The sequence below is a fragment of the Hemitrygon akajei genome, chromosome 17, assembly GCF_048418815.1.
Source record: "Hemitrygon akajei chromosome 17, sHemAka1.3, whole genome shotgun sequence".
Lineage (NCBI taxonomy): Eukaryota > Metazoa > Chordata > Chondrichthyes > Myliobatiformes > Dasyatidae > Hemitrygon > Hemitrygon akajei.
Window position 1 is genome coordinate 5891650 of NC_133140.1, and position 72089 is coordinate 5963738.

Genomic DNA, 72089 nt, shown 5'->3' on the forward strand with positions numbered 1-72089 from the left:
GGACATCAAGGGGGAAGGAAAACTGTGGACACGATTTAAAACATTTTTACTGGCCTGGTTTGAGAACATATGTGGCGACGTTTTGCAGAACGTGTCATACTTGCCAAATTGCGGGTAAACCTAATCAAGTTACTCCAGTGGCCCCACTGCAACCTATTCCCGCATTTGGTGAAGCATTTTCCAAAATTATTATAGATTGTGTATGACCATTACCAAAAACAAAAACTGGTATCAGTACTTGCTGACTATTACATGAATTGCGTCTAGGTTTCGAGAGGCAGTACCCCTTAGTAATATAACAACGAAAACTGTTACAAAGGCTCTTATAAAATTCTTAACTATTTTGGGTTGCCTAAGGAAATACAACCTGATCAAGGTAGTAATTTTATGTCTGGATTGTTTCAGCAGATAGCTTATAAATTGGGAGCTAAGCAGATTACTTCGTCTGCATACCATCCAGAATCACATGGAGCTTTGGAGAGCTTTCAAGGTTCCATTCTACCCTCAAGACTATGATTAGGACGTATTGTGTGGAAAATGAAAATGACTGGGAAGATGGTATATACTTACTTTTATTTGTAGTAAGGGAGCCGGTACAGGAATCATTAGGTTTCAGTCCATTTGAACTTGTATTTGGACATAGAGTTAGAGGACCTTTGGCCTTATTAAAAGAGCAATGGATTAATAAAGAGGCACGCACTAATTTGCTGGACTATGTTTTAAAAATTAAAGACAGATTACATAAAGCTTGTAGTTTAGCCAGGGAAAATTTAAAATCGGCTCAGGAGAAAATGAAAACCTGGTACGATAAAGAAGCTAGGAAGAGGACATTTAAGCATGGAGATAAGGTGCTGACTCTTTTCTCAGTGTAAACGAATCCTTTACAAGCTAAATTGCATGGTCCTTATGAAATTATGTCTAAGATTAATGATGTGGATTACGTGATAAAAACTCCAGATTGTAGAAGGTCAACACAACTTTGCCATATAAATATGCTAAAGCCATCTTATGAGAAACAGTCTGCTACTGTGACTGTTGTGGTCAATAATAATGAGTCTGATCTCACTAGGAACATAATGGATGATTCATCTGAAACTCATTCTAAACCCAACATCGTTTCTGTTAGATTACCAAACTCAACCATTCTGGAAAATATTGATGAGAAATGAGGACTTTTACAACCAGAGCAGAAGCAGCAGATAAAGTAATTAATTTTTAAATATAGAGATTTATTTCCAGACGTTCCTAGAAGAACCACAGTAAATTCACATGCTGTAGATATTAGAGATGCCAAACCCATAAAAGAACATCCATATAGGATGAACATGGAAAAATGTGAACTTGCTGAGAAAGAAATTAAATATATACTAGAGAATAATATCATTAAACCTTCTAACTCGACTTGCAGTTCACCTTGTGTTACGGTGCCTGAGTTGGATGGTAGTATTAGATTTTGTATGGACTACAGGAAGGTGAAAGTTGTGAAGAAAACAGATGCATATCCAATTCCAAGAGTAGATGATTGTGTAGATAAAGTTGGAAAAGCAAAGTTCCTTACAAAGATTGATTTATTGAAAGGGTATTGGTGTGTTCCATTAACGCATTTGTAACTCCATCTTGGTTATATGAATATAATTTTCTTCTATTTGGGATGAAGAATGCCCCAGGTACTTTCCAGAGGATGATTAACTCTTTGATTCAGGGATTGAAAGATAAAAGTGCTTATATTGACGATTTAGTTACGGAAAATGATACTTGCGAAGCACACATTAATGCGGTGGAGAAACTATTTGAAAGGCTTTCGAAAGCTAACTTAGCTACTAATTTAGCTAAAAGTGAATTTGGGCATGCCACTGTGGCTTACCTTAATTATGTTGTAGGTCCCAGCTTGGTTAAAGAAAATGGTTAAGGAAATACACCAAACTCCAATTTAGCAACAAAAGTTTAATGTTACAGGAGTACAATATTTTGATAACTCATATTAAAGGCAAGGATAATGTGATTGCCGATTGTCAATCTCAATGTTGAATATACAATGTAATTTTTATGGAGTGATTTTTTAATATTTATAACACTCCTACTCTATAGTAAATTGTAAGATGCTGTATGATAATCCTATGTATGTTGTAAATATATATACATCCTAAGTATGTTGTAAATTTTATACAGTTGTATTTTTCTTTTGTAAATAGTTAATTGTTAAAATTTTGTTAATGACAAATCAATTTTTTGCAGGGAGGAGTTACATATCCGTGGGTATCCTGTGACTGTCACATGACCATGATGTAATTGAGGCTCTGCTGGGCATTATGTAATGATCTTGTGATGGTGGAATGATGTAAATTTCCGTCAGTAAGTTTTATAAGTATGTTGTAAGTATGTGTTGGCCAGTTTCAACAGGTATAAAAGGAGCACCCCTCCCTGTGATGCAAGTCAGTTGGTGGATTAAGTCGTCAGTGACTCCGTTCTGCTGTGTATTTGATTTCATGACACAGTTTCGTTTTAAAGTGGAATTTTAATTTCTGCTGTAAGAATCGTTGTGCCAGCAGTTCTGAAAATCGCTGCCAGTTAAAGTCCAGTCGGAGAATGAAGAATTATCGAAGTTCGGGAAGCTGAAGGATCAGCTTGGTGTTGTCGGCAGTAAAACAGGTTCGACCTTATTTGTTCTTCACTTGGAAGGAATTAGTAACCTGCCTCCAAGATAGTCCCTACTAAAGAGCAGAAAGGTCTGGAGCAAGGTTTCGCCAAGGAAAGGTCAGTGCCTTTAAGCCATTTTATTTCCTTCATTGTAAATCCTTCGGGCAAGGCATACTTCGGTTGGGATCAGCAGTAACGCCACGTAAGAGAATTTATTACTTCAAGTAAAGTCTCTCCTAACTGACTGTGTAAATCATTTGGACTTTTGCATCTACTACTTTAAAGAACTGAGTTCTCATTTTAAGAACTATTCGAGTTACTGTATAGCAGACGACATCCGGTTAAGTTAGTCGTTTGTTTACTTCTGGGTTTTTTTGAGCAGTGTGTAATAAATGTTTTATTTGTTATAAAACACCTGTCTCAATTCTATATTCATTGTTGCCATATCATAACAAGGTAGTGTGGATTTCTGTGGGGATGGTCCTATTCCATAGATTTTTTGAAAAGTGAATAAGATGATTAGTTACCTCAGTGTAATGAATATTATCTACAAGGACTTCAATAAGGCATTTGACAAGATCTGATATTAAAAATCAGTTGACATTGAATTCACGGTGAGTTAAATTCAGTTGGTCAAAGACGACGGACGGTACGATAGAGGAATTTTTTTGACTGTAAGTCTGTAAACGGTGCAGTCCTGCAAAGATCAGGGCTGGAATACGCAATTTATTTGGAAGCAAACGTAGATGTTCTGATTTGTAAATATTAAGATGACACAGAACTTAGCGGAACAATCGACTGTGGAGAATGTTGAGAATGTTGTCAAAAGATATAGCAATGCCTAGTCTCTGCTGAGAATAACAGGCCCCCAGTCCTCAGGGTCGCGTTGTCGGTGGCCGTTGGCGGGGTCGTCGTAGTGCGCTCGGCAGAGGAGTGTGCTCAGAGTGGCTCTGCTAGATGAGATGGTTGGAGACTCCGAGCTTCGACGGACTCGGAGTCTGTTGCGGTCCGTGCGCTTTCACTGAGTGCTGCATCTGCGAGGCTGAGTCCGGCGGCGCCATGGAATTCCATAGTGGGGGTATTCCATTCTGCCGCTTGCGTGTGATGACGAATCTGTCGGGACCCTGAAGACTTGTGGAAACTGTGTGGTGGTTTTTTTTAGAACTTATAATCTTTTAACATCTTTGGACTATTTTTACTGTGCCCATGGTCTGTTTTTTAATCAATTATGGTATTATAGTAACTATATGTTTACTATAACTATATGTAACTATATGGTTTTGTGTAGGTCTTGTAGCTTTAGCTTTTCGTTTGTTGGGTGGTAGAGTTGGTCTCCTGACTTGGTGTGTCTGGGTATTCTTGTTTTGTCTGGGGGGTTTGGAGTTCCTTTCTGGGTAATGCACTAAGATGGTAGCATGATATTAATACGCAGCAGCCTCTCTGGACTCTGGATTTGGGGATTACCAAATGTTATGTGGATTTTCTTGTGTAGTCTGTTTTGTTGTGTGCTTTTGTGATATCATTCTAGAGGAACGTTGTCTCATTTTTTAACTGCATTGCATTTGTGGTTTCCAAATGACAATAAACTTAAACTGAACTGAACTGATTTGGAAATTTATGTGCTGAAATTGAGGATGGAATTTAATCGGGATAACCGTGGGGTGTTGCATCTTGGAAGATCAAAAGCATGAGGAGGATATACTGTAAAGTAAGTACAATAGATACATTTAATGCCCATAAATGCATACAATATACATCCTGAACTTCCTTTTCTTCGCACACATACCTGAAAATGATGGAATGCCCCAAAGAATGTATGACAGTTAAATCTTAAAACCCTAAAGACCCCTCCAAACTCCACCCCCACGCACAAGCAGCAGCAAAGTAACGACCCCCTCCCCCACTAGCAAAATCCATCGGCATCACCCCACCCAACGTTCAACTGAATTGCAAAGCGGCAATAAAGTCACAGATTTGCAGTACCCCAAAGACTACTTGTTCACACCATAATTCGATATATCACAGCTCTCTCTCTTCCTAATAAGGGAAAAAAAGGTGTCCCCGTTTCACAAGGAGAGGAGAGACGTAACAAAACAACTCCCAGACTTATGATGTTAAACATCTGTTGCGTGGCTTTTTCCGAGCTCTGTAGCCAAGGAACTCCGGTCCCTGGGCACACAGCTAGATGCTAGCTCTTTGCTTTCGACCTTCCGTGTACTCCCACAACACATCAGGCGGCAGCACTGACTTCGAGTCAGCCCTGCTCCACAGCCACGAAATTCCGGCATCCTGAAGGCACATTCGTCTTAAAGTTATCAGGGTCTGTGCAGAGACAACTTGATATATACTGGGACAACGTTAGTCCATTACTCGTCCTTAGTGATTTCACCAGTCTTCAATGACTTTTGAAAAATACATTTTAAGGGTTTGTATACAGTATATATAAGAACAGACCTCGGATATATGTTGTCTGGCCTTCGAGATTAAATTCCAGGGACCATACTATGAATGTAATTCAAAGAAGAAAAATAAAATATTAATTTGCATGGACACTTCCAGATCTCAAATTCAAAGATAACCGAAGCACTACTCCAAACTGTAGGCCAAAGTCCTATTGCAATTTTTCAAACCCGGAACTTCATACTTCTGCTTTCATATTGGTCTCTGTTTGACAACGTAGATTACCAAACAGCATGTACTTGATGAGGTGATGGTAGCTCATCCGCTCTTTTCTGTGGGCCTTATTATCAAAATCACACCGTTTGCTTTAATGTCATCGCAAAGTTTATATTGTTTAGGTCATGATTTAGATATTGCATATTTTTAACAGTTTGTGTATATCTTGACATGAATAGAATTAGAGTGCATTGTGTATCACAGGATACTGCTTCCCCCCTGCCCCCTTCCGATCTTATCGAGTGTTTCGTACATTGGTTATCCAAAAATACAAAATTGAGGCTGTCCCCTTCGAAAGGATTCTGATTATACATTGTAAGAAAGAACGAAGTGTCAGGCAATTTAAGTACAAACACGAAACCTGTACCGACAGACATCACTAAGAGGACGAGCTGTAATACAGGAATGGATATTCTGAAGGAGGAGAAAGTGTTGTTAATTTATTTTGAAAGACAAGGTGTGATTTTTGTTCAACAATTAAATAGATTTAACAGCCTGTAGCTGTAAATAGCGTATCATTTGTTATTAATCTGTCCTTTGTTTTTGAAATAACTTTGATTTATTTTGAAATTGGTTTTGTTACACGACCCTAAATTCCAGCCGAAGGACCCTGATTAAATAAAGCTAAATATCAATGTCCAGGTGTATTTGTATAATATCCTCAAGTTCGGTATTGGGATTACCCAAGACGATATATACGTAGTTTATATAGAAGAAAATACGTCTCAGGGCCGACGTCAATTTTCGAATTCGAAAAATTTGTTTTCTATTCAATTTGTGCAGAATTTAAAAAGTCAGGAAATTGAAATTGTGCTATCTCTTTACATTTCATTCTTATTCCTGGCTATATGTCTTCCTTTGCTGTTTTAAGGATTTGCCCCGTGCAATTCAGCATATTTCTTGCTCTTACTCCTTGTTTTCAGCTTTTATACTTTCCCGGATTCAAACAGTTTTGCAGTGGTATATGTCAGTCCTTTCCGCACAGCCTCTTGTTTTAACTGAAAAAAAAAACCTGCAAACATTGTCATTTTTAAAGTATATTTGTGCTTAGCTGAACAGGAAAGATATCGAAACATCCAGGATCTTCGTTATAAACAACACACGATTAAAGTCAATACCATAACAAATATTTTCTTTTTGCTTTAAGGTTCAAGAGTCACGTGTGGTATGTGACCGTTATGTACTGTTGAACCCCACTTGTGTATTTTGTGTCCCCTCTTCAATTTTCTGACTCCGTTGCTGATTGGAATTGTTCACTTCTACAGCAGTGTAAGTCAAGATTTTCTTCTCTTCAACCTGGGTCAGAAATAATAATATTTTATGGAACTGTATAATGCCGTTACCAATATCTAGTGATCAGTCAGTGAGAAAACTGGCTCAGACTTCATTTAAATGTTGAAAACAGAACTGATAAATCTAATGCTATCCGAGTAGTATGGGCTCTGGCTAGAATATATATTTGAACTATTTCTTGTCAGTTTCATTAATTCAGTCAGCATCAGTAAGTGTAATTACTGCCTCTAAGCATAAAGATTGTATTTGTGCACATTTATCATCCAAGTGCTTTATTTTAACAATTTATTTTTCTCTTCCTATATCCACTTACAGCGACGTCACAACTACCGTCAAGTAATTGTGCAAACAAGACTAGAATAATCCGTCGTGGAAAATGTTACTTTGAGAAAGAGTTCCGGCATGCTGTCCATCCCATTGCTATATTTACTGAGACTTAAAACGCATTCATGATTTTTAAAAACACACACACACACACACACACACACACACACACACACACACACACACACACACACACACACACACACACACACACACACACACACACACACACACACACACACACACACACACACACACACACACACACACACACACACACACACACGTACCAAATCTTCATGGTCGGCAGTATCAGTATCTCCGTGCTTACCTAGAAATAAATGACATTTATTTATATCTAATATTTTAAATTCTTATTACACATCCATGAATGACCGATTCAAACAGGACATGACATTATACTTACATGTGGGGAATGTTATGAGAAATGGAACTGAACACTGAAAAGTACTGAGGGCCGCAATTAGTTGAAATGGCTGTTTCTTACAATGAACAGTATAGATATTAAGAGTGGTGACGATCTGTTAAGACTTTTACAGAGTCTTTGATGAAAACATCTGTCCACAGCATCGAGAAAAATCAATGAGTGAATATCAGATTCAATGAAGGTCAAAAGAAAGAACGAACAAAATACGCAACTGTGATGCATGATTGCCACCCATTCTCCTCTTTAACGATAAAAATTTTAGATTTCATACAGAGAGAAAACACAAGAGTGTTGCCAGAGTAAGAATTGTAATGAACTTTTCCTGCTTGTGTTTGGGAACCAGAAAGTGTTGGGCTCCGAGGTTGGTAAGATTACCTGAATTGGTTAATTGTTGTCAATCGTGTAGAGTTTCACGAATATCTTTTCTCGAACGAATCAGTCTTGGCAATGGTTGCTTTCTGTTTAAACTTATTAAAGTTATTTTTTATAGGCTCGGGGATTCCGTGTTATTTGTGTTATTTGGGTGGACGCCCGAATAGCGCTGTTTTCGGAATGTTGCTGTCAGCATATGCACTGGCAACGACTGAACGCAAGTGCGGAGGAAAATTAGAGTCCCGTTGGTAGACGGCAACCAGGGTGTATCAATACAAGTTCCAACATAACAGTGGTGTTTCAGCTCAGCACAGCGTGAAATGAAACATTCTCAAAGCTAGGACCCCCCGAGAAGAGCGAATAAAGTATTTGCATGAATAATCACAGAATCCTGAAATGCCGTGCCAGTCAAAATGAACTTAACAGGTTTAAAGAGAACACGCCAGGGATTAACGACTCTAGTTAAAACACAATTAACTAATTTAGATGCTTCCGAAACCTAGGAGCTTAAGGCTCTCCGGCACATGATACAGACATGATGAGCTCATTATGATTGTGTCTCGCAGGTTCGGTCGGTCAAGCCACCGATGTTCTATTGAATTCTTATGAATAAACTTTTGTCCTCGGCTTTTTAATGGATCTGTGTTTCCTCCGCTCTTGGGTTCTGATATTGTCAGCACACAGGAATAGACTGTGTTGGAATGAAAAAGATGGATTACAAATAAACCTGACTTACGGATTGGAAAACAGTCACCTAATTTACAATATAATAGAAAAGGTACAAATATCAAAGTATATAAAAGATAGTAATTCATTTTCAGAAGGTAAGTACTACTTACAAATGCAATATTTACAAACTATTTTTAGTTCCAATGTTTAGTGGACAACTTGTTCAGTTCCTGAATATGTATATTAATTTACTAATGCTTGGAATTATGCTTACTCCAAAGTAAGTAAAAAACGCCAAAATGATATCACGAGTAGACTTTAACGTGACATTTTGCGTTTCATAAAAAAAATCGAGTTTCACAGTTATTTTATTCTTCACCGGCATCAGAATATTTATAGTAGTAATTTGAAAGAAAAATACCATACTTGGTAGTCCAGAAATGGATTTTGCTATTGTCATGTAAAAGTTATAAATCCAGGCACAGTATGTGACTGGCATTATCATTGATTCTAAAGAAGCAAGATCTTAATTCTCAACGTGGTGCTAGAAGATTCTTGCAGATATAAGAAAAAGATAACTTTAAAAACAAAGTGAAGAAAAAAAAGCCTTACTGAGAATATAACTTTACATAAGGATAATCGTCTGCATTTCCTTAAGAAACAGGCTAGATATGCATTGAGAAGAATACACAATCTCAGTTGGTTGAAAATATCTTTAATTCTGTACAATTTTTTTGTCCTGTGACATTTCCACATTTGTGAACACAGGAAGTGTCTCCGTTATTACCTCTATCATTACCTCTAGAATGGACATAGATATCATTGTACTCAGAAACGGAAATTGAGACACGGAGTTTAGAAATCAGATTAATTAATTAGATTTAATTAATTCCATATCGCACTCGATCTTTCTCTTGAACACGACCAGTAAATGATTTACATTATAAATACGGAATTGCTTTCGTTCTGGAATTATTTCTGTTCGTGTGAAGTTGCATCACCTCACTACAATGAAAATAAAATGTATTATTTACTCACGGTATTACCTTGGAAATAGACAATAAGTATAGTACATACGTTTGTTCATGGAAATGCACTTCTTGCCAGCGATAATTAATAGTATCAAAATGACTATTCCACCGACTGAGCATCGAGAACTCCAGATGTTGATAAATTTGCTAAAGGGTTCTGCAATATTAGAAAGGTAGACAGTGATTTTGCTTTGCAAACATGTTACAAAGATTAGGTTTCGGAATTATTTCTTGATTCAACTGAATTTTATTTTTAAGAAACTGCATAAAGTGGCGTGAGATGACAACGCAAAGACAATCAACAATAGACTTTTTTTCGTGAGTCCAGAGTATATAAGCAGTTTGTTCTCGGAAAATAATATAATATGAGGCCTAAGTCATATGCGTACTCTAGAGCGTTTATTTTATTTGACGCTTTTATATTACAGCAACATTTGACGCTTCATAATCTTCATAATCCCTATAGACTCAGAAATATTCTCTTGAGTTGAATAAAATAATACATATTGCATAACAACCAGTTGGTTATGCATTGAAGCAAGGCTCTGTGTACCTAATAAACGTTATATTTATGAACTACTGCACCGGGGAAGCATATTCTGAATCATTGAGGAACTACAGGAGATCACTAATGCTTGTCTCAAAATAGCAATTAAAACAGCTGTTTCTATATTCTAGGACAGTAACAGTATAGTATCCAGTGAAAGTAGCTACTAAAACATCTATTTCTATATTCCAGTACATAACAGCTCGGGGACTTAAGACCTTAATATTCTTTAGGAGGCTGACTGCTTAGCAAAAACTGATCACTCCACCTTATACTCACACACTGAAAGCTGCCTGAACTAACCGACTATTTCTAGAAAATTAGAACTAGGGGATATTGCATTGTATATTGACTTCATCGCCTAACGTCATTACCACCAAAAATTAGAATTCAACTGCAAGTCAGAAAATTTAATTGCCCATTCATTTCGTACCTCGGTAAGAATTGGGAACGGTGTAGATAGCAATTGCAGGAGTCTTTAACGCGATATGTTGCACCAAACATATGCAAACAGTCCCGTTCACCTCTGAAGTGGAAACTGGAAACTGGAAGAAACTGGAAACTTTAAACAACCCTTCAGTATTTTCTTGTTTAAAGGTACTTATATCTGTTGTCGCTGGGGCACCGTTTTTATACCACGTAATATTTAATTCTCTCGGGTAAAACTCAGCCGTTTCACACACAAGTACCAAAGTCGCAGATGAGTTCCTGATTGCCCTGGATGAAAATTTCAATGGAGTTGGAGCAGCTGTGGGGTACAAAGTGTAAAATAAAACATTTTGAGGGGAGGAAATTAAACAGAATGTGAGAGAATGAAGGCATCCTCTGTAGGACTGTGTTTTTATCAGTAAATCTGCATGTCTTTTCAAGCGACAAATAGATGAATTACTGATATTGGTTAGCTCGCACAATGGGGCGCAAGAAGCCGACATTGATTCGGATTTCTGTAGGCTTGCGCTTCAGTTTGTGAAGTGTAACACTAATCAGAAGATAGTTTTGCTTGGTTTGAAATACAGAATATCTGCTGTCACACTAACATGTCCATTTTTTTTCTGGATAATAAAATCGAATTGTAAAACAAGGTAGTGAACGGAGCTTTAGATAATGCATTTGGCAGAGTTAACATAATTTGAGTAGGTCCTTATATTTTCAGAAATCTCAAAGTGATATGGTAACGTTATATAATAATTTCAGATACTCCTGCTCACGCATGCCACTCACCGCACACTTTCAGATCTGATCCTTCTCCTTCTCCAATGGTTTTTCCGTCACGCATGACTACGCACTGATAGATTCCCGAATCCTGGATAGTCGCGTTCAGCAGTTCAAAATAGCCCCCTCCTTTATTTTTGCTGACTAATCTCTTCCTGCCAGTAACTTCATTTTGTAGATATTCATTCTCCCCCTGCTTCCGCCAGCGAACTTCAATTCTTGACTGGTCATACGTAAGAGGGATTATGCAATGGAAAATGATGCTTCGTCCCATCCATATAATCTGTCGCTCTGGCATCTGTGTCACGGTAATCGAAGCTTCTTCAGCATCTGTTAAAATAGGTTGAGGTTGGTTGGTTGTATTTAACGTGGCATCAAACATTTCAGAACGCATGCCGGAATGGAAAGTATGAAGTATATAAGACCGTAAGACCATGAGAAATAGGGGCTGAATTAGGCAATTTGTCCCATTCGGTCTGCTTCGACTCTCAATCATAGTTAAAACAATAAATTCTACTGAGTTGAGTTAACCATTGTTCTGGATATTCTAGCACTTGAAATAATGTACAAATACCTGAGCAAGTGATCCTTGAGAGAGACAGAAACAAGAGCAGAAACATTGCAGTCATAATATTCTGAGCAAAGCAATCAACTGATGCTCCGCTTTCTTGATTAATGAAAGTAACGACTGTTCTGTTTTACATTGAAAGACTAAGCTATGACTTTTGGTTTTCTTCGTGCGTGTGCTGGTTTACACTTCCTGTTCATTGGCGAAGCAACGGAAATTCAAAGTACAATTAATTAATACAACCGCAAGAATTTCACAGGAGAACAGTCGGATGAACAGAACGAAAAGGAAGCATCGATGAGATTATTACATGAGTAAATGGTTTTAGAAGAGTTGGAGTATTTAGAGCATGGGAGAAACCGACACGATCACAGTTATACTCGGGAAACTACCAAACAATAAAACTGGGGTATTCCGAAATATCTATGCCAAGGAAGATGTTACAGAAGAAGGAAAGAAAAGGCTGCGTACAGAGATATAAAACGGCCATAATTCAAATGTGGGATGTACTTTTGCTGCATATCTCAGTAATCTAGTCGGCACCAAACCTATAGAATCAAAAGTAATCATAACTAACACAGCAATGCAGAAACAGTTAGTCTGAATAGTGGAACTCAGAGGTAACAGAAAATCACGGCGAGTGTTTCAGTAGGATGGGACGAAATACAGGTCCAGGACTGGGATTAGAAATTGGCACAGAGAATTGCGCCCACCCATGGCAAAGTTAATTTCAAGTCAAGTAGGTTTTTTAGGAAGATCTTTGGAGTTTTAGTTACACAACAATATTTTATAAAGACGAAAGATATTACATTTCTGATCTCCACGACACTTCGTCACTACTCTTGAATGTGAGTCTCCGATGTCTAAGTTTAAGTTACTCAAGAGTGAAAATTTTCGAAACATAGTTCCGGAGGTGATGTATCACACTTGTGTAAATTTACAGGGAATCGAGTTCTTTCTGCTATTTTTCAGGGCATAGAACGATATAGGGAGATTTTTACGATCGATAAGGTGATGGTTGGTGTTACGTTTGCATATAAAGAGAAGCATTCTTCTTGCTAGAAGCTTAAAGACTTCAGAGATATTAAGTTATCTGAAATCCACTCTCAGGTTCCTGGGAGGTGGGGGATACCTCTTTTGTGCGTTCTGCTGTATTTGGGCATTGTTAACATTAAAAATTGAAGCCCATTTAGGGCATGTTTTCTGTCAATACAGGTAAATAAAGATTTAAAGGCAAAATTGAATATCTCACGTGGAGCGAGCGAACGGTAGCAACTTTAATGTTGAACAATGGCAGAAGTACCACCGGCCAACAGTACTCTTCTGCAGTTCAACAACTTCTGTTTAAGGTTACATTCCAATCTGTGTTTTATAGATGTTTTCTGAAGATATCTGGACCACCACAACAGGAATTGATAGAAGGCTTGTATGGTCATGGAAAAAAGAACTTAGTCGTTGTATGTGAGGTTAACGGACCAGTTACAGCTAACACGCTCAGTACATTTCAAAACTAAAATCTGTACGTCGTTATCTAGGGCCGGAGGCTACATATAGACTGCATACAGATTCAGTTCTCCAAATTAGACTACAAGATCATAAGACATATGAGCTTAATTATATCATTCGGTTCATAGAGACACCTCGCAAATCCACCATGCCTGATCTATTATTCCCCTCAACCCTATTCTGTCTTAGCTCCATAACCTTTGACATCTCGACAAATCAAGAACATATCAACATGCTATAAATATACGCAAAGACTTGGCTATAAGTTCCATAGATTCACTCCGCTCTGGCTAAATAGTTTCTTCAGCATTTGTGTTTTGAATAGACGCCTCTCTATTATGAGACTGCGCCCTCTTGTCTTTGTCCCAATCACTGTAAGAAACATTCTCTCCACATAAACTATATCTAAGCCTTTCGATGTTCGACAGACTACAATGAATTGCCTCGTTCTTCTCCTAAACTGCAACTTCTACATACTCAGAGGTATCAAACGCTCTTCATTCGTTGATATTTTTATTCTGGAAGCATTCCCTAAAACTTACTCGCGGCCATCTTCAATGCCAGCACATTGTTTCTTAGATGAGAGGCCCACAACTGCTCATAGTACGCCGTGCGATCTGACCAATGTCTAATAAAACCTCAGCATTACGCACCTGATCTTATATTTTAGTACTCTGGAAATGAATGTTAACATTACATTTGCCATCTTTACCATCGATTGAACCTGCAAGTTAATCTCCCGGTTAGAAAATACTCAATGTCTTTTTATTCATTCTTCCAAAGTGCATGAGCCCTATAGTATATTCAATCTGCCAATTTGTCCATTCTCCCATACTCTCTAAGTCTGTCTACAGACTCCCTGTTTTCTCAACACTACTGGGACCTCGACCTAGCTTCGTATCAGCCATAAGCTGGATCACAAAGCTATCAATTCTGTCATCCAAATCATTGAGTTGATATAAGTTGAAAGAAGCGTACGCAACACTGAACTCTGGGGAACAGCACTGCGGCATGCAGCCAACCAGAAAAGCCCCTCTGTATTCTCACAGTTTGGCTCCTGCCAGCCAGCCAATCTTCTATCCATGCCAGTATCTTTTATGTAATGCTATGGACTCTTAACTTTTTAAGCTGCTTCATGAACAGCACCTTGTAAAAGACCTTCTAAAAGTTTATGCAAGACTTTCCTTTTATCAACAAATTTCATTTCAGCTGATTTGGCCGAAACAGTCAAACCTCTAATCAAATTGTATGATTTTGCATTTATTATGCTCAGCAAAACTGGCAACTTCTTTTCGTTAGCAATTTAACTTGCTTGCAATGCTCATTTCGTTCATTATACATTACGTAGTTATTTCTTGTGCAATCAAACACATTTATATTTCTGATGTTGCCAGTCAATTTTGCTTTTTATTATTATTAATTATAATTATTTCCGGTACTCACTGTTTATGAACCTGTAAATTCATCCATTTTCTGCCTTTTAAACTCTACCACCTCTCTCCCTTTATGAAGAAATACGCGTGCACTTTGTTTTTAACTCAAGTGTCTCTCTCCCCTTGCGAAGAGAAACAAGTGCTGTGTTTCAACAGATAGTAGTCCTCTCTGTTTCATTTTTAGACTACCTCAACACCCCTGTTATATTTTGCAATTGGAGAAACTAGTTAAAAGTAAAACACGGGAACTGCGGATAAGTGTGTCCACTCCATTCTACTTCAGTGAGGTGTGTACATATGACCTGATGCTGTAATCACATAAGGCATTCACGTACTTTACATTAACCCATAATACTTATGTAAACAACAAAGTGTACACTATCAAACAATATATTTACAATATTAATTAAACGTTACTGAAATATTAAGTACACAACAACACCTTTTACTAACGTTGAAGTGTTATTGGCGTTTAACTTGGAGATTGTATTGTCTATCAATAATTGTATTGTCGTAATGTGGTTGGTGATTAATCATGTTAATAAGCAATGTTACCAAATGGTGAATATCTGCAAAGAAGAATTGCATTTCTTTGTTCCAACTTCAGAACAATGTGACGATAGGGACCAGGCTGCTCTCGGTGTGCACAAGTAAGCATAATGTGTATTTGAGGAAGTAGTTTGAGTTTTCATAGTCCAGATAATCGGCAATAAAACTAGCAGGTTTTGCCCTGTTTCCTCAGAGCCCTAGATCTAGACTCTCCTACAAGAAGGAACATCCTCTCCATCTCCATCCTATGAAGATCCCTGAAGATTATATACATTTGAATATCTCCCTGCAATCACGAGGACAGAGTTGAACAATGTGTGCAAAATGTTAAAAAGAGTGGAAGCAGCAAAGTAATTTCCTTTTGTTCAAAGGCTGAAGAATAAGGTGACTGAATCCTTAGTTAAAGTTAGAAGATCAAGAGTAAGCGCATGGTGGAACTTTCAACAAAGCACTGTATAACTGGAATTCTCTCCATCCAAAGGGCAATTGAACCTTTCCAGGAAAAAAATGGATCATTCTTTGTAGTTTGAGGGTTCACAAGACTGATGAATGCAGCTAACCGAGTTACAGACCGTTAAGAATTTCATCCAAAATAGCTTTGTGGAGTTCAGTGGCTTCTTTCAGTTCAGAGTGATGCCGAATGAAAGAACAATTATAAGTCAGTAGTCTTTCCCACTAGCCCACTAGTTGACACTATTGAACATACCCAGTAAACTAAACGGAATTTTGAATCTATCCAAAATCCTATTTTAAGTTGCAGTGTACAGTAGATTATAGTACTGGCAGTGAAATACAAACTCCAGTTGGCTTGTGTGACCATTGTAAGGACTAGTTCCCTGTGGTAAAAAGGAAACACACACATTACAGGAATAAGCTGACTTCCATGTCAGCAGTTAACCCTAAAAACACTGGTCAAGTTCCTTTGTAGAGATCGGAGCCTTGTAGTGTGGGCATTAAATAGGGAGGAGCGGGGTATGAGGGTGGGGATTTTCGTGCAGGTGCATATGCCACAGATGAGAGTTGAGACATGTGTAGGGCAACTCACCCACCATACAGAATAATTCACAGATTACCTACGAGTTCATCCTCTACGTTTTCTCCTATGTGACCCTGTGAATTATCCTTCTCAAATTTGTTTAAGGCATCGTCTACAAGTTCGTGTGAGATCTGATCCAGTGTAATGGTGCATTCCAGATATAAGGAACGTGTTGCAATTTAAAACAAGACTCATTTCCTTTTTGGTCCTTAGAGATCATTTTGGCCCTTGGAGATCATTTTGAAATCATAACATCATTGATAATGCAATTATGGCTTAAGTGGAATAAGAACCAGCTTTCAAGAAATGAAACCTGTACGGAATTTAATCAGTGGCATATTCATGGAGCCATCCATCAGCACTGTAACATAAAGGTTTTTTCCGGGTGTCTGGCTTTTAGAACAGTCATTAACATTGAACATTCCAAATGATAGATAGATAGATAGATAGATAGATAGATAGATAGATAGATAGATAGATAGATAGATAGATAGATAGATAGATAGATAGATAGATACTTTATTCATCCCCATGGGGAAATTCAACTTTTTTCCAATGTCCCATACACTTGTTGTAGCAAAACTAATTACATACAATACTTAACTCAGTAAAGAATATGATATGCATCTAAATCACTATCTCAAAAAGCATTAATAATAGCTTTTAAAAAGTTCTTAAGTCCTCGCGGTAGAATTGTAAAGGGAGTATTGGATCTGCTGGATTCTACCACTGTCGAATCAGACATTAGAGATAGGTATAATATTACTGATAATATCAAGGCATTTGTTATCTTGTGTCTCCAGTACAGTCCAGTACAGTATATATATATACTGTATACAGTGCCTATAAAAGGCCCCAACCCCCTTGGAAGTTTTCATGTTTTATTGTCTTAAAAAATTGAATCACAGTGGACTTAATTTGGCTTTTTGACACTTTTCAAAAAAAACTCTTTCGTGTTAAAGTGAAAACAGAGCTCGACAAAGTGATCTGCATGCATTACAAATATAAAACACAAACTAATTGATTGCAGAATTTTTCACCCCCTTAATATGACACACCAGATCTTCGCTTGTGCAACCAATTGGTTTTGGAAGTCACATTATTAGTTAAATGGAGATTTGATTTTGGAGATCTGTGTGCCGTCATGGTGCTTCAATTAATTGTAGTAAAAGTACACCTGTGTCTGCGAGGTCCAACTGCTGCTGAATCAGCATCCTGGCAAAAACTGCACCATGAGTACAAACTAACACTCCAGGCAACATCGTGAAAAAGTTACTGATTAAGCATAGGTCAGGAGAGAGATACAAGGAAACTTCCAAGGCACTGAATATCCCTTGGAGTTGAGTTAAGTCAATCATCAAGAAATGGAAGGAATATGGAACAGCTGTAATTCAGTCTAGAGCAGGTCGTCTTCAAAAACTGAGTGCCCGTGCTAGAAAGGGACTGGTGAAGAAGGCCAACAGGAGACCTCTGATAACTCTGGATGGGTTACAAGCTTCACCTCCTGAGATGGGAGTGAGTGTGCATGCAGCAACTGTTGCCCGGGATCTTCCCCAGTTGCAGCTTTATGGGAAGGTGGCAAAGAGAAAGCCCCTTTTCAAAAAAAAAACACATGAAATCTCGTTTTCTAGAAGGCATGTGGGAGGCTCTGAAGTCAGCTGGAAGAAGGTTCTATGGTCTGATAAAACCAAAACTGAGCTTTTATCCATCAGACATCATTATGTTTGACGTAAGGCAAACACCACACACCATCAAACCACACCATCCCTACTGTGAAGCATGGTGCTTGCATCATGCTATAGGGATGCTTCACTGCAGAAGGCTCTGGAAAGATTGTGAAGATAGAGGGTAAACTAAATGCAACAAAATACAGGGTAATCCTAGAGGAAAAGTTGATGCAGATTGCATGAGACCTGTAACTTGGGAGATTTGTTTTCCAGGAAGACAATGACTCAAAGCATAAAGCCAAAACTACACAGGAATGGCTTTAAGACAACAAAGCTAATCTCCTGAAGTGGCCAGATCAGACTCCAGTCCTCCATGCAAATGAGAATTTTGTGGTTTCATTTGAAAAGTCCTGTTCACTCACGGTCCCAGTGCAATATAACAGATCTTGAGCAGTTTTGGGGAAAAATTGTGTCGACCAGAGAACTAATAGTGACCTAACCAAACAGACTCAAGGCTGGAATTGCTGCCAAGTGCGCATCTACTAAATCCTGACATTAAGGAGGTGAGTATTTATGCAATCAATTACTTTCTGTTTTACTTCTGTACCTAATTTAGATCACATTCTATAGATCTGTTTTCACTTTTCCCTAGGAAAGGGTTCACTACTAATGTAATGGTAATTCAGTAAAAGCAATGTTTTGGGTTATGGTTAGAGCTAACGTATGGTTTGGAAGAATGTGAATTGATTTTTCTGTCGAAAGGGAAAGGAAGAGAGAAGATGCTGGAGAGAACTGGTCGTAAGATACGACCCGGTGAGGAGACCATGATTCGATGGAGCCAAGCAGCGAGATCGATTGAGTATTGGTGATTTGATCTCCAACTTGTGAACATTTGACTGTTTATTTAAAATGGCCCTGTTTCTTTCTTTTCTTTTCTAACCCTTTAAGCTTCATAAGTATAATTCCTCTAATCGGATGCAGTGTGCTGTCTGTTGTTTCTTGTCACAGAGTTGTAACAGGTTTGCAAATTACATAACAGCCACATGTTAGAGTGCTGAACAGACCTGATGGAAATGGGGTGTGAGTTAACCATCCCCCCCCCTTTTGATAACTATGAACTATTGCTATTGCTATGCTGCTAATGAGAGAGAGTGATGAAGCACAGAGGCAGGAACATCTGCTACAGACAAGAGAGAGACACACACACATTTGATTTATGTATTATGGCTTCCGGGATTGTTTACCTTTCGCTGCAAGGACGTTACTTTGCTCATTAACATTCCTAAGGAGACAGCAGGAGTGGCCTGATTTGATGGGCATGGTCATTTTGAGTTGATGGATGGCTGATACCCCGTCAACACTTCCACAGCCACTCATTCATCTGTATCATCGTTCTATTTAGGTCCTGACGAGCACGTGACACTCAGAGTAATCCACCAGCATTTTGTGTGTTGCGTATATGGTAATATAATGGGTGGAGACATGCATATTTCACAACCACCGTCATTAAGAGGATGGTCTGGAGCGATGTTTTTTTAACCTCGGTTTGTGTTCTGTGTTTGGAGCACAATAAATGAGTTCTTATGGTTTTCCTTAGACTTAAAATACCTCACATCGTTATGTTTGTGAAAAATGACACTGTTGATCCAGATGCTCTGGAGGATTCCAGAGTTATAGAACACATACGCCAATACAGTCACTTTGAAACTGCCAGAGTTTTGGGAACAAAAGGCTGTAACTTGATTTCTACAAGCCAAGGCCTTATTTGCGTTGTGAGAAATCTTTCTACTATCTGGTGGCGTCACTCAGTATATCCACGGCTGTGAGAGTGGTGAGTTTACTTGAATACCTACTTGAACATGATAAATAACGAAAGCTGAGAAGTAATCTTTTAGACTAATTTTAGACTAACAGTGTCTGAGCGCGGCAAACAATTGCATCCTTGACTGGCCTTAGGGATGCTAGGTCTTCGGAGCTAATGGATAACATGCTGCCAATCCTGGGAAAGCACCATCCTTCTTTTAATCTTTAGTAAACCCTTCATGCAACAAGTGCATGATCAGGTTCATATAGCCCTCGGTAATGGAACTTCGAAGGAAGTTAGGCAGCTTGCTAAAATGGCTGATAGCCTTCACTCAGCCAGGCCGCAGTCCATAATAACTCCACTGTTCCCTGCCTCTATATGCCCGTTCAGCAAGGCATCCAGCACATATGTGACTGCAAAACACACAATGCTGTGTCTGTGCTTTTGCCATGCTCGCTTTGGAACAAACGCCAACCACATTGCAGCTTCGACAGTGCTAAAACATCAAGACGTCTGAGGGCTGTGAACACCATGGGTTCCAGCTGCTAGGGTAGTCACTACGGAGATCCTTTTAGGGTGACACTTCCTGTGTGACACGGGTGCTCAAGTGAGTGTGCTGCCAGCATCGCCTATTAATGAGAAGGCAAATAGCTGGAGGCCGCAAACGGAAGCAGAATCCAAAGAACGGGTGACGTTCTGCTTCAGTAAGTACACACTTCGCTCTGGCTAAAGTGGTCAGAACTTTGCTCAGTGCCGATTTGCTGTGTGCCCAAGTAGTGTTAGTCCCTTTTAAGTACTGCCGACTTGTGGATTTTTCCCGCTCCCCAGGAGGTTCCCCACAGCAGCTGTCAAACGTATGCACGACAACATGTCACTTTACTCGACTGCTGGGCGAATTCACAAACTTCACCAAGCCCACATTCGCAATTACAGTCACAAAACGTCCGCACATGTAAAATGAATGCAGTAAAGCTGGCAATTGCAAAGGCTGAGTTTGCTCTTTTGAATAAAGTATGAATTTTTAGCCAACCTTCCCTGAAAAGAAACAGGTAGTTAAGTTTCGCTTACCTTTCTTAAAATTAATCTGTAATCATAAATTTTAATAACTTATAGAGATGTCAGGCGTAAGTTTTTTATGGGAGATATTAGGGGTAAGTTTTTTATGCAGTGATGTGTGTGTGTGTGTGTGTGTGTGTGTGTGTGTGTGTGTGGAATGGGCTGTCGGCAATGGTGGTGGAGACGGAATACGATAGGGACTTTGAAAGTACGACTGCACAAGTACATGAAGCTCAGAAAAATAGAGAGCTATGGCTAACCCTAAATTAAAGGCATGTTCAGCAGAGCTTTGTGGGTCGAAGGGCCTGTATTGTGCTGTAGGTTTTCTATGTTTCTATGTTTCATAAGGCAACATAATAAATATCTGTTAAGTATCTGGCTTAAGTTAAAATGAGATTTAGCTTTTCTAAACAAAATGCTGGTAGAACACAGCAGGCCAGGCAGCTATAGATATAGGGAGAGACCCAACGTCGACAGCGCTTCTCCATATTGATGCTGCCTGGCCTGCTGTGTTCTACCAGCATTTTGTGTGTGTTGTTGTTTGAATTTCCAGCATCTGCAGATTTCCTCTTGTTAGCTTTTCTAAAGGTAGTTTTGGTAGATTTAATTTAAATAAGTTGTTTATTGATTTTAATGAATCCTATTCACAACATGAAAATGTATTAACAATGTTGAATAGTAAAATTACTTAAAAAATTATAAACCAGTGCAATATAAATAACAATATAGCCTAAGGTACTATTTTATGCAAGAGTTTGAAAGTGACATTATCAGGTTTATTGTTTTTTTCCTGGTCAGATACTCAATTCTGGGTCGAGATGGGCACACAGATTTCACCTTTAACTGAATTGAAATTATCTCTATCCTTGCTTCTGATGCTTGTTAAACAAGGACAAGCTTGCTGGTATATATAAAGAGTTGAAACCTGCAACAAAATTCCCATTGATTTCCTGTGAATGGCAGTATACTCTTCCTTCACAGAAATCCAGAACTGGTCCAGGGACAGGTTAATAAATCTCATCTTGAGTGCACGATCGGACTGTAGCTCAAAAGGTTCTTCCTGTTTCTCTCAAAGTTAAGTTCTCAGGTTGAGCAGAAGACTTAGAGAAAGGGTCTTTCAGCCATGGAAACAACCATTGATGGGTTACCATCAGTACGGATGCCAACACAGTTCCTCCATAATAGACCTTTTGTTTCTAGACATGAAGACAAAACATTAAATATCTCATAATATTTACATCTTTCGGACAGCTCTATGCAACACGATAAAACTTTCTAGAATTTCAAGATGATTTACAAATCTTACAAATACTACAACATGGCATCTATTGCTGAAATCTGTTGGCTCATCAATCTGAATAGAGAAGCTGTTTTCTCAGTCTATCACAGAAAACAACTTAAGTATCTTGTGGCATGCCATTAATACGTCGACTTATCGTACTTTGAGAGTGAAACCTTTTCCAATTTCTCATTCTGCTTCTTGTCCTAGCATTTTAACCACCGTAACTTTAACGTGCTGACATTATTGGGTTCTTACCGACTGTGTTACTTTAACTGTTTTGGGTATAAGTTCTGCGACTAAATAACATTTACAACCAGGAAAGCGGCAGGCCAGCAGTTGAGTCCTGGCGTGTAAAACTTCCTTCTTTGGAATGAATATTCTCTCCAATTTTCTACTGCACCAGCTGAGTTTATTCGCTCCCTAAGGCAGTCGGTGGCGTGTAAATGGAAGTTGGGGGAGGAAATTTGGGAAGAAAAGGCTCACGTCACAGCCTAAGTGGTGCGAGTCTATCCAATGCTCCGGAGAACGCACTTCACCCTCTTCATCAACCTAACGTCCTCCCCTTTGTACTCACCAATTATCAATGACTCCCCTATCTCGCATCAACCAAATAAACACGTACTACCATACTGAGCTGAGAGAGCTCTCCTGAGATTGCCCACAGGGCTGCTCGGTCACTGCCCATCACTGTGAACACTCACATCGCACATCATGTGAAGTTCAAATAACACAGTTTTTTTTTGTTAATCACGACCTATCACAGAACTGTGCAGCCCTGGTTGAGAAATCCTGGTCTAAATGTTCGTGTATTTCTTACGTTTCAAGTTCCACTCTATATCAAAGTCCTGAGTGAACATACAATACAAGGATGGCGTCCATCATTCTATAGATTCCTGTAAGTCTAAGACCCATTTTCAACTTCACTGTGTCTCATTATCCCTGAGAACTACTTGACTTTAACGGCCTCGGGCTGAAGTAGAATATCGGCAGAACGTTGACTAACTTATGATGATTTTGAAGCAATATCGAAGGACACGTGCTTAGCAACATCAGCATATGGTTATCAGCAACATCTTAATTGTTGCAAGAAAAATCTTACGATTTAGCAGACAAGTCCTTTGGTTAATATCTCCCACCTACAAGCTTCTTACAGCATTTCAAATAGAAGATTTGCTTCTGTGTGATAATTGCTGTGGCTATAGGGCACTCGACAGTTAGTACATTTTGTGGCCACAAAAGAGACACCAGGGTGCTGTTTTCACTCCCGGGTTCTGGGGTCAATAATGTATTGGAGCTGCTTCAGTATATTCGCAAGGGGAAGGGGTTACATTCAGATGTCGTGGTGCTTATAGGCAGAGAAGGGCCGAAGAGCCTGTGCTGGGCTGTATGTTCTATGTTATGTCACAAATATATATAATCTGTTAGAGCCACTTCTGGGTATTACATACAGGTCGCCCCACTATAGCAAAAGTTGAGGCACTGGAAAGAGTGCAAAAAGGGTTTACCAGGACGCTGCCTGGTTTAGAGGGCATGTATAATCATGGGATGCTGGATAAACTTGATATGCTTGCTCTGGAGCACCTTATACTGAGGAGAAAACTAATAGAAGTTCACGAGTTTATTTGAGACATAGATGGCATGGACAAAGAGTATCGATTTCCAAGGGTTGAAATGTCTGATACCAGAGGGCATTCCTGTGTCATGGTCCAGTCCATGAAATCCGCATTCCCATTCATATTCCAGTCCGTGGACTTCAGACTCCAGATCGTCCGGCTGTCCCTTGTTTCAGGTGGGCTTAATCATAGGCACCTGATTCTCGTCTTGGGGCTGGGAATATACGTGGCCCTGGGGTCGAGTGTGGTTGCTGGTTTGTCTCATCAGTGTCCTCTTGGAGCAACCCGCCGGTGGAAGGCTAGAGCAACCATTAGTGAAGTCTAGGCTTGGTTGGAGGACCACCGCTTCATGGAACCTGGTTGTCTCTAGTCGAAGCAGTCATCGTGGTATGGATTCGGCTGTTTCCGTGGCCAGCAAAGGGTGCTGGCCGCCCCAAGACTCGGAGCCACACCGGATTGAACTCCATTCCTGTCCTAGCCTCCGTGGGGTAAGTCCGGCCGACCTTGCCATTACCCTGAAGCTGAGCTGTTCCCTTTCCCCTCCATCTGAACCCCTGACAGTTTCCTCAGCAGTTTACCACAGCAGTCATCCCGGCCCCGCATCCTAGTAAGCATCCCAGCCCAGCGTCCAAGGAAGGGGCCCAGCCCTGTGCTCTGAGAAGGAGTCCGAGCTCCATACTCAAGGGCCTAACTGAGCCGAGCCTCAAAGAACCATGTCCTCACTTAGTTCTGAGGTCCGAGCTCGAGTCAAGGCGCAGGTTCTGGGTCCTTGTCCGGTCTCTGGCTTAGAGTCCAAACCCAGGCTCCGAGTTCCTAGTTCCTTGTCCTAGTCCCACTTTCCAAGCTAAAGTCCTAGTCCAAGTCTGTGTTCCTGTCCCAGCTCTTAGTCTGTGTCCAGTCCAGTCCAGTACCAAGTATTTCAGTGTCTGTGTCTTACATTGGAGTCTTCCATCAACACCCACAGCATGACTTAACGAGCCAGCCATGCATGGACCAAGTAACGCAGACACTGTCGTCTAACTCTCATCATTCTGGGTTCCCTCCGGGTTCCCCCTCCCGCTCGGGTCGTCCTTAGTCCTGGAGAGCCTGGTCGGTCGTCCAGAGGCTCCCAGAGGGGGTGAGGGGTGGTCTGGACCGTGGACTCCGGACTCCGGGTCTTCCGGCTGTCCCTTGGTTCAGTTGGGCTTAATCATAGGCACATGATTCTCGTCTTGGGGCTGGGAATATAAGTGGACCTGGGGTCGAGTGTAGCTGCTGGTTTGTCTCATCAGTATCCTCTTGGAGCATCCCGCTGGTGGAAGGCTAGAGCAGTCATTCATGATCTCTAGGCCTGATCAGAGGACCACCACTTCATGGAGCTTGGTTGTCTCTAGTCGGAGCAGTTATCGTGGTATGGATACTGCAGTTTCCACCGCCAGCTGAGTGGCCATCTGCCACTCCAAGCTAGATACGGATTCGGCTGTTTCCGTGGGCAGCAAAGGTTGCTGGCCGCCCCGAGACTTGGCACCACCCCGGATTTAGCTCCCTTCCTGTCCTAGCCTCCGTGGGATAATTCAGGCCGTCTTTGCCATTACCCTGCGGTTGGACCTGTCCCTTTCCGTCCTTGTCTCCGTGGGGTAAGTCAGGCCGTCTTTGCCGTTACCCTGAGGCTGGACTGTTTCCTTCCCCTCTCCATCTGAATCCCTGACAGTTTCCTTGGTGGTTTACCTCGGCAGTCATCCCACATCCTAGTAAGTACTCGAACCCGGCGCCCTGCGAAAGTATCCCGACCCTGTGCTCTAAGGAGGAGTCCTGGCTCCGTACTCAAGGGCCTAACCGACCCGAGCCGCGAAGAACCCTGTCCTCGCCTAGTTCCGGGGTCCGAACCCGAGTCAAGACCCAGGTTCTGGGTTCTTGTCCAGTCTCTGTCTTGGAGTCCAAGCCCAGGCTCCGAGTTCACAGTTCCTGTCCTGGTCCCGCTTCTCGAGCCAAAGTCCTATCCGAAATCTGTGTTCCTGTCCCAGCTCCTAGTCTGTGTCCAGTCCCGTCCTTAACTCTAGTCCAGTACAGTTCCCAGTACTTCAGTGTCTGTGTCTTGCCATCAACGCCAACCCTATGACAGCATGAAGCTGAAAGCTGGTAGGTTGAAGGGCGATATGAAGGCCAAGTTTTTTTTTAATCAGAGCGTGGTGGATGATTGGAATGCGCTGTCCGGTAGAGGCAATTATGTTAGATGCTTTTAAGAAATATTTGGATAGGCACGTGCATGTAATGAAGATCGAGATATATGGACATGGTGTAGGGATTGGAGTTTAGCTGTTTTTGATTTTTTTCCCCTTCCTCCACCATCAACTTTGCTGTCAAACACATCTCTCCCATTTCACGCACATCTGCTCTCACCCCATCTGCCCGCCACCCCACGCGGGATAGGTTCCCCTTGTCCTCACCTACCACCCCACCAGCCTCCGGGTCCAACGTATAATTCTCTGTAACTTCAGCCACCTCCAACGGCATCCCACCACCAAGCACATTTTTCCCTCCCCACCCCTTCTGCTTTCCCGCAGGGATCGCTCCCTAAGCGTCTCCATTCTCCATTCGTCACCCCATCCCTTCCCACCGATCTCCCTCCTGGCAGTTATCCTTGTAAGCGGAACAAGTGCTACCCCTGCCCTTACAGGGATGAATTACAGCGTATCTTACACTTCTTCCCTCGTCACCATTCAAGGCCCCAGACAGTCCTTCCAGGTGAGGCGACACTTCATCTATTAGTTGGCTGGTGTGATATACTGCGTCCGATGCTCCCGGTGCGGCATTTTATGTATTGGTGATACCCGACGCAGACTGGGAGACCGTTTCGCTGAATGCCTATGCTCTGTCCGCCAGAGAAATCAGGATCTCCTAGTGGCCACACATTTTAATTCCACGTCCCATTTCCATCCTGATATGTCTATCCATGGCCTCCTCTACTGTCAAGATGAAGCCACACTCAGGTTGGAGGAACAACACCTTATATTCCGTCTGGGTAGCCTCCAACCTAATGGCATGAACATTGATTTCTATAGCTTCCGTTAATGCCTCCTCACCTTCTTATTCCTTATTTATTTATTTATCCCCCTCCCTTATTTCTCTCTCTGTACCTCTCACAATCACTCCTTACCTGTTCTTCATCTCTCTCTGGTGCTCCCCTTCCCTTTCTTTTCCCTAGGCCTCCCGTCCCATGATCCTCTCCCTTCTCCAGCTGTGTATTCCTTTTGCCAATCTCCTTTCCTGCTCTTAGCTTCACCCCTCCCCCTCCTGTCTTCTCCTATCATTTCGGATTTCTCCCTCCCTCTGCTGCTTTCAAATCACTTTTTTCTTTCTGTTAGTGCCGACGAAGGGTCTCGGCCCGAAACATCGACTGTACTTCTTCCTATAGATGCTGCCTGCCCTTCTGCGTTCCACCAGCATTTTGTGTGTGTTGTTTGAATTTCCAGCATCTGCAGTTTTCTCCGTTTTTACATAACTGACTTTTGTGTGTACGCATTAAATGATAAAAGGACAATATTGGTCAAGTTCTTACTCTTCTAAACAAGTTTTCGAATACATCCTTGAAAGCGAGATCAGCTTGGCCTGGGGCAGGGTGGGGGTGTCAACAGTCTATTCAAGGTACCAAAATGAGTCACGAAGCGTCCTGCAGCATTACAGGCTTCATGATTCTACATACTCCGCGGGGAGATTTGATATTTGGCAGTCATAATATAACTAGAATCATCTATCATTTGCCAGGTTAAAGCGTCAAGTGGAGTTTTCCCAGGCCAGGTGGTGGCGCAATGACATCAATACAAGACTCAGAAGCGAAGCTTCGGCTGTGAAAAGGACGTGGGTCGCCACTCACAGAATCTTTCCTCCAAGACAACCACTTGAAAAAAAAAAGTGGTTACCGAGGGTCTTGCAGAATATGGCACACAAAAAAAGAGTTATCCCACTCCGTGTTGGTATCGCCGCAAATTCTGAACGATGGAAAAAGATTGAAGATCCGCATGTTAAAAATGAGTAGGAATGAATAATTTGTATGATACTGTAAATAAACAATCTTTTTTTAAATTTTAAATTTGAAGATATTTGACTACAGCGATACTAGTAATATGGCAGGTCTGAAAGAATAAAGTTATGTTACTATTGGTACACACATAAACTTAAATAATCTAAAACCGTTTTATTGACATTGCAAATAATCACATTTGCCGAGCATGCCCGATATAGCAAAGAAAATCTGGCCTCGATAAAAACGATATCCTTGCCGTACAAGCAGAGAAGTGATGGTTTCACTCAATTCGTGAATAAGCAGGATTATCGTATATGGAGAGATCGAGCAGACTATGTCTGTCGTCCCTTGAATTTGGAATAATGAGAATTGGTTTTATTCACATGAGCAGAATACAATGCAAACTTTTAGAACCTTAGCACGTGGAACTCGAAGTCACATTTCAAATATATGAAGTCAGCAGAACAGAAAAGAGAGCAATATTGCTGTCATCTAGAGGACAGTGAATCCATGATATTAATCGAGCAGAGCAATTGAGTACAGGAACTGCAGAAGACAGCACAATTTTACATCTAGAGTAATAAACGGATGTTTTCCTTAATAATGAAATAGAACTTAATTGATTGGCGAAGTAGATAAGAAGAAAATTTACGATTGCGATTTCTGTCACGTACATTACTGAGTTGACTTGTTATTGGCGTGTTCTAAGGGCTTATCAAAACCGGGCTGCCTGCAGCTATAATTCTGCGGCTAGCTTGATCTTACTTTAGAATAAACAACCTCAGTTTCTCCCATTTGTTTGTGTGTCTGCAGCTCGGCATATTCTGTGTTACTTTTGCATTTCCTCCGATTCTTCTTTCCAGTCAATATCAAGGTCGCATACGACAACTCGTCATTTGAATTGTCTTGTACTGTCTGTAAACATAATAAAAATACTGTTAGATAGTTGTTTATACTCTTTGTCTGTTACTGTTCGTCTTCCATGTCAATAATTTCTTCAGCCGTTTCAAACACAATAGCTTTCTCTGGCCCATTACATAGCCTCACCTGACCAAATGCGATTTTTTCACGATCGCCTTTTCGTCCTGGAATATTCTTGAATCTCCTGAAATCTACGGCGGCGTAATTAGCTGTCGCACATTCCGTTTTCTGCATAGTTTGGGACGAGCAGTTGTTATTTGGCTACCTAGCTTAATCTGTTCAGTATTATTATCAAATATTAAATAGATTTACCTAAAGTAAAGATATAGATTAATATGCTTATTAATACGCATAAAACTGCGAATGTTGAGGCATTCTGACCATTAAATAAACATCTAAGCATGTGAATATTGGTCTTAAATGAAAGATTTTAAAAGGAGGACAGCTTCAAACATAAAAAGTAAAATTATTCTACTAAATTCAAAAAGATTACAACAGTTATCAAGGCACATTGACAAAATGAGAGAGAATCTAGCTTACGCCATTTAAGTCCATATGCTGAAATGTACAGGCAAATAACTAGTTGAATCGTTTATTGTAACTGGCCGAATACATAACTATACAAGCATAAACAGTTAGAAGCATAGAAAAATAGAAAAAAAAACTACAGCACAGTGCAGGCCCTTCAGCCCACTATGTTGTACCGACATGTACTGACTTTAGAAATTTGCTAGGGTTACGCATAGCCCTCTATTTTTCTAAGCTCCATGTGCCTATACTCGAGTCTCTTAAAAGATCCTACCGTATCCTCGTCCACCACCATCACCGGCAACCCATCCCACGCACTCACCACTCTCTGCCTATAAAACTTACCCTTTACATCTCCTCTGTACCTGCTCTTAAACACCTTAAAACTGTTCCCTTTCGTGATAGCCATTTCAGTCTTAGGAAGAAATAAGGCCAAGATTACCCAACCTATTCTCATAAGGCATGCTCCCCAATCCATGCAACATCTTTGTAAATCTCATCTGCACCTTTACTATAGTTCCCCGACCTTCTTGTGGTGAGGTGACCAGAACTGAACACAATATCCAAGTGGGGTCTGACCAGGATCCTATATAGTTATAACATTACCTCTCGGCTCCTAAACCTCATCCAGGTTATGTATAAAAATCACGAAGGGAAGGGTCCCAGAACAGATCCCTGACGCACACCACTGGACACCGAACTCCATGCAGAATATGACCTGTCTACAACCACTCTTTGCATTCTGTGGGCAAGCCAATGTGGAACTACAAAGCAAAGTCCCCTTGGATCCCACAACTCCTTACTTTCTCAATAAGCCTTGCATGGGGTACCTTATCAAATGCCTTGCTGAAATCCATATCCACTATATCTACTGTTCTACCTGCATCAACGTGTTTAGTCACATCCTCAAAAAATTCAATCAGGGTTGTAAGGCACGACCTGCCTTTGACAAAGCCATGCTGACTATTCCTAGTAATACTTTGCCTCTTCAAATGTTCGTAATTCCTGGCTCTCACGATCTCTTTCATCAACCTACAAGCCACTTAAGTGCAACTCACTGGTCTATAACTTCCTGGGCTATCTCTACTCCTTTTCTTGAATACGGGAACAACATCTGCAACCCTTCAATCCTCCGGAACCTTTCCCATTCCCATTGATGATCCAAAATCATTGCCAGAGGCTCAGCAGTCCCCTCCATCGCCTCCTTCAGTAGTCTGGGGTACATCTCGTCCAGTCGCAGAGTCTTATCAAGCTTGATGCTTTCCAACATTTCTCGCGCATCCTCTTTCTTGATGTCTATATGTTCAAGCTTTTCAATCCGTTGGAAAGCATCCCTACGAATCACCAAGACCCTTATCCGCAGTGAATACCGAAGTATTCATAAGTACTTCAGCTATCTCCTCCGGTTCCATACACACTTTTCCACTCTCACACTTGATTGGTCATAATCTCTCACATTTTATCCTCTTGCTCTTCACATACTTGTAGAATGCCTTGGAGTTTTCGTTAATCGATGTCCCCCTCTGGCTCTCTTAATTTCATTCTTAAGCTCTTCCTGCTAGCCTTATAATCTTCTAGATCTCTGTCATTACCTTGTTTTTTTTTAAACTTTCGTAAGCTTTTCTTTTCTTCTTGACTGGATTTATAACTATTGGTTATAATGTGACTATCGTTAATTTTGTCCAGATCACATTATCCAATGAATGGCCACAATAGTCATGTATTAAATGAATGCATGAACGAACCTCACGTCGATTCACTTCCGTAAAGCATTTCTCTTTACCTGAAACGAAATATGACATGAAAATGTAGCAGCATTGACGGAGTTGTTAAGTCAATAATTCCAAAGATATTTATAGTAACACACCAATTTCAGCATCTGTGAAATCGCTTGTGCTAAAGTTAATTATATTTATAAAACATGTCACTGTGACGCAACAGGAATCACCTAAAATTTCTGCGATCGGTTCAGTATTCACTACGGAAAAGGATCTTGGTGACTGTAGGGATGAATTACAGCATATCTGTGATCTCAGATGCTTCCACGTCATCTAAGTAATGACGTGTTTCTCTAAGGAGCACCAGAGTCCTCCGGCATCCATACTCATACAGGTTAGGTGAACTTTAAATTTCCAGAAGTGTGTTCATTTGGCAGGAAATGTGAGCATAATGTTACAGGAAAATAAATTGGTGCGTCAGATAAACAGGGATCTTGGAAGGGCAGACAGAAAACACAATGGGCCAAAGATTCTCTAGCTTTATATGTATCTGCAGATTTTGCTAACTCCAATCCAGAAAGACTTAAGAAAGAAATCAGGAGGGCTAAAAGAAGACATGAGGTTGATTTGGCAGTCAAGGTGAAGGAAATTCCAAAGAGCTTCTACAGGTATATTAAGAGCAAAAGGATAGTAAGGGATAAAATTGGTCCTCTTGAAGATCAGAGTGGTCGGCTATGTATGGAACCAAAAGAAATGGGGGAGATCTTGAATAGGTTTCTTTGCGTCTGTATTTACTAAGGAAATTGGCATGGAGTCGATAGAAATAAGGCAAACAAGTAGAGAGGTCATGGAACCTATACAGATTGAAGAGGAGGAGGTGCGTGCTATCTTGAGGCAAATCAGAGTCGATAAATCCGCAGAACCTGATAGGGTATTCCCTCGGACCTTGAAGGAGACTAGTTTTGAAATTGCAGGAGCCCTGGCAGATATATGTAAAATGTCGGTATCCATTGGTGAGGTGGCGGAGGATTGGAGGATAGGACATGTTGTTCCGTTGTTTAATAAAAAGCCCTAGAAGTAATTTGGGAAATTATAGGCTGGTAGGTTTGACGTTGGTAGTAGGTAAATTATTGGAAGGAGTACTAAGAGAAAGGATCTACAAGTATTTGGATAGACAGGGACTTATTAGGGAGAGTCAACATGGCTTTGTGCGTGATAGGTCATGTTTAACAAATCTATTAGAGTTTTTCGAGGAGGCTACCAGGAAAGTGGATGTAGGGAAGGCAGTGGATGTTGTCTATATGGACTTCAGTAAGGCCTTTGACAAGGTCCCGCACAGGGGGTTAGTTAGGAAGATTCAGTCGCTAGGTGTACGTGGTGAGGCAGTAAATTGGATTAGATATTGGCTCAATGGGAGAAGCCAGAGCATGGTAGTGGAAGATTTCTTCTCTGAGTGGAGGTCTGTGACTAGTAGTGTGCCACTGGGATCACTGCTGGGTATATTGTTATTTGTCATTTATATCAATGATCTTGATGATAATGTGGTAAATTTGATCAGCGAGTTTGCTGATGATATAAAGATTAGAGGTGTAGTGCACAGTAAGGAAGGTTTTCAAAGCTTGTAGAGGGATTTGGACCAGCTGGAAAAATGGGCTGAAAAACGGAGTTTAATACACATAAGTGTGAGGTATGGCACTTTGGAAGGACAAACAAAGGTAGAATATACAAGGTCAATTTTAGGGCACTGAGGAGTGCTGTAGAACAGATGGATCTAGGAATACAGATACAAAATTCCCTAAAAGTGGCGTCACAGGTAGATAGGGTCGTAAAGAGAGCTTTTGGTACATTGGCCTTTATAAATCAAAGTATGAAGTATAGGAGTTGGAATGTTATGGTGGGGTTGTATAAGACATTGGTGAGGCCGTATTTGGAGTATTGTGTGCAGTTTGGTCACCTAATTACAGGAAGGATATTAATAAGGTTGAAAGAGCGCAGAGAAGGTTTACAAGAATGTTGCCGGGACTTGGGAAACTGAGTTATAGAGAAAGGTTGAATAGGTTAGAACTTCATTCCCTGGAGCGTAGAAGAATGAGGGAATATTTGATAGAGGTATATAAAATTACGATGGATATAGATAGACTGAATGCAAGCAGGCTTTTTCCACTGAGGCTAGGAGAGAAAAAAAAACAGAGGACATGGGTTAAGGGTGAAGGGGGAAAAATTTAAAGGGAGCATTAGTTGGGGCTTCTTCACACAGAGAGTGGTGGGAGTCTGGAATGAGCTGCCAGATGAAGTGGTAAATGCGGGCTCACTTTTAACATTTAAGAAACACTTGGACAGGTAGAGGGATGAGAGATGTCTGGAGAGGTATGGTCCAGGTGCAGGTCAATGGGACTAGGCAGTAAAATGGTTCGGCACAGCCAAGACGGCCCAAAAGGCCTGTTTCTGTGCTGTGATGTTTCTATGGGTTATATAGAAATTGAAGTAATCGTTCGGGACACCAATGGAATATTGGGGTAGAGAATGGAATAGATATTTTGTCACAGCCTTGCATACACGACTGAGTAGTTTGGTTGAGCATTTTATGAGGTATCTGCTAAGTAACCTGGGTTCCAAACGGTCCACCGCAGATTGGACCAAATCTCTTGGTTGAAAGAGTAAATGGGTTTTATTATCGGTGGAGTGATCCTTACAGCATTTTCCTTCGTTTCCACACTCCGACTGAGCTCACGCTGAATTTCTAGATGTTCTTTTGGCGTTTTGGTATGGCTTCAAAAGAGTACAGAGTTACTGTTCTCTTTTCAATTTCTGGCGGAGAATAGAATGCCTGGTTTCTATTAAATATCTGAAATACGTGAGACAGACTTTGGAGGCGAAAAAGATTATTGAAGCCCATTGAAGTCTGCGCTGTCTTAGAAGTCGCTGGAATGTTTTTCTTTTTGTTCGTGATTTTTTTTTCATATTAAATCATAGCTTGTTATCTTATAAACCTAGCCCCCACCCCCCATCACTGCAATGCAAACATGCCTAAGATCACAATCCCGCCTTTCATTTTGAAAGGACAGAACTTTAAAAATATGTATTGGAAATTTCAGCAAGTGATTGTACTGGTAACCCGCGCAACGGTGGGAATCTGCCTGACTGTGGATTTGGAAGATGTTCTTTAAAACTTACCCTTATTTTCCTGCTTTCGGTACCACCTTCCAATGACGATTATCAGTAGTAGAAGCACCAGTCCACCCACCGCACAACCGGGAACCCAAGAGAAAAAGGTTTTGCCGGAGGAACCTGGTGGTTGTAAGAATATACGTTGTGGAAGCTGAGGAGCAATAACATCATTCACGATTTGGGGAGTAGGTTAAGTATGGCTGTTGGTGCTTGTGCTGGTGATGGCATTTGGGTGTGTGAATAAATGGATAAGCCCGCAACACAGATTAGAGAATAAATAAGAGAGAAAAAGTAAATAAAATGCAGGGCGCCATTCTTTAGCAAAATAAACCCAGAGGTTATTCTTCCATCGGACAGCTGAATTATGTTGAATTGATCTGAGACTCCCTGTAAGTCAAGGCTCCTCAACGAACATGATAGGAGGACTGTCGGTGCAGTTGGGTAGAGTCTAAAACAAATTTCCCATTCAGAGATTGATAACATATTAAATCATAACTTGTTATCTTATAAACCTAGCCCCCCACCCCCCATCACTGCAACACAAGCATGTCTAAGATCACAATCCCGCCTTTCATTTTGAAAGGATAGAACTTTAGAAATATATATTGGAAATTTCAAGAAGTGATAGTACTAGTAACCCCCGCAATGGTGGGAATCTGCCTGCCTCTGTATGTGCGTGTGTGTGCGTGTTTCTGTGAAAAATGATGGAAATTCGAGGACAAACTCCTTCAAATAGTGCAATTGAAAGGAACGGAATCACTGGTAAAGGATGAAATTCTGGTTATCAGAAAAAAAAGTGCACAAAAAACCCCCCACCAAATCACGTGGATGGAAACGCAAATTATTAAAATAAATACACTTCTTTCTATAAATTGTAAAATATAGAAAAGATTTTGAATGCAAATGACAGTCACGGGACAATGCTTTCATTGTTGTCTGTCTTGCAACACATGGAATTCGATATTAAATAAAAGCCATTCAACACTACGCTGTATTATCATTTTCAATTTAATTGAGCAGAATTTTCCTCGCAACATTAACAAATAGTTGATAAATTAACAAGAAGTTGCCTCGTACCTTGGTTAGATTTTGATATAGAATAGACTGCTACCGCTGATGTATTGAGGGAGACGTGAGACACCAAACAGGTATAATTTGTGTCGTTCTGGACCGGCTGTGTCTCCGTCAAGTTGCTCGAAACCACATAAAGTCCCTCGGTTTCCTTCCTTACCTTGGTCTGTATGCCCAATGCTATTTCAATACCATTTTTATACCAAGTAAGCGAGAAATTCTTGGGATAAAAGGCAGATGTTTCACACACGATAATGAAAGTTGTAGCTGAATTCCATTTCGCGAAAATCTTCAATGGAGTTGGATCTGCTGCGGAACAGATGGTGGAAAAAAAAGTTAGATGATGTTTCGATAGTGAAATACTTTCCGTTAATTAAGCACAGGATGTTTCCTTTTATAGGTAAGCAGATAGAATATAAAATATGGAATATTTTATGAAGTGTTATTTCAGACCCGTTAAATAACGTTAGGATTATTCCTAACAGTCTGGTGTGCACAATATAAGAACAATGTATTTTGCCGGAGGGAGTGGGGAAGACTCACTGTTTTTTTTTCCTGAATTGGGAGGAATATAGTTATGTGGAGAGAAGATATCATTGTTTCCTCAGAACGAAGGGGCCTGAGGCTAAACTAATACTATAAAATATAAAGTAAAATAAAGCATAGAGTGGTAGGATAGCTACACTGTTTATTCAGTGTTAGGCATATCAGAAGCAATCAGGTTATTTCCAGAAGGAAGAAGAGAATTTTGAAAGGGATTTGGAAGAGATCAGAGAGGAACTCAAAACCAAAGGGCTGGTGGGATCAGATACAGTTATAAGTTTAGGAGGCATTTAGACAGGCCGTAATAATGTATGGTATTGAAAGTTGAGGCCTAACGTGATGGAGGTTTGTGCAGATGGACAAAAAGAAACATGGACGTGTTCGACTGATGAGTCTTTTTCTGCCTTGTATAACTCTGCATGGCTCTAAACAGCAATTAAGTCAGACCCCGTTTTTGCTCAAAGGTCTTTTAAGGTGAGAGATTTTGAAACATGTCATTTTTGAATATGTCTTTCCGGACTTAAGCAAGTGGACTGTCTAATTTACTTTAGGACTAATGATTTGATTTTATAACATGCAACACTAATTTTTATTATTCAATTCCAAAACCAAAAACAAGAACGAATATCGTATAACTAATTTATCCAGGAAATTATATCCATTGCGTTTCACATAAGCCCTTTCAAAAAACAATCAGTGGAGGGAGAAATAAAGTGCTACAAGGGAACAGATCAGAGGTTATCCAAATTTTGAAATTTGTGATATTTTAAGCACTATCTTCAAAAAATGGAGATGCTGGGAGATTTCAGTAACGATTTTCTACCTCAAAATTATGATAAAAGTCCTTAAATGTGCAATGGTTGTGAAAATTTGCATTGTAGATCCTTAAAGTCATGGTAAAATAATGATTAAGGAAGTTTCAAAATCTTGTGACATTTCCACTGTCTATTTCTAGATCTTCCATCATGAGTGAAACTCTTCTAGAGTATACCTACTATAACAAAAGCTCCTTCAAGTATTTATGGATCGACAGGGGAAACTCCCGGGTGCCGTTTGCTGTCCTGAATTCAAGAGTGCACAATCTGGTATATATCCCTGCAAAGTGAAACATCAGAAATAACCTATTGGAGATTCAGGTGGCTCCCAGTTTGCCATTTTCTTTAATTGTTATTCTTTTTTTTAAAAAACTATGTGCAATATATAAACAATGCCAGAATATTTTTCCATTCCCTGGAGCAGATAGCGTTCATTCAGTTACGCGTTATTTAAGAGCTCATTATCCTTAGTCGATTACTGAACCAAATTCCAAGGTATTCAACACGCTTCAACACGTTTTGCTTAAGGAATAATACGATATTTTGCAAGAAAAGATGGCTATATTGAGGCAAAATAATGGTTTACATGTTGTTTCATATTTGATTATTACACATAAATATTGTTTTCTCTAATTACAGTGCACTGCTATACAAGAACAACAGCTTGAGAATTCCAGATCATGTCTTTTGTGCAAGTCTAATAACGCGCTGACCATTGTCAAATGAGGGGAAAAAACATTAATTTAAAGTCAGTAGTCTGATTATAGTGACGTGCTATTCTGACATCCCTAATTCCAATCAACAGAATAGTATTTACGACAAGATACTGTTCTGTAGCTATAATTTTATTCCACTGAAATGAGCTGGCATTGGCGTAATTGTAGTTTAAATGAAACGAAATAGATTTTGCTTTATGTGGGTGTACCTGAATGGTATTATATGAAGTGCCAAAGGTGTTTGAATTGTTGTCCAATGGTAACCTTATATATTCTTGGGTAACGCTCGCAGGAAAGATTGGATTGCTCAGTTTGGATTGTCCGTGAGCCTTTTCGAGGCTACAATTTCAGGATTCAAATGAAACTACTTAAAAGAGAAAGTTTTACCTAGTCCTATAAATTATTCAGAAAGTGAAATGTAATCTAAATTATTGTTTCCAATCTGCATTGACTGGGAAGCGCAAGTGAGGAAATCATGGATCCAATTGCACAAGGAGGTGTCGATACTTTGGTTTTGGAGATTAATAATTAGGTTCAAAGGAATAATGTTGAATACTAAGCAGTAGTCAATAATGGTGTGTGCCTATCCTTCATAGGTGGCTTTTGGAGGTCATATCTAGACCTCTTCTAATTTCCAGAGTTGCCAGTCATTAGCACCACCGATTTAGACCTCAGCAGATTGCAGATCCCTTGACTCATCCAGGACTTCTAATTGCGGAAGACTCTGAAAGATATTGTGTGAGCACACTCGCCCCCGAGTGTCTTTATAAAGACCGTGACAACCGTCGCGTATTCTGTATCCTCTGATGAATCGTTGAGTGCAGATCGCAGATGGCAAACGAGAGCAGTTCAGAAGATATATTTCTCGCAATTTTTGTACTGTGCAAAACGTCGGGGTATATCGCAAGCGCCATTTTGTTTAATTTGCAAATAGATTATTCAGTAAATTTTGTTCATTAAATTGTGTAAAATCCTACAGAACTACAACTGGAACTTTATGCACAGGTCTGACAGAATACTGACGTGAAGTATTGCCCTCTATGAATTGGGATTAATCGGGCTTGGTTATACTCTCCAGAATTTCAAAAGAATGAAAGAAGATGTCGTTGAATTATGCTTTCGGAGCCCGAATAGGTAAATGTCAAGATGATATGCTCGCCGGCTGTATTCTCCAGTACTAGATATCGCAGTTTCGAAAGCAGAAGGAACGTTCGAATCAGCAAACGGGAATGTATTCAACTTCATTTTTTTTTTACGCGTCTCACTGTGGACACTGTTGTGCTAAAAGTCGAGTATATGCGGGGTGAACTTCGATGGGCATTTTATAAATTACTGTTTTCAATGGATGCAGAATTAATGTGTTGACCTTGGAGAGGCTTTTATAACCAAAGTTTACAACCAAATTCTAAGCAAAGGTTGATATCAAAATGAGAGATTGCCGGTGAATCGTTCCTCGCAAATATTGCCTCAGCAGTTCAATATTTCCAATAAGGACGTTAATTTTAACTCTGAATTAAGTTGACATTAACCTTGATGCCTTGATATAAAATAAATCTAAAGCGATCGGTTTGGTTATATTTCAGCTGCATGTGCGTTTTAGCACATGGAATAAACGGATCAACTGATGAAGCATTCTATATCTTCGTGCAAAAAGCATTCTGGCCTTGTTCAAAAAGTGCGATGAAACATTCGCGCCTCAACTTGTCAGACAATGACAGTCTCGAACAAAAGCGAGTCTGAGAACTACAAGCCATATTTCATGCCAGTAATATGCACACAGGAGGTCATCACTGGCCGGAAAATTAATTAGTTAAGCCAAACGATAAAAAAAAAACCGTGACCGCAGAAGCCAGAGTCCCTGCGCAGAGCAATTCAAATTTCAACACCTCTGGGCCACTTCAATATACTGTACATACTATTTGTCCAGCTGAATACATTTTCAACAATCCGAAATAACCATATCACCAGCGCAAAATAACCATCGAAGAACGTAACAATGCATTTATTCTTCCAGACTTGCATGTAGACTGTAGCGTATAACATTGTGCATACACACCACAGTCGTTCACTTATTCTAGTTCAACACGGTCCCACAAAACATCGACCACTATCTCTAAGAAGGAGAGTGACAGCAGTGGCAAAAAAAAAGTCACCGTTTACGGAATACTGTACATTTATATCTCTGGTGTTTCCTCATGATATTGAAAAAAATCCTTATAGACAATAGTGAGCTGTACTCTGGAATAACTTTCACCAGAATGACTGATGGTACACTCAATACGTATGTCGTTTCTATCTCCTACCGATCATCCAGAAACCTAAAATTCCCTGTGAGCCCATTGTTTCTGCGTGTTCCTGTCAAATTGAACACGTGTCCACAACCCTGACTCCATCTCATACCTTCGATCAGTCCCTCCACCCACATCACTAGATCTGCTCTACTTCGCATGCTCCCGATATCCTCAATTACTTTGAATTCCTTGGCCCTGATCGTCTCATTTCACCATGGATTTCCAATCCCTATTTTTTTTCTATTCACCGTTAAGAAACCTTTAAAGTTCTCAACTTCTTTCATGACAACAGTCCCGACTATTTCCATTATCACGACCTCCTCTGCCTGTTAGAACACGTCCTAAGCCTCAACAATATCTCTTACACTTTCTCCAAACTCAAGTTGCAGCCATGGGCACCCGAATGCGCCCCTGATGTACCTGCTTCTTCGTTGGCTACGTGTTCCAAACATTCCCTTGTAATGCTTATCAATTCTTTCAACGCTGCTTTGACAACAGCTTTGATGATTGATTCCTGCATCCATGCTGAACATGTCAATGTTATCAGCTTTGCCTCCAGCTCTGACCCTAAAGTCACTAAGTCCATTTCCGGCACCTTCTTCAACCCTTTCTCAGCCAGCGCTCAACTCATCTTCCTGGTTCTGTGACAAGGATAGAATTCTCACCAGTCATCTCAAGTGCCTCCGATAACAACATATCATTCTCCACTACTTGCAGTATCCTCAACCCTACCACCAAACACACCTTTACCTCCCTCCACCCGTTTCCCACTTTCTCTAGGGATTGCTCCCTCCGTTATTTCCTTGTCGACCCAACCCTCCACACTAACATCACTTCTGCAACTATCCCTACAAGCGATCAGAGTACTACACCTGTCCATGCACCTTTTCCCTCACCTAAATTCAGGGCCCCAAACAGTACTTGCAGGTGAAGCAACACTTCACCTGCGAATATGTTTGGGTTGTCTACAGTATTAGGTGTTCTTGATGCGGCCTCCTCCACATTGCTGATAACGACGTAAGATTAGGGGACTGCTTGACCGAGACCTTCAGCTCCATCCGCAAAACAAGCAGGATTTCCCGCTGACCAACCATTTCAATTCATGTCCCACTTCCCATTCAGACACGTCGGTTTTTGGCCTCCATTTCTGCCATGATGATGCCACTCCAGTCTGGAGGATGAACAACTCATATTCCCTCTAGGTAGGCTCCAACCTGATATGGGATTTCATCTGACACCATGACTCTTGTAGTCCCCACCGTCCCCATCTTCTTATTCTAGCATCATTCCCCTTTCTTTCCAGTCCTGATGAAGGGTTTCGGCCCAAAATGTCGACCCTTTAGTCATTTTCATAGATGCTGCCTGAGATGTTGCGTTCCTCCAGCACTTGGGCACGTTAAAATGACTATATTGTTAAGGACAATAGAAATCGGAAAATAAGCCCTGGTCTCCAAAAATAGATCTAAAAAGAGCAGTATTTTTGTGTTTGTGCAACAACGAATATATATTTCACTTTAAATGAATCTTTCCAAACAACGTTTGCAAATCTGAAAGAATTCATATTTTTTTCTATTGAACGGCTCTGCTGAAATTTTTTTTTTCTGTTGTAATGGTTTTGATGCTTGTTGTCACAAAACAAAACGAAATAATTCAAGACCAATGTCCGGGTTATCATAAGTCACAGCCTTGGAATAGAAGCTGGTACCCAGTCTAGCAGTCCTAAGCCTTATCCTCCGGTACCTGCTTTGTGAAGCCAGTATGTCAAAGACATTGTGGAATACCATGCTCAACAAAGCTTCGTGCTCTACATATACCCCGTTTCCGATAAGTAGCATAAATTAGCATAAATAGCATAAATGGGGGGGGGGGGGGAGCGGTGATCCTCTCGGCGGCTTTTATTATCCTCTGTTGGGTCTTATGGCCCGATACCTTACAGCTTCCGTACCGTACAATGATGCAAACAGACAGGACAATCTCATTGGTGTTCTTGGAGAAAGTTGTTAGAATAGGGGCGTGGAGACTTGAAAGCCTCAGTCTACTTGAAAGTATCTTTGCTTTTGTGTCTTCTTGACTAATGAGAAGGTGTTGTGGATCCAGGTTAGTTCGTCCCTCATGTGCAAGCCGAAGAATATTGTACGGTTCACTTTCTCCACTGAAGAGGTATTGATATGCACTGGGGAGTGGTCCATCTAAGCCTTTCCAAAGATCACAGTCATTACCAACAATGATTTTCAGGTTCATGATGAGTTCATGCCACTTGACAATAGCCTCTTTATCTGGTACCAACTCTCTACTCCCTCTCTGAATGCGTTCTCATCATTGTTGTCGATGAGGCCAGCCGCTGTTGTCTCATAAGCCATCAATTCGGTTATTAGAGACTATAGGATCTTATTAGAATGGGACTCGTTATTAATTTAAAAAAATATTAATCAGCTTCATTATATCACAGCTATCACTTCCAACTGATGCTTCGTTAAGAAGTCGATAGTTAATGGCCTCTCTGTTGGAAAAGAAGCCGTTAACAACTGCAATCTCTGGGAGTAAACAGACAGGAAATGCATTTTCCGGTCTCAATTCAAGGTAATCATTCGGGAGCAGAGGACAATTGTTGAATTTGTGAATAAACTATCCAAAAACAAATGTTCTATGACAACACCACGGGTGTTCTTTCAGAATGCTGAATCATTTCCAAATTGGTATGTTCTGGGAATTCGGATTCACTTGGACATTAAAGGTGCTCAAGATAGCTTTACAATTTTACAAAGCAAATTATTTTATTTTAGCACTGACGGCGAATGTGCAGTATAGAAATTATTTCAGATTTGCAAATGATGCAGACAAAAACTTATTTTAAATTAAATGTAATTTTGTTCCCCCCCCCCCACACACATACATTACTCTTTATAAAAATTTATTCTGCGAGTCCACCGCTTATTTAATAACTTCTATTGTCTCTTGGAACACAGCGAACGTACTTTCTAACCATAGAAACATAGAAAACCTACAGCACAATACATGCCCTTTGGCCCACAAAGCTGTGCCGAACATGTTCTTACCTGAGAAATTGCCTAGGGTTACCCATAGCCCTCTTTTTTTCTAAGCTACATATACCTATTCAGGAGTCTCTTAAAAGACCCGATCATATCCGCCTCCACCACCGTCGCCGGCAACCCATTCTACGCACTTGCCACTCTTTTCGTAAAAAAAATTACCCCTGACATCTCCTCTTTACCTACTTTCATCCTCCTTAAAACTGTGCCCTCTCATGCTAGCCATTCCAGCCCTGGGAAAAGACTTTGACTATCCATACGATCACTGCCTCTCATCGTCTTATACACCTCTATCAGGTCACTTGTTATCCTCCGTTGCTCCAAGGAGAAAAGACTGAGTTCACTCAACCTATTCTCATAAAGCATGCTCCCCAATCCAGGCAACATCCTTGTAAATCTCTTCTGCATCCTTTCTATGGTTTCCACATTCTTCTGGTAGTGAGGTGACCAGAACTGAGCACGGTACTCTAAGTGAGGTCGGACCAGAGTCCTATTTAGCTGTAATTAGGCTCGTTTGGGGGCTGAGTTCTGTCGCCAGTGCTACCATTCAATGTTCGATCAGTGGACTAACAGACTGGTTTGCCAGGAACTGTACCATCAATTTGCGGGACATATCGCTCAGATGTCACATCTGTGTTTGTTCATGCTGCTGTTTTTTGCTCGGTATTTTGAATATGCTGCGTATGTTTTGCACTGTGGTCCAAGAGGAATGACCTTCGTTCAGCTGTATCCATGTATAGTTGAATTATAATTATGCCGGATTTGATTTGTTTTTGATGCTTCTGGATTTCATTTCGGCATTGAACATTATTGACCCACAAACCTTGATGAAGAAAATCCAATTCGCTGATCTAAATTGGCCAAACTAAATTGGAAAGAGCTGCTGGCAGGAATGTCAGCAGAGCAGCAGTGGCGTGCGTTTCCGGGAAAAGTAAAGAAGGTGCAGGGTATGTGTATTTCAAAAATGAAGAAACACACAAATGGTGAAACAGTACAAGCGTGGCTTACAAAGCTATTGTAAAAGCAAAAGAAAGGACATAGAATATAGCAAAAATTAGAGGAAAGACAGAGGATTGGGAAGTTTTTAAAAACCTACAGTGTCACAATCTCGACCATTAATTCCTTGTATTCCCTTTAATTCACTTTTCCCGTGTTCTCTTGGGCTGTTTGATTGTGGCACCTGATTATCATCTAATCCTGCAGGATAAAAACCTTGGCTTTGCATCCACTCTTGTCAGACCGTTGCTTCAGCCAGTGCGGTAATCCACGTTCACAGCCGCTCAGAATGGCGTATTCTGAGTTTAACTTCAGAACCGAGGTTCCCCTGTGTAACTCTGTCTCTCCGTGTCAAGATCAGTATAGCCTGCCGTTTGTCTTTTACTTTGCCTCTCCGTGTCTTGACCATTTGTTGGCCATTTGGCTTTTGATTTGCCGCCGCTCCGTGTCAATATAAGGATTGCCCGCCGTTTGCCTTTCCATTTAACGCTCCGTGGCAAGATAAGTGTTGCTTGCCGCCTTTCTCCTGTTTGCCGTTCAGCTCCAGAAACGCCCTGTGTCAAGAGAAGTATTATCTGGGGGATTTCCGGTAAGATGGCGATTGTATAGTCGCTTCAAACTTTTGCTCCATTACATTTCTTACCTTCGCACTATGTGCCTCCCTTTTTAAATTTCAGTTTGTTAATTTATTTGTCTTTCTTGTCTGCCTGCGAATACGTCTATTTCACAATGACTACAAAGATTCCTAAATCTGGGAAAAAAGAAGCTTCTACGTCTCTGTCTGCCGAGATTCTCTCTATCCTGGAACAGAATCGACAGGACATTTTAATTGATATCAAGACTGAATTTAGGGCTTCTATCAGTCAGCTGGAGTCAAAATTGGATCAGATTAACGCCAGAGTGAATGACCAAGCCGAACAATTATCTCGCATCGACCTAATTTCCGAAGATTTAAAGCGCCGCGTTCAGCAGCTGGAAACTCTCTGCTCTAACTAACGAAGCAAAACAGCAAAATTACTTCCAAAATGGCGGATCTCGAAAATCGGAGCAGACGTAATAATTTACGAATTCTCGGTTTGCCAGAGGCCACTGAAACGGGCACTCCCGTTGAATTTTTCTCTTCTTTCCTATGAGATCTTCCGGAAAGAAATTCTTCCGACTCTACCTGAGTTAGAAAGAGCCCATAGAATATTTATTCCTCAAGCTGTTTTGGGTTGTAGGGCACGCCCAATTATCCTGTGTTTTCATAGATATCAGGTGAAAAATCTTCCGATCATGGAGGCACGCCGGAGAGATACCTTGACCTACCGAGGCAATACCATTCGTATCGTTGAAGACTATGCCCCCCAGGTTTTGTAGATGAGTGCCGAGTTCAAAGGTGTTATGAAAGAGCTCTTTAATCGTGGATTCAAACCTTCCCTCCGTAATCCTGCTGATCTTTGAATTAGTCTTACTACTTGGGACTATAAATGGTTTTAGTCGGTCAAGGAGGCCGAGAAGTTTATTGAAGGTCTCCCAGCCATTTCGACTTCTTCAGACCCGGTTTGACTTTCTAAAATGACCTATAAGTACTTTCTATATAAAAGCCTTTTTGCGGACTCAGAACTTATTTGAGTATCTTTAAATATCTTTTGAATATCTTTAATTACTGAGAACCATAAATGGTTTTAGTTGGTTTCTTTTCGGACTTGGTCAGATTTTCTTAAATGGTCAATTAGAAAAGCTTTCCTATGGACTCAAATTTAATCTGTGTAACTTTGTTTACTTTTGAATAATGTTATCTACTGAGAACCATAATTGGTTTCAATTTATTCAGGAGGCTTAGAGGTTTTACTGAAGGTCACCCTGCCAATTTATTGTATCTGACTTTTTTTTTTCAAACGGCTGCTATGTACTTTCTTTATAACCATATAACCATATAACCATATAACAATCACAGCACGGAAACAGGCCATTCCGGCCCTCCTAGTCCGTGCCGAACTCTTAATCTCACCTAGTCCCACCTACCCGCACTCAGCCCATAACCCTCCACTCCTTTCCTGTCCATATACCTATCCAATTTTACCTTAAATGACACAACTGAACTGGTCTCTACCACTTCTACTGGAAGCTCGTTCCACCCAGCTATCACTCTCTGAGTAAAGAAATACCTCCTCGTGTTTCCCTTAAACTTTTGCCCCCTAACTCTCAAATCATGTCCTCTCGTTTGAATCTCCCCTACTCCGAATGGAAACAGCCTATTCACATCAACTCTATCTATCCCTCTCAAAATTTTAAATACCTCGATCAAATCCCCCCCTCAACCTTCTATGCTCCAATGAATAGAGACCTAACTTGTTCAACCTTTCTCTGTAACTTAAGTGCTGAAACCCAGGTAACATCCTAGTAAATCGTCTCTGCACTCTCTCTAATTTATTGATATCTTTCCTATAATTCGGTGACCAGAACTGTACACAATATTCCAAATTTGGCCTTACCAATGCCTTGTACAATTTTAACATTACATCCCAACTTCTGTACTCAATGCTTTGATTTATAAAGGCCAGTGTTCCAAAAGCCTTCTTCACCACCCTATCTACATGAGACTCCACCTTCAGGGAACTATGCACTGTTATTCCGAGATCTCTCTGTTCCATTGCATTCCTCAATGCCCTACCATTTACCCTGTATGTTCTATTTGGATTATTCCTGCCAAAATGTAGAACCTCACACTTCTCAGCAATAAATTCCATCTGCCAACGTTCAGCCCTTTCTTCTAACCGGCATAAATCTCCCTGCAAGCTTTGAAAACCCACCTCATTATCCACAACACCTCCTACCTTAGTATCATCAGCATACTTACTAATCCAATTTACCACCCCATCATCCAGATCATTTATGTATATTACAAACAACATTGGGCCCAAAACAGATCCATGAAGCACCCCGCTAGTCACCAGCCTCCATCCCGATAAACAATTATCCACCACTACTCTCTGGCATCTCCCATCTAGCCACTGTTGAATCCATTTTATTATTCCAGCATTAATACCTAACGACTGAACCCTCTTAACTAACCTTCCATGTGGAACTTTGGCAAAGGCTTTGCTGAAGTCCATATAGACTACATCCACTGCCTTACCCTCGTCAACATTCCTCGTAACTTCTTCAAAAAAATCAATAAGGTTTGTCAAACTTGACCTTCCACGCAGAAATCCATGCTGGCTACTCCTAATCAGATTCTGTCTATCCAGATAATTATAAATACTATCTCTAAAAATACTTTCCATTAATTTACCCACCAGTGATGTCAAACTGACAGGTCTATAATTGTTAGGCTTACTTCTAGATCCCTTTTTAAACAATGGAACCACATGAGCAATACGCCAATCCTCCGGCACAATCCCCGTTTCTAATGACATCTGAAAGATCTCCGTCAGAGCTCCTGCTATCTCTACACAAACTTCCCTCAAAGTCCTGGGGAATATCCTGTCAGGACCCGGAGATTTATCCACTTTTAAATTTCTTAAAAGCGCCAGTACTTCCACCTCTTTAATTGCCATAGGTTCCATAACTTCCTTACTTGTTTCCTACACCTTACACAATTCAATATCCTTCTCCTTAGTGAATACCGAAGAGAAGAAATCGTTCAAAATCTCTCCCATCTCCCTCGGCTCCACACATAGCTGACCACCCTGATTCTCTAAGGGACCAATTTTATCCCTCACTATCCTTTTGCTTTTAATATAACTGTAGAAACCTTTCGGATTTACTTCCACCTTATTTGCCAAACCAAACTCGTATCTTCTTTTAGCTTTTCTAATCTCTTTCTTAAGATTCCTTTTACATTCTTTATATTCCTCGAGCAATTCCTTTACTCCATGCTGCCTATATCTATTGTAGACATCCCTCTTTTTCCGAACCAAGTTTCTAATATCCCTTGATAACCATGGCGCTTTCTAACCTTTCCTTTCAACCTAACACGAACATAAAGATTCTGTACCCTCATAATTTCACCCTTAAATGACCTCCATTTCTCTATTACATCCTTCCCATAAAACAACTTGACCCAATCCATTCTCTCTAAATCCCTTCACATCTCCTCAAAGTTAGCCTTTCTCCAATCAAAAATCTCAACTCTAGGTCCAGTCCTGTCCTTCTCCATAATTATATTGAAGCTAATGCTATTGTGATCACTGGACCCGAAGTGCTCCCCAACACATACATCTGTCAGCTGACCTATCGCATTCCCTAACAGGAGATGCAACAGTGCCCCATCTCTAGTCGGTACTTCTATGTATTGTTGCAAAAAAACTATCCCTTAAATTTACTTAAATTTACCCCTTCTTTCACTTTTTCATAGTTTCTCGCAGGTAGATTATTTTTCGATTATTATTTCGTATTAAGTCTTATATTTTCTCTGATGTTGTTGTTTCTGTTTGCAATTCCGATTTGTAGTGCATAAGTTAGCAAGATTTTGCTATATTATTTAAACGGAGCTTATGTCAATGCACGGAACTGGAAGTTGGTTTTTGGGGTATCTTTTTTCTTCTAGAGCTAGCTGCTTTTTTGAGTAGTCATCTAGTTTTGGGTTGCGAGGGTGGGGTGTGTTCTGCAGTACCAACATTATGTAATTTTTTTAAAATTGTTTTTCCTTGTTATTCATGACTTGTTTGTGTCCTGATCTTACTGATTTATGTTTATAGTTTTGCTCCCAAACTGTTATATCAATGTCTGACCTTATATATGCCTACTACCGTTTATGTTTTAACAATTGATAATGGTTAGTCCATTGAAAATTGTGAGCTGGAATGTAAAGGGATTGGATCATCCTGTTAAAAGAAGGAAGGTCTTCTCCCATATTAAGCAACTTAAAGCTGATATTGCCTTCCTTCAAGAAACTCGTATTCGTAGTTTCGACAAATCCCATCTTGGGTCAAGGTGGGTGGGTCAGCATTTTCACTCATCCTTCCTGGCCAAAGCTAGGGGAGTTTCTATTCTTATTAATTCAAATGTTCCTTTTGAACTCCATTGTAAGATATCTGATACAAATGGCCGTTATATTATTGTTTCTGGCAAATTATATAACACTAAGGTGGTACTAGCTAACTTGTATGCTCCTAATTCCGATGATGTTAACTTTTTTGAACGCTTTTTTTCTTCATTACCAGATCTGAATTTATACTCTCTTATACTGGGTGGTGACTTTAATTGCTGATTAGATCCTGCTTTGAACCGATCGTCTTCTGTTCCTAGATTACCTACAAAATCTGCTTTAGCTATTCATTCCTTACTTTCTAATTATGGTATCTCCGATATATGGCGTTTTCTTCATCCTACTGAGAGAGACTATTTTTTCTTTTCACATGTTCACTATACTTTTACTAAAATTGATTATTTTTATTCGATAATCAACTTATTTCATTTGTTCACTCTTGTGATTATCAGAGTATATTAATTTCATCGGGAGAGGGAGAATGATTTAATGTGCCTGAAGCCACTTTCCCATTCTGCGATAGATAATTTAACCATATAACCATATAACAATCACAGCACGGAAACAGGCCATTCCGGCCCTCCTAGTCCGTGCCGAACTCTTAATCTCACCTAGTCCCACCTACCCGCACTCAGCCCATAACCCTCCACTCCTTTCCTATCCATATACCTATCCAATTTTACCTTAAATGACACAACTGAACTGGCCTCTACTACTTCTACAGGAAGCTCATTCCACACAGCTATCACTCTCTGAGTAAAGAAATACCCCCTCGTGTTTCCCTTAAACTTTTGCCCCCTAACTCTCAAATCATGTCCTCTCGTTTGAATCTCCCCTACTCTCAATGGAAACAGCCTATTCACGTCAACTCTATCTATCCCTCTCAACACTTTAAATACCTCGATCAAATCCCCCCTCAACCTTCTACGCTCCAATGAATAGAGACCTAACTTGTTCAACCTTTCTCTGTAACTTAAGTGCTGAAACCCAGGTAACATCCTAGTAAATCGTCTCTGCACTCTCTCTAATTTATTGATATCTTTCCTATAATTCGGTGACCAGAACTGTACACAATATTCCAAATTTGGCCTTACCAATGCCTTGTACAATTTTAACATTACATCCCAACTTCTGTACTCAATGCTCTGATTTATAAAGGCCAGCGTTCCAAAAGCCTTCTTCACCACCCTATCTACATGAGACTCCACCTTCAGGGAACTATGCACTGTTATTCCTAGATCTCTCTGTTCCACTGCATTCCTCAATGCCCTACCATTTACCCTGTATGTTCTATTTGGATTATTCCTGCCAAAATGTAGAACCTCACACTTCTCAGCATTAAACTCCATCTGCCAACGTTCAGCCCATTCTTCTAACCGGCATAAATCTCCCTGCAAGCTTTGAAAACCCACCTCATTATCCACAACACCTCCTACCTTAGTATCATCAGCATACTTACTAATCCAATTTACCACCCCATCATCCAGATCATTTATGTATATTACAAACAACATTGGGCCCAAAACAGATCCCTGAGGCACCCCGCTAGTCACCGGCCTCCATCCCGATAAACAATTATCCACCACTACTCTCTGGCATCTCCCATCTAGCCACTGTTGAATCCATTTTATTACTCCAGCATTAATACCTAACGACTGAACCTTCTTAACTAACCTTCCATGTGGAACTTTGTCAAAGGCCTTGCTGAAGTCCATATAGACTACATCCACTGCCTTACCCTCGTCAACATTCCTCGTAACTACTTCAAAAAATTCAATAAGGTTTGTCAAACATGACCTTCCACGCACAAATCCATGCTGGCTACTCCTAATCAGATCCTGTCTATTTATTAACCTATAGGTTGTAGAGTCATAAGCTCTCTTCATAATCTATCATTTCATTTAGAAATATGTATTGGAAATTTCCACAAGTGACAACAGCAGTGGCCTGCCTGCACACGTGTGTGTGTGTGTTTATAGCTGCGCGTGCTTGAGAGGTGTGGAAAGAGGATTGGAGTGAGAGATTTAGCATAGGATAGATTCTGGAGGTAAAACGGGAACTTCTTCAAAATCCAATTGAAAGGACGGTTTCTCTGGTAAAGAATGAAATTGTGTGGTTTTCACATGTTACGCAGAAGAAACACACAGGAGGAAATGCAAATTATTAGAATATATAAATTTGTTTCTCAATTTTGTGAAGTATATAAAAGAATTTAGATGTAAACTACACTCACAGAGCAATGCTTTTGCCGCTGTCTATTTGCAACAGATGGAATTTCATATTAAGTAAAAGTCCTTCAACGATACGCAGTACTTAACTTTTTTAATAATTTATTTTTAATTGAAGTTCATCATCAAGCAAACATTTCCATAAGATGTATTTCAGATATTGTACCTATAGCCATATAAACCACAAATCTCCACATAATGTTTATCTGACATATATACTTAAAGAAAAGAGGGGAAAGGAAGAACAAGTGAAAGGAGAAAACTATGTACAAGTAGGGAGTGATCTTTTTTAACAACACATTCATTGATTTGTGAGAATAAAATCAGGCCTATGAGGTGTTATGTAGCTGAACCATTTTCCCAGTATGAATCAAATTGTTTCAACTTATGATTAACAGATGTTGTATATTTTCCATTTTTAGTTACATATAACAATCACAGCACGGAAACAGGCCACCTCGCCCCTCCTAGTCCGTGCCGAACTCTTAATCTCACCTAGTCCCACCTACCCGCACTCAGCCCATAACCCTCCACTCCTTTCCTGTCCATACACCTATTTTGTAAATGTCCATTGTGATTTCCATCCATTTTCAATGAAATAAGGTGAATTTTCCTCGAGGTTGCTAACAGACGGTGATATTATTTTATATATATATTCGGGGAAATAACAAGAAATGGCATCTTACCTGGTTCGATTTGGAAATAGCTACCGCTGAAGCATTGAGGGAGACATGAGATATCAAACAGGTATAATCTGTGTCGACCTGAGGTGGCTGCATCTCTGTCAATTTGCTCAAAATTCATAAAGGCCCTCCGTGTTCTTCCATATCATGGTCAGTATGCCCAATATATTTCGATGTCATTTTAATACCAACTAACTGAGAGGTCCTTGGGATAAAAGGCAGCTGTTTCAAACACGAGAATGAAAGTTGTAGCTGTGGTATTTTTCGCGAAAATCTTCAATGGAGTTGGAACTGCTACAGAACAGAAAATGTTAAAGGAAATTGCGATATTGAAACATTTTCCTTAAGTTACCCTTATTCCATTAACTATGATGGTTGCGTTTCGGAATCTAAAGAACTAAACGAATCACCCCGAGAGGGACTCCAAATTTGTTTGACACAGATAGCAACGAGTAAACTGATTTGAATTGAATTGACTTTAATACTTACATCCTTCATATACATAAGGAGTAAAAACCTTTACGTTACATCTCCGTCTAAATGTGCAATATAAAATTTATAGTAATTTATAATAAATAGTATGTACAACAGAATAGTCAATATAACAAAGAAATACAGATGTGTCAGCGTGAGTTAATCAGTTTGATGGCCTTGTGGAAGAAGCTGTCCCGGAGCCTCTTGGTCCTGGCTTTAATGCTGCGGTACCGTTTCCCTGATACTGGCAGTTGGAACAGTTTGTGGTTGGTAAGTGTCCTGAATAATGTGAAGTTCACATTTACAGATGCGCTGGGCTGTCCACATCACTCTCTATAGAGCCTTACGATTGAGAGAAGTATGGTTGCCATACCAGGCAGTGATGCAGCCAGATGCCTCTATAGAAAGGTCTTGGGATTTGGGGGCCCATACCAAACTTCTTTAGCCACCTGAGGTGAAAAAGTCTCCTTTTTCACCACACAACCGTTATGTACAGACCAATTATTTGAAAAAAGAGTAAACAATCTGCTTTATAATAAAATACCCTATGCAGATGTAGGTAAAAATAATATATCGTTTTCAAATTCGCCAGCTGGTAGCACCATGTCATTCGCAAACTACAGTATGTCTTTTACTGAAGGAATGCTCAGTACAGTATTGAGTTTTCCACGCTCTGGTACACAATCCCAAATAGCTGACGAGCATTTTAAATCCTTTACATGCTGCCTTTTAAATCCTTTTTGTTTATTCTATACTTTTGGAATGTCAAACAGTACATTAAATAGTCGGAGATTATATTACAGAGGTAAGAGTGTTGGAAATTGAGGTTTAATAGAGCCGTGCCAAATAACGCGTTTTTAATGATGGTGATTGTTGTGTTCGTAACGTGATGGAGATCCGCGATGTTTTAAGCACTAACTTCAAGAAATCAAAGTGAAGAGAATCCCTGCAGGAAATCGCAGAGTCTTCATGATTCAGCGCTGGGATGTAGGATAAAGGGTAGGACCTCCAGGGCTCTGATCGCAGGATTGCTACCCGTGCCCTGTGTTACTGATGCCAGAAACAGGAAGCTATACAGTGGCTAGGGAGTTGGTGTAGGAGGGAAGGCATAGGATTTTTAGATCATTGGATCTGCAATTCGATCCCTGACTCCCTAACTGGGAGACCACAGTTTGTGGGGATTGGTGATAACACATCCTCCTCGCTGATGAACAACGCTGGTGCAGTTCAGGGGTGTGTGCTTAGCCCATACTCTATTCTATGTATACACATGACTGCGTGGCTAGGCGTAGCTCAAATACCATCTACAAATTTGCAGACGATACAACCATTGTTGTAGAACAGGTGGTGACGGGAGGGCGTACAAGAGTGAGATATGCCAACTAGTGGAATAGTGCCGCAGCAACAACCTGGCACTTGACGTCAGCAAGACGGAAGAACTGATTGTCGACTTCAGGAAGGGTAAGACGAAGGAGCATATACCAATCTTCATAGAGGGATCAGAAATGGAGACAGTGAGCAGCATCAAGTTCCTCGGTATCAAGATCTCTGAGGATCTAAGCTGGTCCCAACATATCGATGTGGTCATAAAGAAGGGAAGACAGCGGCTATACTTTATTGGGAGTTAGAAAAGGTTTGGCATGTTAACAAATACACTCAAAAATTTCCACAGCTGTACTGTGGAAGGAAAACAGCAGAAATGGATGTTGAGGGATTTCTGTTAAGTCCAGACCCTGCGGGCTTATGGAAAGCTAAAAAAGATGAGTTGTAGGAAGTTGTTAATGCATTGCAACTTAAGGCACAGAAGAGTATGACGAAGGGGGAACTCCGAGTGATAATAGTGGAGTACTATATTTCTACGAAGCATTTCGGTGAAAAGGAGGTAGAAATGTTTCCTCCAGAGGTTCAGATACATCTGGAAGAGATGAGGATAGAGAAAATTAAGTTAAGGGCGGAAGAAGCACGGAGACAGAGAGAGGAAAGGGAAAGACAGACAATTTGAGAAACAGATGTGGCAGCTGGAAGGTCCAGTGTTGGACACTGATGATTTATGTAGCTTGAAAGAGCTGTTTGTAGATGAAGAATTTAAGCAAGGTGTTCCCGATGATGTAAGGGCATTCCGAGGTGAAAAGGGCGCCGTTACCTTGAGGGAGTCTGCTGGGTTAGCAAACGAGGTTGTTTTAACCCACAAGGTTGCGTTTACTCCGGATTGGAGTTTTCCAGAGAGTAGCTGGGAGGATCAGGAGAACTTGGAATTTGAGACTGGGACTGGTATTGGGAGCCTAGAAGAGGCAGATGTCCCGTTTGCCTGTGTTCAGGTTGTTGAAGTACCTGTGGATTCATAGGGTACTGAACCTTGTGTTGAGACTCGGGAAAGGTCTGAAGTATCTGACTTGGTTGAAAAGGAATACAGTCCTTTTGGGTCAGATGGACGGTTCAGTGAGTAAAGGGTTAATCCTGGCACCAGTGGAAAGTGAGGATTCTCAGTCACTTGTGTTAGACGGTGTCCTAAAAGTTAATAATGAGATTAAAGCTGGTGATGTGAATTTTATGGACAATAGTGAGAAAGGGGCTGTTGTTCAAGATGACAATGCAGAGAAAAAGGTCTGTTTTGGGTCTGAGAGACCACCTGTCCGGGTTACTATGGGGACGAATCAAAGAAAAGGTCGAAAAAGCGGAATTGATGGACTGTTTGGGAACTTTCAGAATGTAAACATGGTCTTTCTAAGCTTAATGATAGTGCTGAGTTTGGTAAATATTAAATTGGCACCTATCCAGGGTGAAGTTAATTTAACAGTTCAGCTCACGAGTAAGCATATAGGTGCTGAGGACTCGCCTACAGATTCTGAAGTTTATCCCGCTTGCGCAGTAACCAGCAGAATGGCGGAAATGGCTGCTGAGGCAGACGTGCAGTTAGCTGAGACGTTTTTTTTTTACCGTTCCTGTATCAGAAGGGGTTCGAGGACAGGGAAGATGAGGAGATAAAGGGGGACGAGACGGATTTACCCTTATCGTGAAAAGAGTTTGTGAGGGAACAGAGGAAAGATGAGGAACTTGTGGCTTTGAAAGAGACAGCTCTCTCGGAGGAGGGAATTAAAAAGGAACCAGTGGGATTCTACATTACAGAGGGAGTATTAATGCGAAAGTGGAGACCGGCTACAGTGCCTGCAGATGAGAATTGGGCGATTGTACACTAGGTGGTAGTTCCGAAGGTTTATCGGGACGAAATATTGAACCTGGCCCACAAGATACCCCGAGGTGGACATTTTGGAGTGAGGAAAATGGTAGATAGGGTTATGAAAGAATTCTACTGGCCGAATATGAGGAAGGACATTATTGATTATTGTAAGAGGTGTCACACGTGTTAGGTGGTAGCAAAGCAGAATCAGGTCATTCCTAAGGCACCCCTCCGGCCGATACCCACCTTCGGGGAACCTTTCTCCCGAGTCATCGTACATTGCGTGGGTCCCTTGCCTAAGACCGCGGCTGGGAGTCAGTATGTCCTGAGTATTATGTGTGCTGCCTAGAGATTTCCGGAGGCTGTATCTCTGGGGAGCATCAAAGCTCACGCAGTGGTAAAGGCACTTGTTAAATTTTTCACTATGGTAGGGTTGCCTAAAGAGATTCAGTCCGATCAGGGGAGTACAGTCACATCCCGCACATTCCAACGGATGATGTCTGAGATGGGAGTTAAACATATCTTGTCCTCGGCATACCACCCTGAGTCCCAAGGGGCATTGGAGCGATTTCATTCGACTCTGAAAAAACATGATAAAACCTTACTGCCAGGAGAATATCAGAGACTGGGATGATGGATTGTCCCTCCTGCTGTTCGCATTGAGGGACACGGTTCAAGGGTCGCTGGGGTTCAGCCCATTCGTGCTTGTTTTCGGTCATAGGCCCAAGGGACCTCTGACCTTACTTAAGGAGAAATGGTCTAACCCGACAGTGCATGTCAATGTGATTGACTATGTTTTGAAATTCCGTGAGAGTCTTAACAAGATATGCGACCTTGCAAAGAAAAGCCTCCAAGACTCCCAAGTCAAAATGAAGCAGTGGTATGACAAACGAGCACGAGAACAGGTGTTTCAGATTGGTTATAAGATCTTGGTATTATTCCCCTTGGTGACCAATCCCCTACAGGCGAGATTCCAAGGTCCATACAAGGTATTTAAAAAATAGACTCTTTGAACTATGTTATTGAAACTTATGATCGGTGCAAGCCAAATCAATTAGTCCATATCAATATGCTGAAGGCTTATCATCATCCAAAGGCTGTCAATGCTGTCACGAAAACAGATGAGTCTATGGAGACTGCTAATGAGGGGCACGAGCACTTTGAAAAGATAAATATAGTGCCCACCAGAATAGGAAACTCTGTTTTGGCCAACTTTGCTGATAAGGTCCGTCATTTGAAGTCTGACAGAATTAATTAACCGGCATACAGATTTATGTCCAGATGTTCCTCGGAGATGTACTGTTACAGTACATGATGTTACTGTTACTGCAGCCCAGCCTATTAAGCAACACCCCTATAGGATGAATTTAAAAAGAGCAAGCTAGTGGAAAAGAAATTGAACATATGCTAGCTGCTGGTACTATCAGGCGATCTTCCTCAGACTGGGCATCTCCATGTGTGGTTGTCCAGAAGCCTGATGGTAGTGTAAGGTTTTGTACAGAATACAGGAAAGTAAATGCCATCAAAAAGACTGATGCTTATCCTATCCCAACGGTGGATGATTGCATTGCTAGAGAGAGGAGGGCTAGGTACATCACAAAGATTGACTTACTGAAAGGATGCTGGTGTGTTCCTTTGACTGACAGGGCTCGAGAAATTTCAGCATTTGTCACTCCATCAGGGTTCTATGAGTATAATGTCTTGCCTTTTGGAATGAGAAACGCTCCAGGGACATTTCAAAGAATGATTGACTCAGTGATTAAAAGGTTAAAGAACACAAGGGCTTACATTGACGACTTAGTGGTTTGGAGTGATACATGGAACGAGCACATTGTGGCTGTGGAGGAACTGTTTAAACGGCTGACTGAAGCCAAACGCACAGTGAACCTCGCCACAAGTGAATTCGGCCACGCTACGGTCACATACTTGGGGTATGTGGTAGGACAGGGGCAACTGGCCCCTATGCAGGCTAAAGTGCAGGCTATTTCGGCCGTTCCTGTCCCGACTGATAAGAGAGCTCTGAGAAGGTTTCTGGGAATGGTAGGGTACTATCGGAAGTTTTGTAAAATCTTTGCAGATATTGCCCTCCCTCTTACCAAACTCTTGCAAAAGAATGAAAAATTTGTGTGGAGTGATCCTTGCCAACAAGCCTTCGAGAGGCTGAAAACTATTTTGTGCTACCGTCCTGTGTTAAAAGCGCCTGACTTTTCAAAACCCTTCTCCCTGGCGACGGATGCTAGTGACGAGACTGCAGGGGCAGTGTTGCTGCAGTAAGACGAGGACGAAATTGAACACCCAGTGGCTTATTTCTTTAGAAAGTTTATATGCACCAGAGAAATTATTCCACTGTAGAAAAAGAATTACTGTCATTTATTCTGGCGTTACAGCATTTTGAGGGCTACATTTGTCCGGCAAAGAAGCCATTGATAGTTTATACTGATCACAATCCATTGGTATTTTTGACTAACATGAAGGATAAGAATAGACGACTGCTAAGTTGGAGCCTGATGTTACAAGAATTTGATATAAAGATACAACATGTAAAGGGGACTGACAATGTAATTGCTGATTGTTTATCTAGGTGTTAGATTTGAAATTATATCAGTGGTAATCTGTTGGTTAATGGCTACTTCTGTATTATATTAGACTCTGTAATGCGCCTTTCTATTGAATTTTTCCCCAGTAAAAATTCTTTTTAGGGCGGGGGTGTGATGAGCAAACAAAACGGAGTTGACCCCCCCCCCCCCCGTGAACTATGCTGCTAACGAGAGAGAGAGAGGGGGGGGGGAGAAGGTCTCCTGCTTCAGATGGAGAGGGGGAGAGGGGGAGAGGGGGAGGGGGAGAGAGAGAGGGGGAGAGATTCTTCGATGATTGTTTACTTTTGCTCCATGGACACTTTTGCCTGCTTGTGTGAATCCCTGCTGACACAGCAAGGCGGTGCCAGGTGCCTGCTGAGACAGCAAGGCCGTGCCGGGTGACGGACATGTGATGGATGGCTGGTACCTCGGCAGGGGAGACAAAAAGCGGGTCTGCTGAGACACAGGCAGACACGCCATGGGACACTGAAGGAGCATTGTGCACCCACGCGAAGGTGGGGGTTCGGAGGATCGATTCGGGGAAATCGATCAGAGGCTCACAGTGTGTGAAGGCAGACCGGTGGGGACTTGTGTGTGTGTCCGCTCTTGCCTGGGTGAAAGGCTCACCACTGAAGAACGGTCTGGCCTGGTACGGAGGGGTCACAGTCGGTGACCACAACAGCACAACAGAACAAGAAGACAACGGAAGATTTGCCTGCTGCAACTGCCTCAATCTCTCGCTCTCTTCCCCCCCCCCCCACCACCCCGACGGTACAACAGCAACTGCCTCAACTTAAACTGAACTGAACTGAACTTTGCACCATCATAAAACTATTCATTTACTCCGAGACTTCGATAGAGCTTGGTTTTGATTCTTATTTCGACACTTCTGTATATATCATTGCTAACCTGTTTTATATGTATATTTGCATTTTATAGTACTGTATTACTTAGTTTACTAATGAACACTTTTAGTTACAGTACCACCAGACTCCAACGTATTATTCCATTTCTGCTGGTTTGGTAACCCGGTCACGGGGTACGTGACATTTATGATATGTTTTATCTTATTTATTTATTTTTCTCTCTCTGCTAGATTATGTTTTACATTGAACTGTTGCTGCTAAGTTAACAAATTTCACGTCACATGCTGGTAATAATAAAGCTGATTCTGATTCTGAATCTTCCAGAGAAGGTTAGACTTGTACAGAAGAGACCAGATCAGACCTATCTTGTTGAAGATTTACTTCGAAACTAATGCATTGTGATTACTAGATGCAAAGTGTTTCTCTGCACAAAGATCTGTCGCCTACCCAGTCTCATTCCAGAACAGGAATCGCAAACTCTGCCATTGGATACAGGTATCGCAAACTCTGAGTACTGATTAAGGAAACTTTCCTGAATACATTTGACAATCTCTATCCAATCTAGATTTTTTACAGCATGGAAATCCTAGTCAAAATGTGGTATGCTAAAATCACGTTCCTTGCTTTTTTGCAACATTTTCTAGTATCTCTATAATGTTTTCCTTTAATATCACTCGGAATGTTGAGTGGTCTGTAATATAGTCCCATTAACGTGGTCACACACTTCTTATTTCTCTATTCCACCCATAACGCTTCACTAAAAGAGTTTTCCAGTCTGTCCAGACTGAACACTGCCGTGATATTTTCCCTAACTAGTAACGCCACTCCTCCTCCTTTAATCTCTCTCGCACTGTCGCGTCTAATGGAATCCTATAATACTGTGCAGCCAGCCTCTTGCAAACAAGTCGCACTAATGGCTACAATATCATAATTCGAAGTGTTGACTGAACTTGAATGCCTTTCCTACGATACTTCTGACATTGAAATATAGCAGCTTAGGACATCACTAATACTATGCTTAAATGTTTGATTCCTGACTTTTTTCTGAGGTCTTAATAAAAACTATCTTAACAAGCTCTCCACTATCTGTTCTGGCACGCTGGCTCCCATCCCATTGCGATTCTACCTAAACCCACATCCTCTCCTTCCTCCACCCCGCGAAGCACTAGCAAACATTCTCGCTAGGATATTATCCTCATCTCTACCCATCCCCCAAGTTCAGGTGAAAACTGTCTCTTCTGTACAGGTTCTAGCTTCCCTGGAATTAAGCCGAATTACCCAATATTCTTAAACCCTCCCTCATACATCAACTCCTTAAGTACGTGTTAAACTGTATAATCTTCGTACTTCCGATTTCACTGGCTGTCATAAGGTGGGCACTGGGAGCGGACCCAAAAGCAAGACACAGACATGGGCTAGGACTTCGGCTGGGAAAGCGGGACCAGGGCAAGGAACTGGGAACTAGGAGCCTGAGCTTGGACCGAGCCAGAGACTAGACAAGGACCCAGAATCTGTGTCTTGACTCGGGCTCGGATCCTAGAACTAGGCGAGGACATAACGTGGCTACATGACTGGACATAGCTTGGGTTCCTCAGGCTTGGTTGCCAGACTATGTGAAGCTTGGGTTCTTCGAGGCTTGGCTGGAGGACTAGGCGGGGCTTGGGTTCTTCGAGGCTTGCCAACACAACGTAATGCAAACGGCCGGACCTACCTAGCGAAGGCGTGGACACAGAGACAGTTCCAACCAACGATAAACAGCTCCTTATCTAAACACCCCAAGTCTTGCTCCGGCGGTAGAACTTGACAGTGATACAGGCGGGGATGCAGGCAAGGCTTCAGGAGGAAGGTGAAGGGATGAGAACAGTCCAGCCAATGAAGCTGAACCCAGGAGCTAATTATGTTGCCAGCCCAAAATGAGAATCAGGTGCCTCAATTAGAGCACCCAACAGAACAAGGGAGAACGGGAAAACCTGGAATAAGGAACGTTGGACCGGACCGTGAACAGAAATGCGAACTTCACAGACCAGACCATGACACCAGCATGTGGCACGGTTAGCAATCCTAACATCACAACCTTGGATGTCCTCCCCTTTAACTTAACACTTATTTCCCTGAATTCATTTTGCATAACTTCATCACTCTTCCTACCTATGTTATTGCCACCTACGTGGACTATTAACCCGCCCACCTGAGAAAGCTGAAGATAGCTGGGCTCTGCACATCTGCATTAGCGTCCTTTTCTAGGTGCACAGTAGAGAGCATACTAACATTCTGCATCACTACAAGTTACAGAACCTGCTCTGCAGACAGGGAGGCTCTACAACGGGTAGTCAAAACTGCCCAATGCATCACCGGTACACGCCTACCCGCAATCAGTTTCCGAAAGGTGCCAGTAGTATCATGAAGGATCGCAACCACCCTACTTGTGCACTGTTTGTCCCATTCCTATCGGGGAGAAGGCTACGTAGCATCCACGGCAATCTCACCAGAATCAAAAGCAATTATGTTCCCCAGGGATAAGGCTGATCAACACCTCTATTCAATCTCCTTCACACCTCCTTCACAACCCCCTCCACCACTATTTTATCATTTCCTGCCAGAGTCACCTCATGTACAGACACTTGTCTGCCTATCGTTACTTTATGGACATACAATCTTTATGGTGTATATAAGGTATCATGTATTTATATTTATTATGTATTTTTTTATAATTGTGTTCTTATTATTGCGCCAGAGAGGAGAAAAAAGGTTTGAGCACACAAAAGTGTTGCATAACACCTATTGGACCATTAAATGTCAGGAAATGAGCACAGACATAATCTTAATGAACAGCGTGACAATATTCTACATGCTGATGGCTGTATTTTTGGAGATTGAATCTTTACTTCGTATTTGCATTTAAAACCAATAACACTTCTAGTGCAAACAGGTACGTGAGAAAGTGAAATGATGAGAGAGATGAAGAATGAGCAACTGAATAAAATTTGGATAGAGCACAGAGAAGGAAAGGATAGTCATGCATACGCTAACGGTTGATTAATCAATTTCAATATTGCAAATTCCTTGGAATTTCTGGTCAGTTTCCAGCCTTCTGTTCGAGTTTGTACACGGGGACACAATCAGCACACGCACACACGGGTCTTAGTGCGTCGTGGTAGTTTAAACTAATAAACATTCGGTCTATCTTTCAACCATTCCTATATTAGGTGAATTTTAATGCTGAATTTTCTTTTTCTTTCAAATTGATCCTTATGACCATTAGACGTAGGGGCAAAATTCGCGTTTTGAGTATGCTCCGAGCTCATATCGTGCCTGATTTAGTTGTCCACTTAACCCGGTTCTCCTGCCTCCTCTCTATAACTTCTTAGGCTCTTACTAATTAAGCTTCTATTAACCTCTGGTTTAAATATGAAGTTTCATCCACAGCCGTCTGTGGAAATGAATACCATAGATTCGGATTTATTTCTCATCTGTACATCAGAACATGCTGTGAAAAGTGCTGCCTTCTTTAATAACCAACACACCCAAGAATATGCTTGGCGCAACTCACAGTAGTCGCCACACATTCCAGCGCCACCTGTCCACCATGCTCTGCATTAAAATACAAAACACATCAGAGCAGAACATAACAAGCGGCAAAGCAACAGCTTTTAAATAACTGTCATTTCTTCCTCTCTCTCACACATACACCCACGGGCATACTCAGTCTTCTAATCACAGATCAGGCCATCTTTGGCCTCAGCGTCCAGCAGTCTCGTGTGCTCGACATATTCCCCTATGTCTTCCGCAGGGGATACGCAGAGATTTGCACATTCCGTCTCTCTCCTTTGAACCTCGACTTCTGGAGTTTAGATCCACTTTCGGGCGTATATCTGGTTTATGATCACCATGTAGCTAAGGAGATTCATCCTCTTCTGTTAGAAGGCGACGTCCTTCTATTAAGAGGATGTGCCTTTTAGTCGTAAACTCTCCCACGAATGGATGCATACTCTGGACATCCACTCTATCTAGGCATTTTCAATGTGTGATTCCACCCCCAACCCCACCCCACATTCTTCAAAACACCAGCAAGTACAGACACATGAATTCATCCTTTCATTCCCATGATCATTCTTGTAAGCTTATTATCGGCCCTCGCCAATGTCTGCACTTCCTTTGTTCGATATTGGACCGAAAATTGATCCAGCTGTGACCCGACCAATGCCTTTTAAGCCTCAGCATTCCGTTAACACTTTTATATTCTAGGCTTCGTGAAATGAATGCCAACATTACACTAACCTTTCCTTCTAGCGACTCAACACGGCCCTTAATCTGCACTAGGACCTCAAGTCGTGTTTTTTTTTTCTTTGCACTCCCGATTTCTATGTTCACTTCCTGTTTAGAAAATAATCTATGCCTTTATTCCTTCTAATAAAGTTTATGCCCATACACTTCCCTACACTGTATTCTATCTGCAACATTTTTGCCCATTTTGCTCATCGATCCACACGCTTCTGCAGACTTCGTGTTTCCTCAACGATACCTGCCCCTCCATGTATCTTTGGATGATTCGCAAAACTTAGCCTCAAGCCATAAATTCCGTCATCCATATAATTAACATATAACATGAATTGCAGCAGATGCAGCAGCGATCCCTGTGGAACAGGGCCGCCAATGCACTTCCGCAAATATTCGCCCACTTCTCTCACCCTAGTTTTCTCACTTCTTACCTGCGTGGTCCTAGCCTATTTTTATTTATGCTGTTGGTTTCATAGTAATGGAATCATTGAATAGTATATCACAGAAAGAGGCCTTTCGGCCCAGCAAATCTGTGCAGAACTATTTAAACTACCGAGTCCAACCGACCTATCCTTGAACTATACCCCCCCCCCACCACCATACCTTCACATCCATGAACCTATCCAGACTTCTCTTGAACGTTGAAATCGAGTTCGCTTGCGGCATTACGCTGCCAGCTTTTCCACACTCTCACGACCCTCTGAGCGAAGACTTTTGATTTGCCTAAACAATTTACTTTCAGCCTTAACCCATGACCTCTGGTTGCAGTTCCACCCAACTTGAGTGGAAAAAGCTTATCTTAATTAACTCTATTTATAGCCCTCATAATTTTGTATACCTCTTTCTAATCTCCACTCATTCGTCTATGTTCCTAACCTATTAACATCCTAACCTATTAAATGCTTGCTTATAAATCAGATCCTCCAGTCCTGGCAACAATCTCGTAAATTTTCTGTTTACTCTTTCAATCTTAGTTACATTTTTACTGTAGGTAGGTGACGAAAAATGCACACAATGGTCCACATAAGGCCTCACCAAAGTCCTGAAATTTTTCAGCAAAACATAAGCATGAGAAAGTCTGTAGCTGCTGGAAATACAAAGGGACACGCACAAAATGTTGCAGGAACTCAGCAAATCAGGAATCATCATCGATGGCAGTAGGCGCTTCGGATGAGACTTGTCTTCAATACTGGAACGAAAGGGGTAAGAAGCCAGAATAAAAAGGTAGGGGAAGAGGAAGGAGGATAATTAAAAGGTGATTGGTGAAACCAGATTGGTAGGAAAGATAAAGAAGGGTTTAAGGGGAAGGAATCTGATAGAGAGGAGACTGGCTCATAGGAGGAGTTCAACATTCTTGTGGGAAGGTTTGTTAGAGCTGTTGGGGAAGGTTTAAGCTAACCTGGCAGAGGGTTGGGAACCGGAGTGAAGGGATTCAGGAAAGGACGAATGGCAAAAAAGTGCAGATAGCGTGCAATCAGATTGTCGGTAGGACAGGCAAGTGATATGACTTAGTTGCTGCTAAAAGGCTGAGAATCAGATCATTAGGGTTAAAGAGTCAGAAAGGATTGCAAATACGGTACTCAAGGTGTTGTATCTAAATGCACGTAGTGTAAGAAATACGGTGGAATATCTTGTTGCAATATTACAGATAACTAGTCATCATGTTGTGGCCATCACTGAATCGTGGATGAAGGATGGTTGTAATTGGAAGCTGGATGTCCAAGGTTACACGTTATATCGGAGGGATAGGAAGGTATGCAGAGGGGGTGGTCGGGCTACACATGTAAAGAATGGCATCAAATCAGTAGAAAGATGTGACATAGGATCGGAAGATGTTGAATACTTGTAGGTTGCAACAAGGAACTGCAAGGGTAAAAGGACGTTGATGGCAGTTATATACAGGCCTCCCAACAGGAAGTTACAACAGGAAATAGAAAATTGGAAGGAGCTGCTGGCAGGGAAGCAATGGCGTGCGTTTCTGTGGAAAATGAGGAAGATATTGGACATGTGTATTCCAGAAATGAGGGAATATTCAAATGGTAAAGTAGTACAACTGTGGCTGAAAAGGGGAGTCAAAGCTATTGTAAAAGCAAAACAAATGGCACACAACAAAGGAAAAAAATTAGTGGGAAGATAGAGGATTGGGAAGTTTTTAAAAACCTACAGAGAGCAACTAAAAAATGATTAGAATGGAATAGATGAAATATGAAAGCAAGCTTGCAAATAATATCAAAGTAGATCGTAAAAGTTTTTCAACTATGTTGAAAATAAAAGAGAAATGAGAGTGGATATAGGACTGCCAGAAAATGAGGCAGGAAAAATAATAACGGTGGACAAGGGGCTGGCTGCTGAACTAAATGAGTATTTTGCGTCAGTCTTCTCTGTGGAAAACACTGGTAGTTGCCTGATGTTTTACTGTATGAAGGAAGAGATATGGGTGCTGTTACTGTTACAAGAGAGAAGGTGCTCAAAAAGTTGAAACAGCTAAGTTTACATCAGTCACCTGGACCGGTTCCTGGGAACGGATGAGACAAAGACGAAGGAACTGAGAAAAATTGAACCCCATGTTTACAGGAGACAGAGTTGGCATAAGGTGTAGTCAAGTTAACTGTGGGAATCGGCAGCTTTATAAAAGATTTCGGTCAACAGTTTGTTTCCAGAGATGGAGACAGACAGATCGAGAAAGGGAAGGAGGGTGTCAGAAATAGACCAAGTGAATGTAAGTACTGAAAGGAAGTTAGAGGCTAAGTAGATTAAATTAACGAGTTCAGCATGGGTGCATAAACCAGGGCCAATGCAGTTGTCAATATAGCAAAGGAAGAGCTGGGTAGTATTACCGGGAACGTCTTGGAATATAGACTGTTCCGCAATGCCAATGGAAAGAGCAGGCATACCTGGGGGCCATGTGGGTGTCCTCGAGTTTGGAGAAAGTGGAAGGAGCCGAAGGAAAATATGTTAAGTGTGTCCAGTGTCCAGGGCGGCATTGGTGGTGGGGAAGCAGTTGATGCTCTTTTTATTGATAAAGAAACAGAGAGATCTAAGGCCTCCTTGATGGGGGATAGAAGTGTATAGAGACTGGACCTCCATGATGAAAATTAGGCAGTCAGGGCTAGGGAATGAAAGGTTAATGAAGCGATCTCATCTCCCGCACTCAATTCTTTAATTATGAAGGTCGACGTGCCAAAGGATTTCTGTACGACTCTATCTACCTCATGATTAAATGTTTGCATGGTGGCCGCATTGCGTCAGCATTCGCAGTTATATGTATAATTATACAAGTATTATTCTATATCTCTACTTTAATTAAAACTGTATAAAATTTGATAATTATACTGACGAAATCATGATAAGCAGCCATACGTCCCAAACCATGTAGAAAACGGAAGCTGTGATAATTCATTACGCCGCAATGGATTTCAGCAGACATAAGAATACTTCAGGACGAAAAGGCGCAACGTCAAGCGCGTATGGCGCTTTTTACCTGGAACGAAATATAATTACATGAAAGTATAGCACAATCGACGGAATTGTTAACGCAATGCTTACAAAGATATTTATACCAGCACACAAATTGCAGCATCTGCAGAATCTTTTGTTCTAAAGGAATTGATAGTCTGTCTGGTTTAAGCGCAATGTGTAATAGTTATCTGATTCCGTCACAATTCCAGCGATCTCCGTTCAATTATAATCTCAAGAGTTTCCACATCATCAGAGTAATAGTATGTGTTTCTTTAAGGTTCCCAGTGTCCTCCCGCATGTCAATGTTGGTCTTAAATGAATGTTTTAAAACTTCATAACAGATCGAAAAACTAAAATGATTCTCTTGAGTACGATATAATGATTACAGAAGTTATCAGAGTATGTTTTCAAGACAAGAGATAATTTAGCTTACGTCATTTAACTGCATATTAAGAAATGCATAAATAAATAAATTAGTACCAAATACATTTCCTAACACGATTTGAATTGTACATTGTGACTGTCATTAATTCTGTCAAGCTCATGTCATTTTTTGAATGGCCACAATCTATGGAAGTAAATGAATGCATGAACAAACCTCACGTTGATTCGCTTCCGTAAGGCATTCTTCTTTACCTGGAAGGAAATATGACATGAAAATGCAGCACCATTGGAGGGATTGATAAAAAAATGTTTGTAAAAAATATAGTAACACACAAATTGAAGCATTCGCAAAATCTCTTATGCTAAAGACACTTATGTAATAGGTTAAGCACAACACGTCACATGGCGTAATAGTAATTCTATTGCTACACACTACTTGCGATCACGGTGCGATTGTGATCTCAAATACTTCCAAATCGTCCAAGTAATCGCTTGTGTTTTGCTCAGGTGCCCCAAAGTCCTCACATCCATAGTCATACAAGTTAAGTGAAATGACAACTCTAACTTTCCTGAAGTGTATGGGAATCATTGGACTTCCTTATTACTGGGGAATAAATTAGATCGAAAAATCGAGTGAGGGCAAGCAAAAAAGCACAGTAGGCTGAATGTTCTCTATCTATATGAGTAGGTAGAAATTGCGCTGAAAATTCCAAGCATCTTTTGCTTTCACCAATCGCACTTTCTTGTTCCAAAAATGAAAGTAATCGTTTGGGATACCAACGGAATATATGGCGAGAGAATGGGAATAGATAATTAACTTCGACGACATAGTCTTGCATACACGACTGAGTAGCTTCCTTTCGTTTATATTCCTAAAATGTATAAACATACCCGATATTTGCCTTTATGGTCAATCTGTTTGGATAGGGATGACATTTTCCCCATTTGGTTGAGCATTTTGTAATTTATCAAATAAGTTAATGTGGATTGCGAAGACTCTGCCGCTGGTTGGGCAGAGGGACACGGGCTGAGGGAGTAAATGGGTTTTACTGTCGTTGGTATGTTCGTTCTATCAGTTTTCGTCGTTTCTACGTGCTGCCATATATAGGTGTGAGGTGCTCACACCGAATTACCAGATGATCCTTCAACATTTTGGTATGGGTTCGGATCAGTCAGAGTACACGGCCAATGTCTTTTTTTTCCTCAGTTTCTGGCAGAGAATAGAATGCCTAGATTCTGTTTAATATCTGAAATAAGTAGGCTAGACATTGAAACCCCAGTTTCAATTATAGAAACGCCAGTGACGATTGTGCGGTCCCGAAAGAAGACGCTGAAATAGTTCTTTTGTCCTGCTTGTGAATTTGGAAAATGTTCTTTAAATCTTACCCTTACTTTCCTGCTTTCGGCATTGAGTCCCAATGGCGATCATTAGCAGTAGAACCGACAGTCCACCCATTGCAGAACGGGGAACCCAGGGGGAAAGAGTTTTGCCAGGGGAACCTGGAGGTTGTAGGAATATACGTTATGAAAAACTGCGAAGTAAATACATAACTCTGTTTTTGGGAGGAGGTGTAGGGTGGTTCCTGGTGTTTGTGCTGATGGCGGTGTTGGAATGTATAAATAAGCGAATAAGTCCGCAATACAGAATAGATTAAAATACGAGAAAAGAATATAAAACGAAAAGCGTTATTATTATATTGGACAGAGGAATTGTGTAGAATTGATGTCAGCCTCCATGTAACTCAAGGCTGCTCGATTGTATGTGATAGGTTTATGGGTGAATTGGGAATAACTTCCAAAGTCTAAAAAAATTTTACTAGCCGTAGATTGAAAATTTATTAACTTATAGCTTGCTTTAAATAGCTTTCAATTTATTTTCAAAGGGTAGCAATTTAGAAATATATATTGGAAACTTGCGTAAGTAGCAGTCGTAGTGAACTCCGCACCGGTAGGAGGTGTGTGTGTGTGTGTGTGTGTGTGTGTGTGTGTGTGTGTGTGTGTGTGTGTGTGTGTGTGTGTGTGTGTGTGTGTGTGTGTGTGTGTGTGTGTGTGTGTGTGTGTGTGTGTGTGTGTGTGTGTGTGTGTGTGTGTGTGCAAAGAAAGCTGGGAGATCCAACATGGTCAGGATGGAAAACTGATGGAAGATCTGGGTAAAACGAAGATTTCTGCTAACAGTACAAATGAGAGGACGGTTTCACTGGTAAAGAATGAAATTCTGGTTTACAAATGTTACGCAGAAGAAACATCAATGCACATGGGAGGAAATGCAAATTGTTAAAATAAATAAACTTGTTTCCCAATTTTATAAAAAATACTGAAAAGTAGATGTAAACTACAGTTATATTACAAATCTTCTGTTGCTGTCTGTTGTGCAACACATGAAATTCCGTATTTAATAACAAAAACCTTCCATCTAATGCTGTTCTTAACAATTACAATGAATTAAGGTGAATTTTCCTCACGACCACTAACAAATAGTCGTAATATATTGTATGCATGTTTGACAAATTAACAAGAAGTGGCCTCGTACCTTGGTAAGATTTGGAAATAGAATAGACTGCAACCGCTGAAGTATTGAGGGAGACGTGAGACACCAAACAGGTATAATTTGTGTCGTTCTGGACCGGCTGTGTCTCCGTCAAGTTGCTCGAAGCCACATAAAGTCCCTCGGTGTCGTTCCTTACCTTGGTCTGTATGCCCAATGCTATTTCAATACCATTTTTATACCAAGTAAGCGAGAAATTCTTGGGATAAAAGACAGATGTTTCACACACGATAATGAAAGTTGTAGCTGAATTCCATTTCGCGAAAATCTTCAATGGAGTTGGATCTGCTGCGGAACAGATGGTGGAAAAAAAGTTAGATGATGTTTCGATAGAGAAGTACATTCCGTTAATTAAGCACAGGATGTTTACTTTTATTGGTAAGCAGATAGAATATAAAATATGGAATATTGTATGAAGTGTTATTTCAGACCCGTTAAATAACGTTAGGATTATTCCTAACAGCCTGGTGTGCACAATATAAGAACGATGTATTTTGCCGGAGGGAGTGGGGAAGACTCACTGTTTTTTTTCTTGAATTGGGAGGAATATAGTTACGTGGAGACAAGATATCATTGTTTCCTCAGAACGAAGGGGCCTGAGGCTAAACTAATACTATAAAATATAAAGTAAAATAAAGCATAGAGTGGTAGGATAGCTACACTGTTTATTCAGTGCTAGGCGTATCAGAAGCAAACAGGTTATTTCTGGAAGGAAGAAAAGAATTTTGAAAGGGATTTGGAAGAGATCAGATAGGAACTCAAAACCAAGGGGCTGGTGGGATCAGATACAGTTATAAGTTTAGGAGGCATTTGGACAGGCCGTAATAATGTATGGTATTGAAAGTTGAGGCCTAACCTGATGGTAGTTTGTGCAGATGGACAAAAAGAAGCATGGACGTGTTCGACTGATGAGTCTTTTTCTGCCTTGTATAACTCTGCATGGCTCTAAACAGCAATTAAGTCAGACCCCGTGTTTGCTCAAAGATCTTTTAAGGTGAGAGATTTTGAAACATGTCATTTCTGAATATATCTTTCCGGACTTAAGCAAGAGGACTGTCTAATTTACTTTAGGACTTACGATTTGATTTTATAACATGCAACGCAAATTTTTATTATTCAATTCCAAAACAAAAAACAAGAACGAATATCGTATAACTAATTTATCCAGGAAATTATATCCATTACGTTTCACATAAGCCCTTTCAAAAAAACAATCAGTGGAGGGAGAAATAAAGTGCTACAAGGGAACAGATCAGAGGTTATCCAAATTTTGAAATTTGTGATATTTTAAGCACTATCTTCAAAAAATGGAGATGCTGAGAGATTTCAGTAACGATTTGCAGATTTTTCATACTTGATTACCCTTCGTTGCGGCCACTACTATTGGAAGAATTATATCCTAATTTGGCAACCCTTCACGATTTAATCCACTATAATCAAACGATGCTCCAAATAGCATCACTCTTCGGAATTCACAGACAGATATTTCTGTATCACAGATCTATGGAAAACCATGGAGTAATAAGGATTAGAATAGTAACGTGTCATCTCTGGGTGCTAGTGATAGAGAACAGACTGAAGATTATGGCATATTCTGTGGGTATGGTGATTCCTTGTAACCCTTCGGACCCTCTCGTATTCGCAGAAAGTTGATAGAGCGATTGAGCTTAGTACTGCAGCATAACATGGACAATGAATGATAAAGAATATCTTCATAAGCGCCTGTTTCTTGGCGTGTAATATTCTTTATAGTTAATGGATAATTTATTCGCCTATTAATTTAACTTACCATGCACTTTTAGAAGCGAACCAGTTCCATTTCTTGCAGACAGTCCTTTGCGGGTCACTGAACAGAAATACCGTCCAGAATCTTGGATCATTACTTGTTGCAATTCAAAGTACCAAGTCATTTTACCTCTCAGACCAGATTGTTTTCTGACGCCGATGCCTGTCCGTTGGTAATTATTCTCGCCCTGTTTCCACCATTGGACTTTCGTCCAGGATTGATCCTGAGAAATGGGTAATAAGCAGTAGAACGTGATGTTCCCTCCTTTGGATACAACCGCTTCTTCGGGCGATTGAGTTACCTTGAACGTAGTTTGATCCGCAGCTGTCAAGGAAAAGTTAGGTTGGTTAAATCATCAATGAAATGTATTTTAATAAATGTGACGGACTGTACCCCTGAATCACAGTTAGACTCAATATCATGGAAGCTACCCGGAGATTGATTGATACATTATAAAGGTAGAAAATGAATAAAGCTGTACCTATGTAAATGTTCCCACTGACTGCCAGGAGGAGCAACATACTTGACATTCTGCCAAACAGATCAAACTAATGAGTCTGTAGATGTACGACTTCCATCGGAGAGTGAGTGAGTGAGTGGTTTACATTCTATAAAGGATGATTCATATCCTGTCGTTGAATGGGGGTGGTGAAGTTACAGCAATCGATTCGTAAGACAGTGACTACGTGTAATAATACATGTAATAATTCGATTTTTATTGCTACTCTCTTTACTAACACACACGTTGTTTCACTGATAATGGAAGATGTAGAAATAGTGGAAATGTCACAAGGTTTTGAAACTTCCTTAATCAAATTTTAGCATGGCTTTCTGTACGGATCTATAATGCCAAATCTTCACGACCTTTGCACATCCAAGGACTTTTATAATAATTGTGAATGTGCTGTCTGCGTTGTGGAGACAATTTTTCTGGACCGTGTCGAGTTTGAAAAGAGAGATTGTTGGAACTAAAGAAGAACGTTAGGATAGATACGTCCCAGGAGTTGGGAGGGACAGATTCATACCAACGAATTGCAGGATGGAATATAGTAAGTTGTGGCGTTGTTCAAGAAAGGAAAAATCATCTCACTTAACCACCACGAATGATGCAGCA

At 40.8% G+C, this 72089-nt stretch overlaps 1 protein-coding gene and 1 long non-coding RNA gene across 2 annotated transcripts; both read right to left on the reverse strand.

Moving 5' to 3' along the window:
- Positions 1-10622: 10622 nt before the first annotated feature.
- LOC140740939 (uncharacterized) lies at positions 10623-11895 on the reverse strand. The gene is made up of 3 exons (XR_012101965.1): positions 11784-11895; positions 11219-11539; positions 10623-10745 (listed from the first exon to the last, which is right to left on the reverse strand). It is a non-coding gene; the product is annotated as an uncharacterized lncRNA (long non-coding RNA).
- Positions 11896-27965: 16070 nt separating this feature from the next.
- Positions 27966-40083, reverse strand: LOC140740955 (rano class II histocompatibility antigen, A beta chain-like). Its single transcript, XM_073070596.1, has 6 exons — positions 39918-40083; positions 35139-35441; positions 34068-34181; positions 30921-30958; positions 28774-28875; positions 27966-28641 (listed from the first exon to the last, which is right to left on the reverse strand). Exons 1-6 carry the CDS (start codon positions 40081-40083, stop codon positions 28477-28479), a joined length of 888 nt encoding a protein of 295 aa, XP_072926697.1. The 3' UTR covers positions 27966-28476.
- Positions 40084-72089: the final 32006 nt, after the last annotated feature.

Coding starts and splice junctions, on each gene's coding strand:
- LOC140740955 (XM_073070596.1), bottom strand. CDS start 40,083: ATGGACTTAGTGACTTTAGGGTCAGAGCTGGAGGCAAAGCTGATAACA. Junction 34,182..35,138: donor TATATCAAAATCTAACCAAG/GTACGAGGCAAC, acceptor TACAACCACCAG/GTTCCTCCGGCAAAACCTTT. Junction 30,959..34,067: donor CCGAAAGCAGGAAAATAAGG/GTAAGTTTTAAA, acceptor ATTTCGTTTCAG/GTAAAGAGAAATGCTTTACG.